Source organism: Loxodonta africana, chromosome 22, assembly GCF_030014295.1.
Source record: "Loxodonta africana isolate mLoxAfr1 chromosome 22, mLoxAfr1.hap2, whole genome shotgun sequence".
Classification (NCBI taxonomy): domain Eukaryota; kingdom Metazoa; phylum Chordata; class Mammalia; order Proboscidea; family Elephantidae; genus Loxodonta; species Loxodonta africana.
Window position 1 is genome coordinate 24013695 of NC_087363.1, and position 61915 is coordinate 24075609.

Genomic DNA, 61915 nt, shown 5'->3' on the forward strand with positions numbered 1-61915 from the left:
GAGGGGTAGGCGTGGGAGCAGGGCTTGTGTGGGAGACTGAGTGGGAGGACTGGGAGAAACAGTGGGCAGAGAGAAGTTGGGCCTGGTCCCCTCACAAATCCTGAGACAACACTGACCAGGGCATCTTTGGTAGATGAGGCCAAACCCCCTTCCTTACCCATCACCAGCCTGGAACTCATGCCCATGACCTTGGGATCTGGGTCAAGCTCTCTCCCCAGCTGTGAGCCATGAAGGACTTGAGCTCACAGAGTATAGGCCAATGGGTAGAGTTGCCAGGCCTTGGGGACTTCCTGGAGGTGGTGACAGGCTGGAAGTGTGTTCAGCCATGCCTCTCCCCCCCAGGATCTGAGCACAGCCCTGCCCTCAGGGCAGGTCTGCCACGACCAGCAGCGGCTGGAGGTGATCTTTGCAGACCTGGCCCAGCGGAAGGACGATGCCCAGCAACGCAGCTGGGCACTGTACGAGGATGAGAGCGTCATTCGCTGCTATCTGGAGGAACTGCTGCACATTCTGGTGCGGAATGGGGCACCGGACGGCCCAAGTGTGTCCCTAGCATGTGGAGCAGTAACCTTCCCCCCACACTGTGACATATCTGAGCCTCCCGACACGTCTGGGCTCGGCGCTCACACGTGGCTGTGCAGCTCCGGCTGGGTGACTCCATCACACTTCCTCCTCCCCACAGACTGACGCGGACCCTGAAGTTTGCAAGAAGATGTGCAAGAGGAATGAGTTTGAGTCCGTCTTGGCTTTGGTGGCCTATTACCAAATGGTGTGTGAGGCTGAGGGGAGGGCCCTGGGTGAGGGTGGGCTAGTGGGCACTGAGCACACAGGGTCCCCTGCCAGGAGCACCGGGTGTCACTGCGGCTGCTGCTCCTCAAGTGTTTCGGCGCCATGTGCAGCCTGGATGCAGCTATCATCTCCACGCTCGTGTCGTCTGTGCTGCCTGTGGAGCTGGCGCGGGACATGCAGACAGACACACAGGGTGAGGCGGGCTTGGGGGCTCCTGCCGTCTGAGGAAAGTTCCCACCATGGGCAGGGGTTCTGACTGCTTGCCTTTCCCCCCAGACCACCAGAAGCTCTGCTACTCTGCCCTCATCCTGGCCATGGTCTTCTCCATGGGGGAGGCAGTGCCCTACGCACACTATGGTAAGAAAGCAGATTGCCAACCAGTTGACCACAAGGTGACCACAGCCAGCTGGAACCAGGACCTGAGGGCCTGGGGACTCACTGGTCACAGCCTGACAGGGATAGGATGTCCCCAGGGTTCACAGGGAGGCTGGGTGGTGCGGGGAAGGGAGGGAGGGCTGCAGACCTCTGTGTGCCCCACCCCCAGAGCACTTGGGCACACCCTTCGCCCAGTTTCTGCTGAGCGTCGTCGAGGACGGGCTACCTTCGGATACCACAGAGCAGCTGCCAGACCTTTGTATGAACCTGCTTCTGGCTCTCAACCTGCACCTTCCAGGTAACGGTCAGGCCTGGGCGGGAGGTGACTGACTCAGGGCACTCCAGGCTCACCACGTGTGCTTCTGTCTACGCCCATGTCCTTCTTTAGCTCCTGACCAGAACGTCATCATGGCTGCCCTGAGCAAACATGCCAATGTCAAGGTCTTCTCCGAGAAGCTGCTGTTGCTCCTGAACAGAGGGGGTGAGGAGCCCAGATATCTGTGCAATTCCACTTTGATGCCTTGTGACTCCATGATCCCCATAACCCATTGGAGTGACTCTGGGATCCCTTCGAGAACTGCCCTGATCCCTGTGACCTTTGTCTCCTAGATGACCCTGTGCGCATCTTCATGCATGAGCCGCAGCCGCCACACTCTGTCCTCAAGTTCCTGCAGGATGTGTTCGCCAGCCCCACCACGGCAGCCATCTTCTACCACACAGACATGATGGTGCTCATCGACATCACTGTGCGGCACATCGCGGACCTTTCACCCGGAGAGAAGGTGCCTGGACGAGGCTGCAGTGAGGACAGGAACCATGTGGAAATGGAACAAAATGGGGAGGATGTGACACTGAGTGGAGAAGGGGTCCCAGGGGCACTACTTAAGCCAGGTAGGTGTAGGAGGCCACTCAGAAGCCACACCAGTTGTGCCGAGACCTGAAGGAGCCAGCCATGAGGTGGGCCAGGGTGTTTGGGGGAAGCAAGAGTGGCTTGAGTAGGGGGAGGTAAGGAAGAGGAAGTGGTGTTGGCACAAAGCATGGAGGGAATTGTTTCCTCTCAGAGGAGAACAAGTGTCCAGAGGGTCCTGAGCCATGATGATGTGGTCCCGTGTACATCCTGCATGGCACGTAGGCAGTAAGAGCAAAGTGCAAGTGAGAGCCGGAGAGGAAGCTTCCGAGAGGAAGCATGGTCCAGAGAGGAAGCTCCTAAGGCTGCCCAGGGGGCATGGATGGCAGGGGACAGGCTGAGGCACAATGAGGTCAAGCTTAGGGTGTATTGGAGGTGAGTCCTACAGGGCCTGCTGCTGGACCAGATGTGGGCGTGGGAAACAAGGGACAGGAGAAGCAAGGAGGACATGGAAAAATCTGTCTTGAGCAACTGGGTGGGTGAAGTGCTGATTATCGAGGTGGGGAAGAGGGAAAAGAAACTTTTTTTCTGGGAAAATGAGAGTTTTGCTTTAAATATGTCAAGATTGAGAAGATCCCTGCCAGGCACAGGGGCGTCAGGGAGACAGTGGGGTGCAGTGCGACTGGAGAGAGACTCGAGCTGCTGGTGCATAGATGTGATGGGAAGTCTGTGGTGTGCGATCGCCTGTGGAATGAAACAGGATCAGCAGGAAGCGTGCGGCCATGAGCAGGGCAAAGCCCAGGAGGGAAACCAAGAGAGCAGGAACCCCAAAGCCACATGCTTGGAGTGAGAGGGAGATGGGCTGTCCACACTGGGCAGAGCCTAAGTAAGGTGAGGACTGAGAACTGGCTGTTGGAGTTGCCACATTGAGGTCAGTGGGGACTGATGAGAAATGTCAGTGGAGTGGAGGGAGGGAGTCTGAATGGGATTTGTAGCGGGGGCGAGGGGAGGTAGCTTCAATGGGGACAACTTTTGAGTTTTGCTGTGAAGGGGAACGCAAAAATGGAGAGTCACTGGAGGAGGATGTGGGGTCAAGAAGAGGGCTTTAAAGGGGGTGATCCTGGTGCCTGTCCTGGGCCAGTGGGAATGAGCCAGTATCACGGAGAAATGGGCCACATGGTGGGAAGTGGGCTACTGCAGGAGGCGAGTAGCTGAGGCAGCAGGCAGGGCCCAGGCCTGGAGGTTGGGATGACCCTGACGGGAGCCAGGGCAGTGGGTTCCGGTGTGGGCAGGTGAGATGTGAGTGTGAGAAGGAAAGGTGAGGGAAGATCTCTGAAAGATTGCTTCATTTTCTCCATGAAGCCTAAGTCCAGCCAACCAGGAAGTTCAGGTTTGGAAAATGGGGAGCAAGGTGTGTGGTGTTCCTTTAGGGAGAGTAGACGCCGCAGAGAAGTGCTGTGGCCATCCTGGGCAGTGCTGAGTGTCCATCTGGGGTTTGTGGTCATGAGAAGCTCAGGCCTGTGGCACGGCGCCGTAGCTGTCTGCTGCTTGGACATGGCAGTGGATGCGCAGGCGCCGTGGTCTGACCAGGACTGGGAGTTAGCAGGGTGATGCTGCCCAAAGTAGGCTTTGCTATTGATTCCTCTAATCAAAGGGGAAGAGAGAAACGAGAGATGGTGATGGTGGTGGACAGAGAAAAAATGAGGGGGTTGAGTCAATGGACTGGGGGTCCCAGTGAGGACAAGGAAGAGTTTGGGATTTGAGTTATAAGGGCTGTTGGAGTTGCTTAAACCAGAGGTGCTGGGAGTATGGGTTGCAGGGAGAAGTGTTAGAGATGGATTCAGGGTATATGAAGACAGTAAGATGGCCAGGCCTTACAGATGGTTGGAACTAGGGTGTGACAGGAGAGAGGAATTAAAGAGGACTCCTGGGCTTCTGGAGCCCTGGTGGCGCAGTGGTGAAGTGTTCAGCTGCTAACCAAAAGGTCGGCAGTTTGAATCCAATGAAGTAGTTCTACTCTGTCATACAGGGTTGCTATGAGTGGTAATCCACTCAATGGCAGCGGGTTCCTGGGTTTCTGGCTGGCCATTTGGATGAGAGAAGTACCCTTTATTAAACAAGATAACACGAGAAAGCCTTCAGCTGGGGGAGAGTGGGGGGGATCATGAGTTGGATTGTGGGTATATGGGTTTAAGGCCTCTCTGAGATTCATAGGACATGACAAGTGGGCAGATGGATGTTCTCGAAGGGAGCTCACAGCAGAGGTCCAAGCGGGAGGTTTGAATGTGGGTCAGTATTTGAAACCGTGGGTGTGAACGAATCCTTCCAGCATGCGGGAGGATAAAGTGAGAAGCAGCAGGCTTTTGACTGACAGGCAGCAGCACCTTGAGGACCCAACATTAAAGGACAGCCAGGAGCCTGCTGCCTCCCCTTGCACCTCTCTGAGCCAGGCCCAGCCACATTCTGGGACCATCTGTGGTGGGATGACTCAGTCATTCACTTACTCATTCAACAACTATCAAAGTCCAGTTCCGTGCCAGGGACACTCTGAGCTCTGGGGATGCATCCTTGGTGTTCAGTGGTGTGAGCCAGTCTACAGCCCTGTGGTCCACATGGCTGCCATAGGACATTAGTGGCCTGTCTCTGTCTAGTGGCGATGGCAGGACCTCCCTGAGTCGGCCTGCTCTTCCCACAGCTGCGCATGGAGTACCTCTCCCTGATGCATGCTGTGGTCCGTTCCACGCCCTACCTGCAGCACCGCCACCGGCTGCCCGACCTGCAGGCCACACTGCGCCGCATCCTGGCTGAGGAGGAGGACTCGCCCCAGTGCCAAATGGACCGCATGATTGTCCAAGAGATGTGCAAGGAATTCCCAGTGCTGGGCGAGGCCCCCAGCTAGCGCCCCCTCCTGCCTCCCTTCCCTGCAGCCCCGGGCAGAGTGTAAAGGACCCGGAGGGCTTGGCCCCAAGAATGTTTTGCACTGGCAGTGTGAAGGGAGAAGGTGGTGGAAGGGCCCTGAGCAGGGACCCCCCACCCAAAGTAGAGCTAATGCTTGGAGGGGTCAAATGTGGGATTGGGGACCATAGTCTGGGAGTTGTGCCAGGCGGGGTAGGGGGAGAGATGTGCCAGCTAAAGCCCCTCCATCCCCTGGTAGGCTGCCTCTTCAGCATCCCCCACCCAATACACACGCATACTCAGAGTCCTGCTGCTCCCCCAGGCTGGGTCAGTGCCCCCATCCCCACCCGCCTGGTCTATGTCCTGGACCTCAGCAAGCCATGTCCTTGAGCTGAGGGGAGGCACCTCCCACCAGCTCTGTTCTTTGCCTTAGCTTTGCAGTTGAGTCCTGCTCATGTGTGCCCCCATCCCCTTGGCGTTGCTGCCCCTTTATCCCACCCCTGGGATCCTTGGCCAAGTTGCTGCTTTGAAAGCGGGATCTTAGGGACAGGCCATCCATCCTGGAGCCTCACAGGGTGGGGTTATGGCCCTGAGAAAGCCAATGACAGAATCTATTTTCTCTGTAAAAATGTAGACTGAAAAGCCATGTGTATTTTCCTATGTGCTGCATCTTACCTTTGGAAATAAACCACAGGCATCTGAAAACAGACTTCCCTGTGTGATACTGGTCAGGGGTGGGAGGGTGGGCGGGGCACTGGGGACTCAGAACCCCATCACTCTACCTGCACTGACCTCTCCAGCCAGAGGCGGTGATTACACTCAGACAGGCCTGGTTTTCAAGGCTGCTTGAGTTCATTCCAGCCTCTCCTCTGAGTTCCCACTTTTCTTAGGCCCCTGCACTGCAACCAGTGCCACTTGGTCCATTTACCTGTCTGCCCCTCCACTAGGCTTTGCTTACATCTTTCTCTTTGCCTTAAATGCCTTACCTACCTTCCCTGTTGAAATGTTGAAACTCTATCATCCTTTCTAGCTACTCAGTAAAGCAGATCCCACCCCCAGCCCTGGCCTCCCAACTTAACAGAGGCTCTCAGCAGATGGGGGCAATCAGGAACTCACAGGCAGACACCAATCAGAAGTAATTTTCAGCAGTTCCCTTCGTTTTTTTACCCAAGATGATGAATGGCACAAGATGCCACACATTCAGAATTACTGTACTGACACTGGTAATTCCAGCCAAGACTTCTGGAGGAAATCTACAGCAAGAGGCATAGGGCTGCCAGGGCTGGAGGTGGGGCCCCAAGAAACAGGTCCTCAGGAAGCTGGGGTAGGGACATTCAACAGGGAACCCATGGGAAAGGCTCAGGAGGCTTACAGGAAGTAAGCCTTAACCCCTCCTTAACCATTGACTGCTTCAGAAGGCTAAGTGCACAGGCTCACCTGGACCTGAGGAAGGGTTGACAAAATTTGGCCCCAGTAAACCTCTATGGATAAGGAACCCTGGTGGCACAACACTTAACCACTCAGTTGCTAACCAGAAGGTTGGCAGTTTGAACCCCCCAGCTGCTCTGAAGAAGAAAAGATCTGGTGATCTGCTCCCATAAAGATTACAGCCTAGGAAATCCTATGGGGCAATTCTACTCTGTCCAATAGGGTCACTATGACTTAGAATTGACTTCAGGGTACACAACAACAACAAAGCTCTGTGGGGCACAATGTGGTCCTCCGTCTTTGTTCTGGAGGCATCTGACTCCCCTATGACACTGTGGCTTCTAGTCACTACTCCTTTCTCATTGGTATGCTGAAGACAGAAAATTATTCACAAAGATAGTGTAATTTGGTGAAAAGTACAGGTCCTCAGGAAGCTGAGGCAGAAACATCTGACAGCCTCCAGTGCTTTGTTCTCTGGTAGAAGGCACACACGAAGCTTGCAGGAAGAGCAGGACTGTGCTGTGCCATCTGTCCCAGTGCTGGTACCTATAGCCTCCATGACAGGAGGATCAGGAGCCCAAGCAAACATGCTCTGTGGGAGCCCTGGACCCTATCCCTTCAGCAATGGTTTTACAGTGCAAACTTCCAACCACAAAGGGAGATTATCTTCATGATTGGAGAATTCCTCTCAGGGAGGGAACTGTCTTTGTTTGAGGGAACATCTCTATGGCTGCTTAGAAGGATGATAGACTTTGGGATGTAGGTGGCTTGGCAGGAGAAAGAGCAATGAGAGAGCACTGAGCCACACAATGGAAGAAAGGGGGTGCTTGAGTGGGGCTGAGAAGAAAAACTCAAGAAATCTTAGTGGGGAGAAATGAGGGGTAGGGGCTTGGACTGACCTCTGGGCTAGAAATGGGCACCTAAATGTGCTGGCACCGTGTCTGTGGGACATGCACCCTGGACCCCAGCTGTGCATGCACAAGGCCACTACAGTTTTCCAAAGTGGTTGCACCAATGTACACTCCTCCAGCAGTTTTGATTGCTCCACATCTTTCCTGAAATTTGGTATTGTCAATCTGTCATTTTCATTTTATCCATTCTGATGGGAGTATAGTGGCATGTAATTTATTTTTAAATGTGCATTTCCCTGATGATTAAAGATGTTGAACTCCTTTCCATTAGTTTCCTGGCTATTTGGATATCATTTTTTGTGAAGTGCCTTTTCAAATCTCTTGCCCATTCATCTATTGGGTTTTCTATCTTTTATGGATTTGTAGAATGTATTCAGGATATGAGTCCTTGGGTTATAGTCTTATAATTTCTTCTCCTACTCTCTTATTGTTGTCTTTTGATGAAAAGAAGTTCTTGTTTGTAAGGTAAACCAATTTATCAATATTTTTCTTTATGGCTAGTGCATTTTGTGCCCTGTTAAAAAAATCCTTGCCTACTCTAAAGTCATGAAGATCTTCTATGTTCTCCTCTAGAAGCTGTATTGTCTTTCCTTTCACATTCAGATGTCAAATCCATATGGAATTATACAGTAGAGGTCTCATTTCATTTTTTTTTTCTATATGAATATCCAACTGATCCAGTAGCACTTATTGAAAAATCCATCCTTTTGAGTCGCTTGTCAAAATTCAAGTATCCATACATCAACCTATCTATCTCTGGACTTTGTTCCCTTGGTCTGCCTATCCCCACATCAGCACCACATGATCATGGTTTCTGTAGCTTATTAAATTTTAATAACCAGTCAGGGAAATTGTTCTACTTTGGTTTTCTTCAAGACTATCTTAGGTATTCTTGGCCCTCATACATTTAAAATCTAGTTTGTCAATTCACACACACACACACAACAATCTACTGGGATTTTGATTGGAGTTGCATTGAATCTATGTACCAATTTGGGAAGAATTGGCATGTTTACAATATTGAATCTTCCTATCTTTGAACATAGTTTTTCAGTCCATTTATGTCTTTCTTTCAATAATGTTTTTTGCAGAGTCTTTGCACATCTTTCATTAGATTTATTTCTCATCATTTGATGCTACTTGATGGTATCATTGTTTAACATTTTTATTTTCTGATATATAGTTATTACAACTGATTTTTATATATTTACCTTGTTTCCAACAACTTCGCTAAACTCATTCATTCTAATAATCGATCTGTAGGTTCTTTTGGATTTTTTACATACACAATCCTGTTGCTTATAAATGAGTTTTTATTTTTTTCCTTTCCAATACTCCTATTTTTTATTATTTTTCTTGCCTTACTGTACTGGTTAGCCCCTCCAATACAATATGGAGGCTTGTGGTCATGAATGTAAAATGAGACCAGTTAACACTTTTGTGTGTTTTTCTCAGCAATCCTGTACTGCCCCAGAGATAAGGAATACACAGTCTGTTTTAAATGGGGTTAGATTTTAGTCCAAAAGACCTCTTTAAAGTGCTAAAAAGCAAAGATGTCACCTTGAAGACTAAGGTGCACCTGACCCAAGTCATGGTGTTTCCAATTGGTTCATAATGCATGCAAAAGCTGAACAACGAATAAGGAAGACCGAAGAATTGATGCCTTTGAACTACAGTGTTGGCGAAGAATATTGAATATATCATGGACTGCCAGGAGAACAAACAAGTCTGTCTTGGAAGAAGTACAACCAGAATTCTCCTTAGAAGCAAGGACTACATCTCACATACTTTGGACGTATTATCAGGAGGGACCAGTCCCTGGAGAAGGACATCATGCTTGGTAAAATAGAGAGTCAGTGAAAAAGAGGAAGACCCTAAAGGAGATGATTTACACAGTGGCTGCAACAATGGGCTCAAGCATACCAATGATTGTGAGGATAGTGCAGGACTGGGGAGTGTTTCGTTCTGTTGTACATAGGTTCACTGTGAGTCAGAACCAACTCAATGGCACGTAACAACAAGATTGTAGCCCAGTCCGTTTGACTAAGAGTAGGGCAGGGGAATTGTTTAGCACTGCATTCTATAAGGCTAATGGTAAAGGTGAGGAGCTGAGGAGGTGATGGACAATAGATTGGAGGAGGCCTCAGTGAGGTCTAAGAACTGTTGGATAATTGAGCTGAATGGGCTGGCCAGGTCTTTGCCCTGCTCTTCCCACAAGGAATCCCTGGCTAGAAGGAGGCAGTAGGCAAACACAGGATGGGAGAGAAAAGGCAGGAGAAGGGGGATTGAGATGTCCCAGAGGACAAGCTTTTGCCTCTGGCCTCCTGACTGGCTCTCCATCTGTCCCATAAAAAAAAAAAAAAAGTCCCATAGAAGCCTCAAATTCAGATGTCTGTGCACTGTGGCCCCTGAGTGAAGTTTGGAGCTGATGAGAGAAGGAGGGTGAGCCATGTGGGGGGTCTGTGTTCCTAGGAAGTAGAGGCAAGTGGAGTGAGAACTATCACTAACATTTGGTTTTTGTATTTACAGGAGGCAGTAGGTGCTGCCACTGGGGGTGGGCATAGATGTGACTGCAGGCGAGGAGGGGGAGGCCTCCATGAAGGCACAGTCATAAAGGGAGGGACAACCAAGGAGGCAGGTACAGTGTGGACTGTCAGGGAGAGCCATCTGAAGTCCACACAGAGGCTCAGGGCAGTATCAGCTGAGGCAAGTGCCAGCCCTAGTGGTGGGGGAGGAAAACATCTTCATTTCTCTCAGCTGTGGTCCCTTTACACCTTTTTCGCACATTGCCCGCACATCTCCAAGGCCTTCCCCAGCAGATGCTGAGAGCCTCTTTGTCATTCAAGGTCCTGCTCAGGCATCTTCTCCTCCAGGAAGTCTTTCCAGATTGCTAAATTGAGTCTGGCGCCTCCTCTGGGTCCTCAGCAGTCTTTGCCCGAGCACCGCGCTTGTCTCTCTCCGTCGTCGGTTGTCAGGTTTTGTGCCCTTCATTCTCTAGATCAAGGGCGGAGGTCCCATCAGAACAACGTCCAGGGCCTCCCTCCTGCGGCCCTGAACCGATTGGACCCCCATTGGACGGTGTTTCGCCTTCAGCGTCTCATCCACAAGCGCAGACCCGCAGGAACCTAGACCGTGTATTGGCCTCGAGCCTGCGACCCCAAGAGGATTTTCAAATTGAGAGACGCGGAGAACCCAACTAGAACCCACTAGCCTGCTCTCCTCCACCACGTGAGGCGCTCGGGAGGCGGAACCTGAGGGAGCCCCGCCTACCGGGAGCGAAGAAGTCAAGATGCTTGAGAATGGGCCATGTGATTGGTCGGTGGTGATGTCATAGGTACCATTCGAGGCGGGCTTAAGCCTTTGGCCTGGAGTTCTCTGCTTGTTTGAAGCATGATCAGCCCGGTATGGGGAGCCGCGCCCGCTGGAGCGTTCAGGGCCCCGACCGTGACGCCCTCCTCGGTCCCAAGACGCCTGCGTTCTCTGCATGTAGTGCTGCAGCCTGTTTCCGCGGCTGCCTCTGCAGACGGGTCTACAGAGCGCCTCCTGGGTTATCTCTCCGGAGAAGCCAGAAACCCACAGTCTCCTTCTCCCCGACAATGAGTCAGCCTTGGGGGGCGGGGCCTCCCATTGTGCCAATAGAAACAATGACTCTGATCGGAACGCTCCGCCTCCTCCCCGCCCCCTCCCGCCTCTTCTTCTGTGACGTCTGTTCCGCCTAGTTCGCTCATTGGCCAGCCGGGATCGGTGTATGCCAGGAGCTGCAGTGGGAGGGTAGAGCTGGATTGAACCACCAGAGGAGGGCTGAACCTCTGTTAGCCCCTTCAAGGGGTTAAAGGACGTGGTCGTGGCGGGTGAGGGGCGGGGATCTGGAGCAATCGGGCCCTCAGCCGTGCAGCAACACCGGGCTCCACGTGGCTTCCCAGAGCGTTCAGGACCCGCGGCCTGGGGAGAGGGTGTAGCCTCCAGTGGAGGAGCTCACAGCTCGAGATACCGCTGGGATCCTGGGGGTCAAGGGAGAATTTGGCCCCTAATCCTGCAGCCTTGGGCCAGTCAACTCCCGTACATGCTCCGCAAGCGTGTTCCAAACAAGCAGATGTTCACGGCATGCTTCGAGTTAAATAAAACTCGTTGATCGAACAGTTGAAGCTATTGTTTGGGCCCCCGTCCGACCATTGTCCCCTAAGCCCCCAGGATTCCATATGGTCCTCTTGCCCAGGGCCTTGGGAACGTTGGACACCAAATTTTCAGACCAAAATTCGGGATAGGATTGAAGAGTAGTGTACAGGAAGGAGGACAAGAGACCTGCAAGCAGAAGGAAGGCCACCCAAGAAGGAGGGAAGGCGGGTGAGGGCGGTGGTCGAGATAGAAGGGGGCGGACCCAACGGCAGCGAAGCTCCGCCCTCTTTTCAGCACCCTGGGCAGCAATTATGCCCTTAATAAAGATGGCGGCGACAGCTTTGGTAGTCAGAGCTGCCATGCGCGACGGGTTATACCACAGTGTTTGGGGCGTCGGGGCGGAGGTGGAGTAAACCATCGGGGCGGCCGGGAGCCATGTTGGAGCGGCAGGAGGCGGCGGCAGCGGCAGGGATGCTGTGGTGGGGGCGGCAGGAGCCGGTGCCACACGCCAAAGGGGCTCTGGCCGCGGAGTAGATGGTGCCCAGAGGGCGGCAGCTGTGCGGAGCGACAGACCGAGGGGCGGAGGGCCGGGGCGGTGGCAGGGGCCCCGGAGGGGGCCCGAGCGGCGGGGCGGGCCCATGGCCCAGGCCCGGGCGGGGGCCGGCGGAGGCCGTGTGGGGAAGCAGGGGGTGATGGCGAGGCGGCCGCTGTGGCGGGGTCTCGGGGGGCCGCAGACCCCGCTCCTCCCGCTTCTCCTCCTCTCTTTGTTTCGCCTAAGCCGGGGGGAGCTGGGGGTCGGCGGGGGCCAGGGATGGGGCCCAGGGGCAGCTGCCTCTACGGGGCCCTGGGCGCGGAGCGGCAGCGGAGCCTTAGCTCTTTGTCCCGAGACGCCCAAGGTCCGAGAGGATGGGGAGCCTGGCCTGGGAGTCAGGAGGCCCGTTTTCGTGGCGCTCAGAGGGGGAAGGCAAAACGTCCAGAGTGGTCGAGGGCCCGCTGAGCAGCTGGAAGCGGTACTAGGGGCTGAGCATGGGGCCCAGGCATTGGATAGCCGCGGGCGAGAGACAGGACAGGCCCCAGGGTCTCCGTTGTGCTGGAGCCCGGAGATTTCCTGTGGCGGGAGGGCAGGACCAGTACAGAGAGACGGGCTGTTGCCGAAAGCTCTGTCTCCAGGAGTGCTGGGCTCGGGGGACAGCTCGCCCCTCCCTTTGGACCTTCTGGCTCGGCCCCAAGATACCAGGCCGATGTTATTCCAGCGGAACGCTGGGAGAGGAGTCCGCAAGAGGGTGGGAACCGCGTACTGTTGCGGGGAATTGTGGGCGCCGGGGCGCCGGCGTCAGAGCGAGAGACCTGCGGCATTCCGAGCGGAGGGGACAGCCTCCCGGCCGGACTGTCCTCCCCAGGCTGCGAAATCGGGTGCGGGACTGAATTCAGCACTGCGCACGGCGAGGACAGCTCCCGCCCTGCGTTCAGCACTGCGCGATTCTCGGACAGCTCCCGAGCCGGCGTCCGAGCGCATGCGTCCTCGCAGTCTCCTCCGCCGCCGCTTTCTCCCGCAACGCCCTGGGCCTCGCCCCCCGGGGGCCGGGGCCCCGCCAGGAGCCTGGAGAATCTCCCCAGTACGTCGGGCACGCTCCCGTCGCGCCGCAAACCGCCACCCGCAGTTTCCGCAGTACAACTACCAGGCGCTGGTGCCCGAGAACGAAGCAGCAGGTACCGCGGTACTACGCGTGGTGGCGCAGGACCCGGACGCGGGTGAGGCTGGGCGTCTGGTTTATTCGCTGGCGGCGCTCATGAACAGCCGCTCTCTGGAGCTGTTCAGCATCGACCCGCACAGCGGCCTCATCCGTACCGCGGCCGCCCTGGACCGCGAGAGCATGGAGCGCCACTACCTGCGAGTTACAGCGCAGGACCACGGCTCGCCGCGCCTCTCGTCCACCACCATGGTGGCTGTAACAGTGGCTGACCGTAACGACCACGAGCCGGTGTTTGAGCAAGCGCAGTACCGGGAGACGCTTCGCGAGAACGTGGAGGAGGGCTACCCCATCCTGCAGTTGCGTGCCACTGACGGCGACGCGCCTCCCAACGCGAACCTGCGCTACCGCTTTGTGGGACCACCTGCAGCGCGTGCCGCGGCTGCTGCAGCCTTCGAGATCGACCCACGCTCGGGCCTCATCAGCACCAGCGGCGGCGTAGACCGCGAGCACATGGAGAGCTACGAACTGGTAGTGGAAGCCAGCGACCAGGGCCAGGAGCCTGGGCCACGCTCGGCCACCGTGCGTGTGCACATAACCGTGCTAGACGAGAACGACAACGTCCCCCAGTTCAGCGAGAAGCGCTACGTGGCACAGGTGCGCGAGGATGTGCGCCCCCACACGGTGGTGCTGCGCGTCACCGCCACCGATCGGGATAAGGACGCTAATGGACTGGTGCACTACAACATCATCAGCGGCAACAGCCGTGGCCACTTCGCCATCGACAGCCTCACTGGCGAGATCCAGGTTGTGGCGCCTCTGGACTTTGAGGCAGAGCGAGAGTATGCCTTGCGCATCCGTGCACAGGACGCAGGTCGGCCACCATTGTCCAACAACACAGGTCTAGCCAGCATCCAGGTTGTGGACATCAATGACCATTCTCCTATCTTTGTCAGCACACCCTTCCAGGTCTCGGTCCTGGAGAACGCACCTCTGGGCCACTCTGTCATCCACATTCAGGCAGTGGATGCAGACCATGGGGAGAACGCCCGACTGGAATACTCCCTAACTGGTATGGCACCTGATACACCTTTTGTGATAAACAGTGCCACTGGCTGGGTCTCTGTGAGTGGCCCTCTGGACCGTGAGTCTGTAGAGCATTACTTCTTCGGCGTAGAGGCACGAGACCATGGCTCACCTTCACTCTCTGCCTCAGCCAGCGTCACAGTGACTGTGTTGGATGTTAATGATAACCGGCCTGAGTTCACCATGAAGGAATACCACCTACGGCTGAATGAGGATGCAGCTGTGGGCACCAGTGTGGTCAGCGTGACCGCTGTAGACCGTGATGCCAACAGTGCCATTAGCTACCAGATCACAGGTGGCAACACCCGGAACCGCTTTGCCATCAGCACCCAGGGGGGCGTGGGCCTGGTGACACTGGCTCTGCCACTTGACTACAAGCAGGAACGTTACTTCAAGCTGGTGCTAACTGCATCTGACCGTGCCCTTCATGATCACTGCTATGTGCACATCAATATCACAGATGCCAACACTCACCGGCCTGTCTTTCAAAGTACCCACTACTCAGTGAGCGTGAATGAGGATCGGCCAGTGGGAAGCACCGTGGTGGTCATCAGTGCCTCTGACGATGATGTGGGTGAGAATGCTCGTATCACCTATTTCCTGGAGGACAACCTGCCCCAGTTCCGCATTGATGCAAACTCAGGGGCCATTACACTACAGGCCCCCCTGGACTACGAGGACCAAGTGACCTACACACTGGCCATTACAGCTCGGGACAATGGCATCCCACAGAAGGCAGACACCACTTATGTGGAGGTGATGGTCAATGATGTGAATGACAATGCTCCACAGTTTGTGGCCTCCCACTACCCAGGGCTGGTCTCTGAGGATGCTCCACCTTTCACCAGTGTCCTGCAGATCTCAGCCACTGACCGGGATGCTCACGCCAATGGCCGGGTCCAGTACACTTTCCAGAACGGGGAAGATGGGGATGGAGATTTTACCATCGAGCCCACCTCTGGCATTGTCCGCACAGTCAGGCGGCTGGACCGGGAGGCAGTGCCAGTGTATGAGCTGACTGCCTACGCAGTGGACCGCGGAGTGCCCCCACTTCGGACTCCAGTCAGCATCCAGGTGACAGTGCAGGATGTGAACGACAATGCACCCGTCTTCCCAGCTGAAGAGTTTGAGGTGCAGGTGAAAGAGAACAGTGTTGTGGGCTCGGTGGTGGCCCAGATCACTGCCGTGGACCCTGATGAAGGCCCCAATGCCCACATCATGTACCAGATCGTGGAGGGGAATATCCCTGAGCTGTTCCAAATGGACATCTTCTCTGGAGAGCTGACGGCACTCATTGACCTGGACTATGAGGCTTGCCAGGAATATGTGATTGTGGTGCAGGCCACATCTGCCCCTCTCGTCAGCCGGGCCACTGTGCATGTCCGCCTGGTTGACCAGAATGACAACAGCCCCGTGCTCAATAACTTCCAGATCCTCTTCAACAATTACGTATCCAACCGCTCAGATACCTTCCCCTCGGGCATCATCGGGCGCATCCCTGCTTACGACCCTGATGTCTCTGACCGCCTCTTCTACTCCTTTGAGCGTGGCAATGAGCTGCAGCTGCTGATGGTCAACCAAACCAGTGGGGAGCTGCGACTCAGCCGAAAGCTGGACAACAACCGCCCACTGGTGGCCTCCATGTTGGTGACTGTCACAGGTGAGGGGCAGGGAGCAGGAAAGGGACTCAGTGATCCCGAACTGTCAGCCCCAGGGGCTCCACAGAGCACTGCAAACCAAAGGGATTTCCAAACCTTCCAAGAATCCCTCAAGTGCTGGGTCCCCGCACCCCCACAGGATCTTCCATAGACCTCACAGGGACTCTGCTTAAATTCTTGGGAAGTCTACATAGAACCCCAAAGATTCCAGGGCATCTAGCAGACCCTATAAAGACTGTAAAGAACTATCCACTACCCTAGGGACAGTTCTCCACCCCAGAATGTCCTAGAGACCCTGCAGTAATGCTCTGGAGGTCCCAGCATGGGCCAGTCAGCCCACATACATCCCTGTGCTGTGATGAAGGGAAGGGTCACTTCTGGTCCAGTCTGACCTTCACATCTGGGCAGGAGAGGGAGTCCAATAGTTCCGTCGTCAGGCACAGCAGCTTATTCTGGCAGCTTCATGCAGAGTGGGGCCTGGTGGCTATGTAAGGAGCTGACCAAGGTCCTGCCCTTTGGGAAAATGACCAGAGGTCAATCTACTTCCTGCCTCCCTCCACTGCTCCAGATGTTTACAAGCTCCTTCTTCATGGGAAAATGCAGGCTGGAGAGGCTCTCACAATGCCTACTGGGGGCTGCAGAGGTAGAGGGCAAGCTTCACTGGCCCTCATTCCCCGAGTCTGGAGCAAAGGCTCCTGGCCTTGTCAGAGAAGGCATAGCCTTCATTATCCCTCAACTCACTCAACAACAAATCTTTATTGACCACTCACTAGGTGGTGGGGTCTGGGAATAAGGAGAACAAGGCAGATAAGTGTCTCACCTTCATTTCTGGGAGTGGCCACTGAAATCACAGGATCCAGGTCTGGGGTGGTGGTTAGCTTACTGAACCATGTAAAAGGAGGTCAGTGGTCCAAGACTCACCTGGAGCAAGAGAGCTTGCTGACCCAGGGTTCTGGGGAGAGGGGCATTTAATGGTCACTGGGCCAGGGCCCCCTCTAGTGTCATAGGAGAGCAGCTTGCTGATCCATGAGAGATATGGGGTGGGCGGTTCCTGACCTGGAACCCTCCTTGTTTCTTGGAGGGGTTTTTTGGCAGTTCGGCTGTGCTAGGAGGTAGGGAGAATGAGTAGCCAATGGTCCTTCCTGGCTCCTCTTTGTGCCTTGAGTGGGAATGGCCTGCTGACCATGATAACTTTTGGGAGGGTGGATCACTGACCACCTAGGGTTTCTCTTGTGTGCTGTTGGGGGACTGACTTTTTGACTCAAGGGTGTTGTGGGGGTTGGTTGATCCCTGGTCCAGACTCTTCCTGTGTGGGGGTGGGAAGCAGCAGCATGGTAATACCTTGGTGGGGAGGCTGGTCACTAGCCCCAGATCCTCTTGTGTCCTGGTGGGGTCAGCCTGCTAACTCGCAGGTGCTGGAGGACTGGATAGTCACTGTCCCCAGCCCTCTGGTGTCCCAAGTAGACACAGCCACTGATCCCAGGCTGATCCTGCACTTACCCTGCCCACAGATGGCCTACACAGTGTGACGGCGCAGTGCGTGCTGCGTGTGGTCATCATAACCGAGGAGTTGCTGGCGAACAGCCTGACCGTGCGCCTTGAAAATATGTGGCAGGAGCGCTTTCTGTCGCCGCTGCTGGGCCACTTCCTCGAAGGTGTGGCCGCGGTTCTCGCCACGCCCGCCGAGGACGTCTTCATTTTCAACATCCAGAACGACACGGACGTGGGAGGCACCGTGCTCAACGTGAGCTTCTCGGCGCTGGCGCCGCGCGGGGCCGGGGCGGGCGCTGCGGGACCCTGGTTCAGCTCCGAGGAGCTGCAGGAGCAGCTGTACGTGCGCCGCGCCGCGCTCGCAGCCCGCTCGCTGCTCGATGTGCTGCCCTTTGACGACAACGTGTGCCTGCGCGAGCCCTGTGAGAACTACATGAAATGCGTGTCCGTGCTTCGCTTTGACTCGTCCGCGCCTTTCCTGGCCTCGGCCTCCACGCTCTTCCGACCTATCCAGCCCATCGCGGGCCTGCGCTGCCGCTGCCCACCCGGTTTTACTGGCGACTTCTGCGAGACGGAGCTCGACCTCTGCTACTCAAACCCCTGCCGCAACGGCGGCGCCTGCGCGAGGCGCGAGGGCGGGTACACCTGCGTCTGCCGCCCGCGCTTCACGGGTGAGCGGGGCGGGCGGGAAGCGGGGCGGGAGATGGGGGAGCCTAAGGCAAAGCCCGGGGCCGGGACTACGTGGCGAGTCAGCCTGGGCCTCGCTGCTGAGCCTACAGGGGCCGATGTGGCGGCGTAGACCTGAGCCCGTAGGGCCTGTCCCAGGGAAAGCGTAGGGCCTGGAAAGAACAGTGGCCTTAGGCAGGGCTGAGGCTATGACGGAGGCATGGGCCATGGCCAGGGGCAGGGCTACGAAAGCACGTGGCCGTGGCACAGCGGGACCTGGGGGCGTGTGGTCAGACCCGGCACCGAGGGTGAGGCGGGGCCAGGCGCGCTGAGCGCGTGCCCACAGAGAGTTCCGCCTTTCCGAGGTCTTGGAACTGGCCGGGGGCTTGGCCTTGGAGGGGCAGGGCCTGTGCGGCAGGGGCGGGGCGTGGTTGTGACCGCCTCTGAAAGCGCCCTGGCCCCCAGGAGAAGACTGCGAGCTGGACACCGAGGCCGGACGCTGCGTGCCGGGCGTTTGCCACAACGGGGGCACCTGCGCCGACGCGCCTCATGGCGGTTTCCGCTGCCAGTGCCCGGCGGGCGGCGCCTTCGAGGGCCCGCGATGTGAGGTGGCGGCGCGCTCCTTCCCGCCAAGTTCCTTCGTCATGTTTCGCGGCCTGCGACAGCGATTCCACCTCACGCTGTCCCTCTCGTAGGTGCCCGCCCCGCGTCTCTGAGCGTCCCCGTCCTGACGCTCAGACCCTGACTCAGATTCCTGAATGCCCCATTCTGACACCCCACAGGGCACTGCCCCCTCCCCTGACACCCCGACCCCCCAGAGCGAGCGTTATTGCACTGGCCTCACCCGTCGGTCCCTCTCTTCCTTGTCGCTTCTTTTTTCACCCCAGCCTGGGCAGCGCCCTTCGACCCTTCTTGTCATAGGGTGGTGGGTGTGTGAGGCTCATGCCGTGCCCTGCCATCCCCGCCCAGGTTCTCAACTGTGCAGCCAAGCGGCCTGCTCTTCTACAATGGTCGCCTAAACGAGAAACACGACTTCCTGGCTCTGGAGCTCGTGGCCGGGCAAGTGCGGCTCACATATTCCACGGGTGGGTGCCCCCGTAGGGTGTATGTGTGTGGGGGCCAGTGGATGCATGTATGTGTGGCATGGCTGGGGGTTTTGGGCTCTGTGTCCCCATGGATTTGCCACATCACACACCTAACAGACAACAGTGTGGACTGTCCCCATGGCCACTTCCTATGGAAAGGTCCGTCTCTCCAAGGAACCTGTGCTTTTCCCATCTGTCTAAAGACACTCTGATCCAGCCAGGATGGTCACCAGTGAGGGGAGTGATCTGATGCATCCAGGGTGACCCTGGAAGTAGCTGTGCCTAAATGACTGGGAGAGTGGGGACAAATCTGGGAGAGTGGGAACAAGTCAGCAGCTCCAGACAACCTCCACACACACCCCCCAACAGGCGAGTCCAGCACAGTGGTCAGCCCCACAGTTCCGGGGGGCCTGAGTGATGGCCAGTGGCATACAGTGCATCTGAAATACTACAACAAGGTAGGCACTACCATTGGCATGGGAGAGTGTGGGGAGGGAGCTGGGACCCCAGGTTCTGCCCCTCAGAGGTCACCCTGCAGGCCCTTTTGACTGGTGTCCCTGGATCTTAGCCCCGGACAGATGCTCTGGGGGGTGCTCAGGGTCCCTCCAAGGACAAGGTGGCTGTGCTGAGCGTGGATGACTGTGACGTGGCTGTGGCCCTGCAGTTTGGGGCTGAGATTGGCAACTACTCCTGTGCAGCTGCTGGCGTGCAGACAAGCTCCAAGAAGTGAGGCCCCCAGCCCTGGTCCCCGTGCCCTTTGCCTGCCAGACTCACCCCCACCCTTCACATACCCCACTTCTCACCCCAGCCTGTCACACTGCCCATCCTTCCCCCCCAAATCACCAGATTTCCTTCTTCAACTTCCTAAGACCTTCAGAGCCACCTCACCCTAGCCCCCAACCCTGTATTCCACCCTAGACTCCCCACTCCCGCAGAGTCCCCCAAGTCTCTTCCCCCACCCCAGTCTATCTACTTCCCTACATCCCCACCTAGCACCTTAATCTCGTACGCAGCCCTCCAGACTTCCCACTTTTCTATCTCCTACCCCAGCCACCCAAATGCCTCACTCCTTATCCTAGCCCTCAACCCCAGAATTCTCACCTTTCCCAAGCTACTTGCCTATCATGAGTCCCCCTTTGTGCCCCCACAACTGAAGTAAGGCCCTCTTTTGCAGCCTGGCCTCATACCCCACCTCAATCACCATACCCTCTGAGTCGTACCCCTCACTTCCTACAGCCCTCAGGAGCAACCCCACCCTGGCCCCAGTCCCACCAATGACCCGGACCCCTGACCCCCAGGTCTCTGGACCTGACGGGCCCCCTCCTCCTGGGGGGTGTCCCCAACCTCCCCGAGAACTTCCCCGTGTCCCACAAGGACTTCATCGGCTGTATGCGGGACCTGAACATTGATGGCCGCCGAGTTGACATGGCGGCCTTCGCGGCAAACAATGGCACCACAGCAGGTAGGCCTGTAGTTCCCACCAGCCCCGCCCATAGCCTTGTTCCCTTCATAGGGAGTGGGTGGAGGGCTACATGGGGTGACCCCAGGTCTGACTTTATTCTGGACTCCTTTGTTGACAAGCACCATGCCACAGCTCTGCCTTTGGGGCTCTACTCCCACCAACCCCTACCCTCCGAAAAAACATGGGGCTGAGATCATGGCCTCTGTCACCTTTTCTGCACCCCTGTGGCCTACGCAACACTCAAGCCACCCTCCTATGTTCTCACATCGCCCATGTGCCTTCCTCCCCAGGCTGCCAGGCCAAGCTGCGCTTCTGCGACTCAAGCCCTTGCAAGAACAGCGGCCTCTGCTCAGAACGCTGGGGTGGCTACATCTGCGACTGCCCTGTGGGCTTCGGTGGCAAAGACTGTCGGCTCAGTGAGTGGGCAGCTCAGGGCAGGAGGGGCCTACCGGGTAAGATCTGTACCTGGGGTTGGGCCTGTGACCCTGCTGCTCTTATCCCCTCAGCCATGACTCATCCTTACCATTTCCGTGGCAACGGCACACTGAGCTGGGACTTTGGAAGTGACATGACTGTATCTGTGCCCTGGTACCTGGGGCTGGCATTTCGGACGCGGGCAACGCAGGGGATCCTGATGCAGGTGCAGGCTGGGCCACACAGCACACTCCTCTGCCAGGTGTGTCTACCCACCTGATCCTTCCCTGGACCCTCAGCTCTCCAACCCACCAGCAACAGTCCTATGGTTTCAGGCTCAGTCACAGCATATTTCTCTGCCAGGTGTACTGACCCTGCTCTAGACCCTGTCCCTTGACCCTGTCCCCCATCATGACAACTTCAGCAGGCATAGGGCACCAGGACAGCTCTTGTGCCAGCTGCACCATTCCATGACCCCCAGTCCTGATCTCTGTCCCCTGACCCCACTATTAGCACCATGGTACCCCTGACACAACACTCCTGTGTCCTAGGTATAGCCTTGACTCTGCTATTCTGACTTCTGATATTTCTGACCTCTGAGCCCCCTGATTTCACCTCCTGATACTCCCAGCCCCAGCCCAACTAGGGCTCTGATGCCACAGCTCTGCTTCTCTACCCGCAGCTGGATCGAGGGTTGCTGTCTGTGACGGTGACCAGAGGCTTGGGCCGTGCTGCCCACCTCCTCCTGGACAAGGTGACAGTCAGTGACGGCCGGTGGCATGATCTGCGGCTGGAGTTGCAGGAGGAACCAGGTGGCCGGCGGGGCCACCATGTCCTCATGGTCTCATTGGACTTTAGCCTCTTCCAGGTCTGACCTCTGACCCTGGGGTATTGTGTTCTCAGCTTTCCAGTCAGACCCATGTCATTTGACCCAACCTTTAGCCCTGCTCCTGTCAACTCCCTCCACTGATGTTCTCCCCTAAGCCCCTCCTCGTATCCCTGCTCTGAATTCACCCCACCAGCCAGACTGGTCCACTGTCAAGTACTCCTCATACCATGGAGGCCACCCAGATTTCTGCCCTGGTATCCGGGTACCTCTCTAGTGATCACTTTGCCTGACTCCTGGGAGCCCCCTCTGGTCTCTGTTCCCCAGGTCAGAATCATAGAATTTCAAGGTCCATTCTGGGTCCAGCTCTGGAATGAAACCTTCTTGCCACCTCACCCTCCCTGCCCCAACAGGTTCTCCATTCATTCCCAGACCATATCCCTGGTACCAGGGAACAGAGCATGATCTTGCAGAGCTAAAACAAAGCCTTGACTGACCCTAGAATGAAGCAGGGGTCTATCAAACCCCTCTGCCCTAGTGCTGACCTGTCCCCTCCCCCAGGACACCATGGCAGTGGGGAATGAACTGCAGGGCCTGAAGGTAAAGCGACTCCATGTGGGAGGACTGCCCCCTGGCAGTGAGGAGGAGGTCCCTCAGGGTCTGGACGGCTGTATCCAGGTGGGAGTCAGCATAGAAGCATGATATGGGGCGGGGGGCATTAGGGTCATGGTTAGAGGTGAGGGGCTCCTTGGGGCCTGAAAAAGCTACATACAAGTGAAGGTTGTCATGGGTGAGGGTAACCTGACACCACCAGACAAGTCCAGCCTTTCTGTGGTATTGGAGGTCAGAGTCTAAGTTAGATTATCAAGGGTCATTAGGGGTCTGTACTGGGGACAGCACAATTAGGCATCCCATGGGGGGATTGACTTGGGGATGTTAGGGTCAGGGCCTGGGGTTTTTTTGGGTCTGGGGGAGACTGCACGTCAGGGGTCATCAGGCCAGGCTGGCTCTGCAGGACACAGGGCTCAGGTGCCTTGATGTGGGCCTCACCCCTTGCTGGCTGTGTCCATAGGGGGTATGGCTCGGCTCCACGCCCTCAGGGTCTCCAGCCCTGCTCCCCCCCAGCCACCGAGTGAATGTGGAACCTGGCTGTGTTGTGACCAACGCCTGTGCATCTGGGCCCTGCCCACCACACGCTGACTGCAGAGATCTCTGGCAGACCTTTTCCTGTACCTGCTGGCCAGGTGGGGTCTTGAGAGGGTCAGGGGAAGGGTGATCTGGGCAGAAGCCAGGGACCCATGGTGAGGACTGAGAGACCCAGAGGGTCTGGAGGAGGTGGGAACTGAGAAGGACAGGTGCCTGCTCCCTTCCATGCTCTGCGGCCAGTGGCCTAAGCCCCTGACCCAACCTGCAGGTTACTATGGCCCAGGCTGTGTGGATGCCTGTCTCTTGAACCCATGTCAGAACCAGGGGTCGTGCCGGCACCTCCCAGGAGCTCCCCATGGCTATACCTGCGAGTGCGCAGGTGGCTATTTCGGACACCACTGTGAGCACAGGTAAGGAACTGGGGGCTGAGATGATGGAGAGACCTCGCCGGGGGGAGGCGTCACTGAGGTATGGAGGCATCTCACCTGTCTGTCCACCCCCAGGATGGACCAGCAGTGTCCTCGGGGATGGTGGGGGAGCCCAACTTGTGGTCCCTGCAACTGTGACGTTCACAAGGGCTTTGACCCCAACTGTGACAAGACAGATGGGCAGTGTCACTGCAAGGTGTGTCTGGCCCCTGGCCTTTGACCTTTTAACCTTTCCCTGGACATGATCTATTGATTTCTTGTTCAGTTCGCTGACTTCGGCCACTGACTTGAGTCTTGACCTTGATTTCTTACTCCTAATTTCTGTCGTCCTTGACCTCTGACCCCTTCCTTATCTTTTGGCTTGTGACCACTATTACCTTAACCCTGTTCTGTTGACTCCACTCTTTCACCAAGCCCTGATCTGAGACCCCTACCTTAAGCCCTGACTTCTGACCTCAGGCCCCTGACCCATCCTCAAACAGGAGTTCCACTACCGACCTCGGGGCAGTGACTCATGCCTCCCATGTGACTGCTACCCCGTGGGCTCCACCTCGCGCTCATGTGCACCTCACAGTGGGCAGTGTCCCTGTCGCCCAGGAGCCCTTGGCCGCCAGTGCAACAGCTGTGACAGTCCTTTTGCAGAGGTGACAGGCAGCGGCTGCCGGGGTGAGCGGTCTTCACCCAGCTCCACACATAGAGAGCTGGCTCCAGCATGCTGCTACCAAGTATCAGTTTCATGCTTGGCTCTTTGGGTAGGGGTCATGAGAGGCTTTATCTAAGAGAGACTACTTATACCCAGGGAACCCCACATTCACGCCAAATACTTTGCTGACCTGTCATAGAACCTGGGCTGACCTCACCTCATAACAGGCCAGCTCCTGTGAGGCCAGCAGGGGAGTGGTGGGCAGCAGGCCCGGAGTGAGTGGTGGAGGGGCAGTGGGTGCAGTTGTCACTTGCCCTGGCGCCTGGACTACCCCTGGCCACCTGGGTCAGTGCCTTCTCTTTCCCCAGTGCTCTATGATGCATGTCCCAAGTCCCTGAGAGCCAGTGTGTGGTGGCCCCAGACCAAGTTTGGTGCCTTGGCCACAGTGCCCTGTCCTCGAGGGGCCCTGGGTGAGTATGTGGGGGGCAGGGGCATTGCTCAGGGTGAGGGTGGGCCTGTCCTCTGACTGCTGCAGCCGCCCCTTTTCCTGAGCTGGGCGCCCTTGTTCCTGCAAAGAGGTGGGAGTTGGGTGGGGTCCTGATGGGCCCCTCACCCTTTCTGACCTCCCCAGGGCTCTGGGTCCCTCCCTTCACCCTCGCTGAGCCTCTGTCTGTTTCTCTTGGTTTCTGGGCAGGATTGCGGGGTGCAGGTAAGGGGTACGTGTTTGCTCAGGTGTGCTGCCCCCTCCCATTGCCAGAGCTTTTGCAGACCCCTCCCCACTGTCTGAGGTCTCAGTAGACCCTTCCTCACTGCTTGAGGTCCCTGCAGACCCCTCCTTGCTGCCTGAGATCTCTCAATGCTACACCCAACTGCCTGACATTCCTGGAAGTTTCCTCCTGCCATCTGAGGTCCCCAGAGGCCCATCTTTGATGCCTGAGGTCCTCAGAGGCCCCTTTCTATTGCCTGAGGTTCCTGCAGACCCCTTCACACTTCCTGAGATCCTTGCTGACCTCTCCCCGGTTCATAAGCTTCCTCCAGGCCTCTCCCCGCTTCCTGAGGTCCCTGCTGGCCTCTCCCTACAGCCTGTCATGACAGACCTCTCCTCTCTGTCTATATGAGACCCCAACAAACTCCTCCCTGCTGTCTGAGGGCCCCACTGCCCCCACCCGCTGCCTGAGCTCCCAAGGGCCCTCCCTGCTGCTTGAGGTCTCTGCAGTGGCCAGACAGAGATCGGCAATGTGCGCATGCTCACATGTGTCTTTCTATGCCTGTGCACGTGTCTGAGTCTGGCGGGGATGGGGAAGGGTCTGTGCTTAGGTCAGGGTCCCTGTTGCTAGTGGCCACGAACTCCCTTACGGCCCAGGTCAATTCTCCTTCAACTTCCCATTCCAACCCCACAGACAAGGGGGAGAGATGGTGGCAAAGTCACCACTGGGGTGGTTAAAACTTGTGTGAGACCCCACACAGGCACACTCGTTTTGGTTACAAAATACTCCTGGAAGACCTCATCTGTGTCAGCATGTCTCTGTGTAAGAGAGAGAACATTGTGTGTTTGTGTGCTTGTCTTGGGCCACATGTCTGTGTGTGTGTTTGCGTGCGTGCGTGTGTGTGAGTGTGTGTGTGTGTGTGTGTGTGTGTGTCTACAAACCTGCCTTTGTGCTCTCCTTTATATGATTGGTTCAGGATGGTCCACAGGGCTCTCAGGGATTGAGTGACAAACAGCTGGGAACCGCCTGGGTTGAGCTACCCCTAGGGCAAGGGAGGGTTCTGTGGTCAACTCAGTGAAGATGTCCAGGCCTCAGGCCTTACCAGGGGTTGCCTGCCCCCAGGGGCTGCCGTGCGGCTGTGTGATGAGGACCAGGGCTGGCTGGAACCTGACCTCTTCAACTGCACCTCCCCTGCCTTCCGAGAACTCAGTCTGCTGGTGAGACTCCACTCACATCTTCTCCAGGGCCCCAGCTCCCCCAGGCTTGTGGTGGGCCCTAGATAGCATGGCCTAGCCCTTGGCCTCCTGAGCTGTGCCCGTTTCCCCCTGTGAAGACCTGATGAACTATAGAATGCCCACCTCCATCCTTGTCTCGGCAGCTGGATGGTCTAGAGCTGAATAAGACAGCACTGGATACCATGGAGGCCAAGAAGCTGGCTCAGCGGCTACGGGAAGTGACCAGCCACACTGACCACTACTTTAGCCAGGATGTCCGAGTCACTGCCCGCCTGCTGGCTCACCTACTGGCCTTTGAGAGCCATCAGCAAGGCTTTGGGCTGACAGCCACACAGGACGCCCACTTCAACGAGGTGGGGCTGCACCTTCTGCTTCCGGTCCCCTGGCTCTGGCCCAACAGCTCCATGCCCCCTTGCTCCCTAGCCCCCCAGAGCTGATCCCCACATCAGCTCCCTCTCCAGGCTCTTCTTCCCTTGTCTTTTCTAGCCCTGCCCCCTTGCCTGTTGGGGTCCCTCTGAATACCTGGCCAGATCCCTCAGGCTGCCCTGTCCCCGCACACACCCTCCCTACCTGGCTGAGTCCAACTCCATCTCCCTCCTCCAGAATCTGCTATGGGCTGGCTCTGCACTGCTTGCTCCAGAGACCGAGGATTTGTGGGCAGCGCTGGGGCAGCGGGCCCCTGGGGGCTCCCCAGGCAGCGCAGGGCTGGTACGGCATCTGGAGGAGTATGCAGCCACACTCGCAAGGAATATGGAACTCACGTACCTGAATCCCGTGGGGCTGGTGACGCCCAATATCAGTGCGTGGCGGGTGGGATGGGGCCGGGCACAGGGCTGTAAAAGGGCAGGGACCTGGAAGGTCAAGAGACTGGGGGTTATTCATGCAGGGTGGGCAGGAGGCTGGGCCGCCACCTTCAGTGCTTTGCAGGAAATGACTGCGCTGATGGCAAGGAGGCTGTGGATTGTGGGACTTGGGTACAGGAAGGGGGTAGGAGGGCGCATGACCCTTGGCAGAGGGAGGAGGCTCTTGAGGGGTCTCACCCTTCTACCTCCCGGGTAGTGCTCAGCATTGACCGCATGGAGCACCCCAGTCCAACCCGGGGGGCCCGTCGCTACCCCCGCTACCACAGCAACCTCTTCAGGGGCCAGGATGCCTGGGACCCTCACACCCATGTGCTGCTGCCTTCCCAGTCTCCACGGCCATTCCCGCCCGAAGGTGAGAACCCTGGAGTGACCCTTGGGTCAGGTCCTGTCCCTTTCAAGCCAGACACCACATTGTCCTCTTGACAACTCTTCCCCTCCCCCATGTCATACTCGTGAGACCCTCCCACGTCCAGCCTCCACCACACACCCCTTCCTACAGGCCTCGCCCCGCCAGGTCGTTTCTCATCATCACAGGTGACCCTGCAAGAGCTTGAGCATTCAGGGGCCAACCCTGGGGAGCCCATGTCCCCTTCATGGAGCTCCTGCTTCCCACATCTCCGAGCTCTGCACCTACCAGAAAGAGTCCCTCACGCTTGTTCAGAGCTGGCTTGGTGGGTGCTTGGGGTTGGAGGTCACTGACAGTGGCTCCTCCCTCTCCTTTGGCAGTTTTGCCTTCCAGCAGCAGCAGCACAGAAAATGCCACCGCCTCAAGTGTGGCCCCCCCACCAGCCCCTCTGGAGCCCGAGCCTGAGCCTGGAATCTCCATTGTCATCCTCCTTGTGTACCGCACCTTGGGGGGCCTGCTCCCTGCTCAGTTCCAGGCCGAGCGCCGGGGTGCCAGGTACCACAGATGAGGCTACTCCAAGGCTCCTCAGCCTTCAGCCTTTCCTATGAGCTTCTGCCCAGCCCAGCACTCCCTTTTTTTCTCTGATGGACAGATGAGCTAGTACCCAACCAGACAGAGATGGTTTTGTGCACAGCTCCAGGGAGCCTTGTCCATCCTGGGCTCCATGTGAATCGTGTTCCCTAGAGTTGTGCAAAGTGATAGAACTGCAGGCTGACAGACACAGGGGCACAGACGGGGGCATACAGGAGAGGTACAGGAACCAGGTACACACAGGCAAGCTGGCTGATCCAGAACACAAAGACAGGCCAGCTGATGGGAGTCAGATGGGGGTGGGCGCAGGACAGTTAGAGGCAAGTCATCTGGAGCTGCTTGTGCCTCAGACTCCAGTCTGGGCAGTAGGTCCAGAGGCTCCTTTGCTGCAGGGAGCCCTCCATTTCTGTAGGATTCTAACCTCTGGACCCCTAGTCTTGAGTCAGCCTCGCCCAGCAGGGACTGGAGGGGCTCTCAGAAGTGGCAGTACCCTGAGGATCGGCATGAGGACAGGGTAAGGTAGGTGGTCAGAGTGCAGGGAGGTCAGCAGCGTTCAAGCCCAAGTGGGGTGTCTCCTCAGGCTGCCCCAGAACCCCGTCATGAACTCCCCGGTGGTCAGCGTGGCTGTGTTCCATGGGCGCAGTTTCCTGAGGGGTCTCCTGGAGTCTCCGATCAGCCTCGAGTTCCGCCTGCTACAGACGGCGAATCGGAGCAAGGCGATCTGCGTGCAGTGGGACCCACCTGGCCCGTGAGGATCCCCATTTCAGGAACCCTTGGTCCTGTTGCTAGCCCCTGGGAAGCCAGGGCCCCCACTGATGTCCTGGTTCAACCAGACTTATGAGGAGGGTTGCTCCCCTACTTGGGCACCCTCAGGCTCTCCCGTGACCTCTTACAAACCCAGCCTGGCAGTGGGCACTCCACGGAGGGTACAGTAGGTCTAACTGCTCTGTGGCCATAGGGCGGAGCAACGCGGCATGTGGACAGCGAGGGACTGTGAGCTGGTACACAGGAACGGGTCCCATGCACGGTGTCGCTGCAGTCGGACCGGCACCTTTGGGGTCCTCATGGATGCCTCCCCCCGTGAGGTGGGGCTGTGTTCAGAGTCCTGAGGGAGTTGAAAGTCCAAGGAGGGCAGAGGGACTCTACTCGAAACCCCACTGACCATCCATGCCTCCACAGCGCCTGGAGGGCGACCTGGAGCTGCTGGCTGTGTTCACCCACGTGCTCATGGCCGTGTCTGTGGCTGCCTTGCTGCTGACCGCGGCCGTCCTCCTGAGCCTGCGGAGCCTCAAGTCCAACATGCGTGGGATCCACGCCAACGTGGCAGCTGCCCTGGGTGTGGCAGAGCTCCTTTTCCTGCTGGGCATCTGGAGGACCAACAACCAGGTGCAGGGTCAGGGCCAGGGGGCCCCACCTGGCCCCAGAGGGCCTGGGGTCAAAACAGAGAGAGGTCAGGGATGCTCAGGTTGGGACCAGGGTTGGGGGCAGATGCTGGGGTAAGATGCTGTGGTTTAAGGGTCAGAGGTGAGAAGCAGATGCCTGGGATGGGGGTCAGAGGTGGGCTGGGCAGGAGGGGTCCTGACCGCCGCCCCCACCCCCAGCTGGTGTGCACCGCCTTCGCCATCCTCCTGCACTACTTCTTCCTCAGCACGTTCGCGTGGCTCCTCGTGCAGGGGCTGCACCTCTACCGCATGCAGGCGGAGCCACGCAACGTTGACCGCGGCGCCATGCGCTTCTACCACGCCCTGGGCTGGGGTGTGCCTGCCGTGCTGCTGGGTAAGGGCTCCGCCCCCTGGGCCACCCAGGCTTGTGACCCCCCAACCTCCATCTATCACAGCCTGACCTTTGACCCTGTCCCCAACTCCCGCCCCGTATGCCATCTACTCAGGGGAGAAGCCTGCTCCACCTACACCCCAAGCTTATCCCCACCCATGGGAGTGTCAGCAGCTTAGAACACACCCCTTCGGACCTCCCTTTGTCCATCTTCCCAGGCCTTGCTGTTGGCCTGGACCCTGAGGGCTACGGGAACCCCGATTTCTGCTGGATCTCTGTCCATGAACCCCTCATCTGGAGCTTTGCAGGCCCTGTCATCCTAGTCATCATGGTGAGTGCCCTGCACTTGGCTTTGCCCCGTGCTTCCCTCACGGAGACCCTGCAGCAGGTGTGCCAGTAGGTAGTCCACAGGCTTCCTGGGCTCCGCTTCCATTTCTCTTCTCTGGTCACTGAGCAACCACTCCCCACTCAACTGGCGTGGAGATGGGGCATGGGGACAGAAACGCAGACACCTTCTCCCACCTCTGTCTCTCGAGTCTTTCTCTCCATCTCCATCTCACAGTGTCTCAGTCCTTGTCCACTTATCTCTGACCTTTTTTGTGATCGTAAGGCCCCCTCCAGCTTTGTTTCTGATCTCTCTCTGTGTGTGTGTGTGTGTGTGTGTGTGTGTGTGTGTGTGTGTGTGTCTTTCTCACTAGCTCGCTTTCTCTCCTTGAGTCCTATTTCTCTGTCCGCATCTCCGGCTCTCTCTGGCTCTCACTCTCTCTATCCAGATGAATGGGACCATGTTTCTCCTCGCTGCCCGCACGTCTTGCTCCACTGGGCAGAGGGAGGCCAAGAAGACCTCTGTGCTGTGAGTTGGCTGGTTGGTGGTGGAGGGGGATTCTCCGGATGGCCAACCCCTCCTGGGTGGGGCCTGGCGTCCCCTGAGCATCCCTGGTGCAGGCTGGGCTCCGGATTCTGGGCAGAGGGAATGCAGTCACACAGCCCTGGCCTTTGATCCCTCTCTGGTGCCCTCGCCGTACTCTGGCCCCACACCTGCTTTCACCCTGTTGTCTCTCTTCCCCCTGGGTCTCCCCAGTGTCTCCCGTGTCCTGGGTGGCTTATTTTGCCCCTGGCCCTCGTGTTCCATGCTTCATCTGGTGGCCCTACACTCCTGTATGTTCTTTCCATGTCCGCTTGTGGTTCTTTGTGTGGCCTAGTGTCCTCCCGAGACCTCCCATTTTCCTGTGTGAGTTCCTATCTTCCATGTCCCCTGCATGACCTTGCATGTCCTGTGTCCCGTGTGTGTGCTCCCATGTCCCCCATATGTCTGGTATGTGACCCCTGTGTGTCCTTCTGTGTCCTCCCATATCTCACAGCAGAACCTTCCGCAGCTCCTTTCTGCTACTTCTGCTGGTCAGTGCCTCCTGGCTCTTTGGCCTCCTGGCGGTCAACCACAGCATCCTGGCCTTCCACTACCTCCATGCTGGACTCTGTGGCCTCCAGGTAACTGTGGTGGTCCTCACACACTCCAGACCTAGGTGGGGCTTCAGCAGGCTGGATCTAACCCCAGGCAGGGCAGTGACCCCAGGCTGGGTGCTGACCTTGGACTGACCCTCACCAACACTGAGGCATCTGGCCCCTTGCTGATCCACACTGTCTCAGTTATCTAATGCTGCTGTAAGAGAAACATCACTAGTGGTGACTTTAATGAACAGAGATTTATTTTCTCACAGTTTAGGAGCCTGGAAGTCCCAATTCAGGGCATGGGCTTAGGGGGAGGCTTTCTTTCTGTTTCTCTGGGGGAAAATCCTTGTCTCAGCTCCAGCCCTGGACTTCCTTGTTTCCTAGGCTATCTCCATGTGGCATCTATCTTTCCTCATTTGTGCTTGCTTCTCTCTGTGTCAGGAGCCTGGTGACACAGTGGTTAAGCGCTCAGCTGCTAACCAAAGGGTCGGCAGTTCAAACCCACCAGCTCCTCCTAGGGAGAAAGATGTGGCAGTCTACTTCCATAAAAATTGATAGCCTTGAAAACCCTATGGGGCAGTTCTACTCTGTTTCACAGGATCACTGAGTCAGAATCTACTTGATGGAAGTGGGGTTTTTTTCTCTCTGTGTCTAATATGTTCTTTGTATATCTCAACAGCCGTTAAATTTGAGACACACCCTACACTGATATGGCCTCTAGTCCCAAATGGGATTATATCCACAGGTACAGGGGTCAGGATTCCAACACATATTTTTGGGGGACACAGTTCAGTCCATAACACAGACCTTCACTGACTCCAGCCGCTTTGCCACACTGCTCTCTCACTGTCCCTGCTGACTTCCCCTGACTCCTTTACTGAGCTCCCTTAGGCTCCTTGCTGACCCGCAGGGCTTATGCCAGCCCCTGACTGACCCCTGGTGGCTCTCCCCTGACCTTCTTTTACCCTGTTCTGACCCCACACTGACCCTTGCTGACTTACAGGGCCTGGCAGTCCTGCTGCTCTTCTGTGTCCTGGATGCAGATGCTCGGGCCACGTGGACAGCAGCCTGCCTGGGCAGGAAGGCAGCACCCGAGGAGGCGAGGCCAGCGCCTGGGACGGTGAGGGGCTGCCAGAGTTGGGGGGGCCAGAGGGGGGCCTGGGGGGCCAGAGGGGGCCTCGGGGGCCAGGGCTCCAGGGCTGGCTCACACTTTTATCCACACCCCACCTCCCAGGGGCCTGGGGCCTACAACAACACGGCCCTCTTCGAGGAGAGCGGCCTCATCCGCATCACTCTTGGTGCCTCCACTGTCTCTTCAGTGAGCAGTGCCCGCTCAGGCCGGACCCAGGACCAGGATAGCCAGCGGGGCTGCAGCTACCTCAGGTGGGTGGAGGCACCTCCTTGTGAGGGGGACACTGCAGGGCAGGGTGGAGGGGGGCAGTGAGAAGGGCCTGACTGACCTATCTCTCTGCCAACAGGAACTGGTGACCAGCACTGTGAGGCTGAGAGGGGGGCATTGCAGGTCTGGGTGTCGGTTGGGGGTAGAGGTGGCATTTGCTGAGGCAGGGAACCTGGGAGGTAGAGCAAGCTTGTCTGTGGGAGTATCTGTGCTGTGGGTTCCCAGGGTGTGGGGAAAACACACCCAACAGCAAAATACTCAAGTCTGGGCTGGGGTCAGAGATCTTCCAGATGTGCTAGGGTAGGAGTCATAGCAGCTGGCCCCAGGGCCTTCTTTCTTATCTCACGGTCACTCTCACCCCCACCCCCGTGGGGCCAGGCCCTGGTCACTTTCTCCCCTGGGAGGCAGGGCCTGAACCTCTGTCCAGCCAGCCGTCCCCACATTTTGAGCAGTTAGTATCATGAGGTCCTCAGACTGGTGGATCCACCATCTTGGCCTTCTGGCTCCTCATGCCAGAACCAGGCCCCTGCTGCTGCCTGTGCCCCAGCTCCTCCTGCCACACACAGGGCACGTTCAGCTCGCTCTGCACTCAGACACACCAACCTGCAAAGAACTCTATTTAATGGCTCCTGCATTTCCAGGGAAAATGTCCTGGTTCAACATGGCTCAGCTGCTGACCACACTGACCACAGCCTCCAGGCCCACACTGGCCCCACTGACCTGGATGTGGCCATGTTCCACCGAGATGCTGGCGGAGGTGGGGGCCTGGGCCAGGGAGGAGGGACACAGGGGAGCTCTCTCTTATCCCTCTTTCTCCTGCCCCAAACTCGGAGCAGTGGCTGACTGGGATGGGGTGAGCTCCCCCCTGGGTTTCTGTCCCAGGAGCCAACCACCCACTCAGCCCAGTTCCCCAGATTCATTCCTGACCTGGCCCACGCCCCAATAAGTCCCAGCCCTTCCGCTTCTGCCTCCACTTCAGGCTCTCCCCAGCCCCAAGCCCTTCGCTGTACCTACTCTCAAGACCCTTCAACCCAGGCTCTTTCCTCAGCCCCCAAATCCTCCCCAAGCCACTGCTCCTCCCTCCGGCTTTCCTAACCCCAGGTGTAGATTCTGACTCAGACAGTGACCTGTCCTTGGAGGAAGAAAGGAGTCTGTCCATCCCGTCTTCGGAGAGTGAGGACAACGGCCGGACGCAGGGGCGTTTCCAGCGTCCACTCCGCCGGGCAGCCCAGAGTGAGAGGCTCCTCACCCACCCCAAAGGTGATGATGGGACCCTCTGACCCCGTGGGTGGCCGAGAGACACCCCACTGTCTACTTACATGTAACTGAGGGGCCCTGCTGGCGCCCTGAGGATGTCCGAGTCTGACTCACTGGGAACCTCTGGGGACCCCTGTCCTGGGGTCATTGTTGGGACCCCCACACATATTTCCCCATCCAGCCCGCCCACAGTACATTGCTGGCTAGAGACCAGGAACTACCTGGACAACAGTAATGAGTCAAGGATATTACGGAGTGATCTGTCTCCCCTTCATCCGCTCATATTCTCTGGGGACTGGGTTCAGCCTGGTCTTCCTGAGCCCTCAGTCATCAGGTCCTCCCACCCCTGGTCTCTGTCCACCTCCAGCTCAGGCTAGGGGGCTTATCAGTAACCCTCTCCCTGCTGGATCCATTAATCTCTCAGGAGATATCCTCACATTCCTGCCTCTGCTTAGTGAGAACAGCCAGGGCTTCAAGGGTCATTGGGGTCAGGGGTCACTGAGTCTGGGCCACAGGGGTCATGGGGCACTGGGGTCAACCCAGAGGCTCCAGTAATCTGCCTTGACTCCACAGATGTGGATGGCAATGACCTCCTGTCCTACTGGCCAGCACTGGGGGAGTACGAGGCAGCCCCCTGTGCCCTGCAGACCTGGGGCTCCGAGAGGCGCCTGGGGCTGGACACCAGCAAGGATGCAGCCAACAACAACCAGCCTGACCTGGCCCTGACCAGTGGGGATGAAACCTCCCTGGGCCGGACCCAGCACCAGAGGAAAGGTATTGGCCCTGTGGGCCACCATGCCCTGACTCAGGGGATTTCCCCCTCCTAATCCTGGAACCGGAAGCCCTGGTGGCGTAGCGATCAAGTGCTAGGGCTGATAAACAAGAGGTCGGCAGTTCGAATCCACCAGGCGCTTTTTGGAAACTCTACGGGGCAGTTCTACTCTGTCCTATAGGGTCGCTATGAGTCGGAATTGACTCAACGGCAGTGGGTTTTTTTGTTTGTTTGTTTAATCTTAGACCCTGGTGGCATAGTGGTTAAGAGCCACTAACCAAAACGTTGACAGTGCAGATCCACCAGGTGCTCCTTGGAAACGCTATGGGGCGGTTCTACTCTGTCCTATAGGGCCCCATGAGTCGGAATCTACTCGACAGCAACGGGTTTGGTTTTTTTTTATTTATCCTAGACTGCAAGGAGCACTGGCAGTGCAGTGGTTAAGCACTCAGCTGCTAACCAAAAGGTTGGTGGTTCAAACCCACCAGCCACTCTGTGGGAGAAAGATGTGGCAGCCTGCTTCTGTAAAGATTTACAGCCTTGGAAACCATATGGGGCAGTTCTACTCTGTCCTACAGGGTCGCTATGAATCAGAATCAACTTGAAGGCAATAGGTTTAATCCTAGACTGCTTCACAGGGATCCTGAGAGTTGCTCCTGCTCTGATCTGAAGGCTTCTGCTCCTCTACCCTGTTTCACAGGCCTCCTGCCCCGGGAGGTTCTTGTACTCTCCCGTACGCCGACCCCAGTACCTGGCCTGCACTGCGAGGGTCTCAGGGGCTGCTTCAGGCCCAACCCAGGGGATTTCCCTTCCAACCCCAGCTTGCTTTGCAGGGACCCTGGGAGCTGTTGCCCCCTAGGCCCCAGAGCCTCTGCTCTGACCTGGAAGGTGTCTATACCTATGCTGGTTTACAGGGACCCCCAATAATTGTCACTGCTCCAACTCAAGGGGTTTCTGCCCCCAGCGCTATATCACAGGAACCCCAGGGACTGCTCCTGCCTCAGCTTAGGGGATTCTTGCTCCTCTGCTCCCAGCCTGCATTGTTGGGACCTCTGACCTCAGAGGTGTCTTGCCCCTCCCCCTGCACTGCAGGAGCCACCCTTGTCCTGACCTGGGAGCCTCCTGCATCTCTAACCTCTCGGGGACCCCCAGAGGCTGCCTCTGCTCCTCCCTGAGCAGTTTCTCCCCCCATCCCTTGGGCTGCTGCCTTGTTAAAGGCCCAGGGAATTCCTGCCCCCCCCCCCCACACACTGTCCCCACTCGTTCCTCCCACAGGCATCCTGAAGAACCGGCTGCAATACCCACTGGTTCCACAGACCCGAGGCGTTCCTGAGCTGTCCTGGTGCCGTGCAGCCACCTTGGGCCACCGTGCTGTGCCAGCTGCCTCCTATGGCCGCATCTATGCTGGTGGAGGCACAGGCAGCCTTTCACAGCCAGCCAGCCGCTACTCCTCCCGAGAACAACTGGACCTGCTCCTTCGGCGGCAACTGAGCCGTGAACGACTGGAGGAGGCCCCTGCCCCCATTCTGCGTCCCCTGAGCCGGCCAGGTTCCCAGGAACGCCTGGACTCTGCGCCAGGCCGCCTGGAGCCCAGGGACCGGGGCAGCACTCTGCCGCGGAGGCAGCCGCCTCGGGACTACCCTGGTGCCATGGCCGGCCGGTTTGGCTCACGGGATGCGCTGGACCTAGGAGCACCCCGAGAGTGGTTGAGCACACTGCCCCCTCCCCGTGGTGCCCGGGACCCTGACCCACAGCCCCCACCTCTGCCCTTATCTCCCCAGCGGCAACTCTCAAGGGACCCCCTCTTGCCATCTCGGCCCCTGGACTCTCTGTCCAGGAGATTGAACTCACGGGAAAGCCTGGACCAGGTGCCTAGCCGGCACCCCTCACGGGAAGGCCTCGGGCCACCCCCACAGCTACTCCGAGCCAGGGAGGACCCAGCCTCTGGCCCTAGCCATGGCCCCTCCACAGAACAGCTGGACATTCTCTCCTCCATCCTCGCCTCCTTCAACTCCTCAGCCCTCTCCTCTGTGCAGTCCTCAAGCACACCCTCGGGTCCCCACACCACTGCCACGCCTTCTGCCACCACCTCTGCTCTTGGGCCCTCTACCCCACGCTCTGCCACGTCCCACAGCATCTCAGAGCTGTCACCGGACTCAGAGTAAGCAGGGTCCTGTCAGCTGCTCATACCCTCATGTTTAGGGCAACCTCCCATATATCCTGCTCTGTGTTCCACACAGAGCAGGCGGGGGTTGGCAGGCAAGTGTGAGCTCCCCAGCCTCAGCACGGTCAGGGAGTCACAGGCTAGGGGCAGAAATCTGGCAGGGAATAGGGTTGTGACCAGCAGGGACTTGCTGGACTTCTTGGACAAGGGAAGAGAGATTGGTGCCTTCCAAACGGCTTAAGTTAGTTGAGGAGGAGGGCAGGAGCCGAGGCCCAGAAGTGGGAGGTAGCCTGGTACATGCCGGGGGCAGGGAGGAAGAAGCTTGGCTTGGGAGGCTTTGCTTAGAAGGTAGTATGGGATAAGAAGGGGCCAGAAGTGGTGCCAAGATATGGATGGCTCATATGCCTGGCTGAAGAGTTCAGCTTTGTCAGAAGGTAAATCATCCATTCATTGTTATTTAGTCAACAGTAAATTCTTCCTGCCTGTGGATGCTGTGGGGTGGGGTACCCAGAATTGAGTTGGGGCCTAGTGTATCTCAGGTGCCTGTGGGCAGACATACCCGGGAAGCGGGTGGATACATAGGCCTGGGCTCAGGAGAGATTGTCTTCAGGAGTGCCCCAGGGAGGACAAGCGCACCAATGTTTAAGAGATGGGGGTACCCCTGAAGGAGTCAGGGAAGAAATGACAGGAGAGCAGGGAGGAATCAGGAGTTGCCAGGTCTTAGAAGCCAAAAGGAGAGTTGAGTTTCAAGACGGAAGAACAAACTGGTTCAGGCTGTGGGGATCTAGAGTTGAGAGAAATCTTTGGAGGGAAGGGGCCCCTTGGAGTGGGGCAGGGGAAGCCAACAAAACCTGAGCAGGACCCAGGATTGGGTGAGGACAAAAGGAGGAGGGAGGAGCAGGGGGCTTAGTGCCTGGGGCTCTGGAGGGATTCCAGAGAGTAGGGATGAAAGGAAGCTGGCCTACCACCTGGGACCCCTGCAGCCTATCCTTGGGGTCTGGCTGTGTGGGAGGTGGACTGAGGGCTAGGCAGGGGTTCAGGTTCCGGAGTCACACAGTCTGAGTTTGAGTTCTGCCTCTCATCTCATTAGCTGTGTGATCTTGGGCAGGTTACTTGACTTCTCTGAGCCTCAGTTTCCTCAGCTATAAAATGGAGATTTATGAGTCAGTGTCTGTCAAGTACTTAACGGAGTATCTATACATAGTAGGTGCTTGCTAAGTGCTTAGAGAAAAGACCTAAGTGGCTGAAGACCCTTGCTGATGAGTCTGGGGGTCCAGAATGGGTGAGGACCAGGCTGGGTCTGGGCTGGGACAAACCAGAGCCATCTGACTGAGTTCTCTCAGCAATGACCTTTGCTGTCCCCATTCAACTCTGCAGAGTTCCCAGAAGTGAGGGTCACTCCTGAAGAGCAGATGGCACAGACGATGAAGAGCCAAGGGCAATGGAGGATTTGAGCTGATGGAGGAGACTCCAGGAGCCAGGGGCTGATCCCCAGGCAGTGCCCTGCCCCAGCTCTCCCTATGGTGGCAGCACTGAGGGTCCACGCAGCTGTGAGCATGCGTGCGACAGGTGTGGGTGGGGAACAGAAGGGAGGACTTTCATACGTTTTTGTATCTTTGTAACCAGAGAGATATGCTTATGTTATTTTTCAACTTTTCTGTCCCCCCTGCCCCCACCCCCCCGGGAGTCTGAGGCTGGGCTGGTGTGGGGGAGACAGAGGGAGAGAGGTGCAGAGCTTGGCCTCATTTGGGTCCCGGGCAAACCATGTACCCTTTTCTCTCATCTCACTAGGGTGGAGTCAAACAGCAGGGGTAGTGCCCACCCTCCCCCAGGTTGATCTAAATATTGTCAGGGCCCCGTCGTGTGATCTTTGCTTTTTCTTAAACGTCCCAAGGGCCAAACTTGTGGGGCTTAGGGTTGCTCTTGGAGATGGGAATCTGCTGACCTCTTGTGTGCCCCTCCCTGTGGACGTGTGTGTTTATTACATGGGGTCCCTGCCACTTACTGCCTTATGACCTAGGACGGATGCTGTGGTCGTGTTTACAGAGCAGGGCTTCCCTTCCTCCCTCAGAGAGGGGCGCAGGCCTTTATTCACACATTCCTGCAGAGGGTGGGCAGAGGGCACCACTTACCTACCCCTGCCCCTGCTGTGAGCAAAAGTTGTCTGTGGTGCCATTTCATTCCCTAACATTGCCCCCTGCTAGAATTTATTCTGGGTGGATGGGGTAGAAATGAGAGTAAAGGGAGCAGAAACAAGGGAATTTAAGACTCAGAATGTAGGTGCTACACTTCCCATGTTTACAGGAACCTCCCTGGCCCTGGGCACCCGGGCTGGCGGAAGTGACTCAGTTCCACCCCCCCCTCCTTAGTTCCCTTAAAAAGGGGAAAATGACTGTTAGGACCCTGTTCACAAAACTCTCACTTTTGTTACTTTGTCTGATGCAGAACTGGGGACTTTTAAATTTTGTTACTTGTTTACAAATCAAGATTTAATTTTTTTTTTACTTTGTTTACAACTTGAAACTTTTACACTTAGTTTACAGTTGAGAATGTTTTTTTTCCTTTGTTTACGAAAGAAAGGTAGGGAAAGTGGGAGAGGGGCTTGGAGGAGCCACCTGTGAGGACCCTGGACCTGGCCATCTCAAGGGGGCTTCTAACCCCCAGCTCCCTCAGGCCAGCCTGAGTCCCTTATGAAAACAGCAGACAGAAAGGCCTGGAGAAAGGCCTGGAGAGTGGGTGTTCTCTTACCACCAGAAATGGTGGTGCAGGGTTGGGGAGTGGTCTGTGCAGACATCCCTTCCCCCCCGCCCCACACACACACATATTCTTGGGAGGCAGTTTCCAAGGAGATTAGAAGTTCAACTTCCCTGACTGGTGCCAAATCCCACCAGCCATGACCCCGGCTCTCTACCCAGAATGACCCCAGCGCTTGAAGGGCCGAGGGGTCTGCTGGGGGGGTAGAGTGTTTTTGCTATGTCCTAGGTTCTGTAGATGCCCCTCTCTGGGGGTCTCCCCCCTCTCCAGCTCAGCGGCCTCCTTCCCTGGCTGTGTAAATTGTTCCGTGGAGCCGTGCTCTGTTTTGGGAATAAACTTCTATAGAAAATGTTTGCTGCCTTTTTCTGTTTGGAGGATTAAGGAGAGTGGCACTGAATGATTCAGACCAGGCTGACCTTTAGGAGGATTCTGAGGCTCCTCCCACTCCCAATATCGACTTATTTTTAGCCCATTTCATCAGAGATTTGAACTGGGTTTCCATCTCTTTGACTCTGAATTCTGGGCCCTCGCCTTGTGATTAAGAAGTGTGAGCACAGGTGCTGAGAGTAGTGTGCCAAGGGAAATCTGCTTGGTCAAGGCAGTGGCATGAGGACTTCCTGAACCCCAGGGCCTGAAGCCCCGGCCAGGGGTCAAACCAACCCTAGAACCGTTCTTGCAGCCCTCTGACACCTCTGCCCCAACATCCCTTCTGACTAGGAGCTGGCCGGCTCCTCGCTGCTGCCCAGGATGTCTCCTTTGGCACAAGGCCCCAGCTGTGTTTGGTGTAGGGAGGGGACATCCCAGCGTCATTTCTGGCCTGGGTGGCCAAGAGTTGGCGGGAGGACTTGGGGAACGCCGGCACGCGATCTCAAAGATGTGACTCGTTCAGAGGGAAAGCCTGGGGGTGGCACCCTCAGCTAGAGGCGTTAAGAGGCCACCACGTATCCAGGTCTCCCCCGGAGAGCTAAAACTCCAGGAGCCAGCCGCGTCCCCAGGCCTCCTGCCCACACAAGGGTTTCCCCTCCTCACTCCACGGGGGCCCTTCTTCGTGAGGCGCGGCTACTACATTGAGCTAGGGGCCTCAGTCAGCTCTGCGGTCCCACCCGGCTCCGCGAGTCACCGGCGGAATACGAGCCAGGCCACGGAGAGGAAGGGGTTAACCCGCCCAGCGTGCCTCACGTGGGTCCGGCTCCAGCACGCTGATTGGCCCAAGCCTTCCGCGTCCTGCACGGGGATTGGCTGCCGGGAGCGCGCCGCTGGCCCCACCGCCTTCCGATCTGTAGCGGCCTCTTGCCGGAGCCGAAGGACCGGCCGCCGCCGGGCCGCTAGCTCGCCATGGGGCTGTCAGAAACGTCGGGGTGAGTGCGGGCGCGGCCCCGGTCCCGCGTGTCCGCATTTGCATGTGTCCACAAGGCGCTGACCTCCCTGTGGCCCCCGCGCCGGCGCCCACCCGGGTCAGCTCAGAAGGGGGTCACCAAGTCCGGACCAGGGCTTTCCGCCTGCAGGGCCTCGGTTTACCGTTTTGCCGATTTTCTCCAGGCGGCTGCCCCTCCGCGGCGAGGGATGGAGCGGGAGCCGGCGCGGCCCCAGCCCCTGTGGGCTGTGCGGAAAGCCGCTCGAGCGCCGCGAGAGGGCTGGCCGGGGGCCGCAGGGAGGCGGCTGCGTACGGAGGAGCCCTGGCCCAGGAAGTGCTCCGGCTGGGGTGCGTTGGGGGCGGGAGATCCCTGAAAGAAGTCCTAGGCGGGGGCCGGAGTTCAACTAGCGGCCCTACTGACCCGGGACTGAGCGTGCCAGCCCCTCGGGTCCCTCCTAGGAGGAGGGGCCAGAGACCTAGGCTCCTCCCCTCAAGCGCAGGTTCTGCGGCGGGGGGAGGGAGCGCTTTTAGGAGACCTGAGTGACTCACGGAGGAGGGGCGAGGGGGCTCAAAGATCTCCGGGAGACGGCGGTGCCAGGAGTCTCTGAGGATCTTCTTTGCACCCGCTGCACTCCCTCTTCCAAACGGGGCATCCAGGTTAGGGTCCGTTTCCAGGTGAGTTGCTGCCCCTCAGGTGGAAGCCTCCCCCCAAGAAAGAGCTTCCCCCCAGGTCAGAACTTGCCTGGCAACTGAAAGCTTCCCCAGCAGGGTGAGAGCTTCCCCCAGGTGAAAATCACCCAGGTGAGGGAGATTCCTCTCAGATGAGAGTCCCCCCAAGTCAGGACTTTCCTGGCAGTTGAAAATTTCCCAGCAGATGAGAGCTTCCCCCAAGGTAAGATCCCCCCTCTGAGATCTTTTATTCCTGGAAAGATCTGTTCCCCAGAGAGCTTTCAAAGCCCAGGTGAGAGCTTCCCCCCAGATCAGAACTTTCCTGGCAAGTGAAAGATTTCCCATCAGGTGAGAGCTTCTCCAAAGTAAATCCCCCCACTGAAATCTCCTATTCCCGCGTGAGATTTCTCCCTTATTTTTTTTTCTGGGTGGGAGCCTCTTCCTCCAGGTGAGAGCTTCCGCCCAGGTAAGATTCCCCTCCCCACCAGGTCTCCTATTCCCAAATGAGATCATTCCCCTACTTCAAGGGAGCCTCCTTCTCCAGGTGGCAGCCTCCCGATTAGCCAGGAGCCTTGGAGTAGATGAGAGCTTCCCCGCAGGTGAGATCCCCTCCGCCTTCAGATAGGAGCCTCTCCGTGCAGATGAGAGCTTCCCCTTCTATGTGTGAGATTCCTCCTCCTTCCCAGAGCTCCCCGAAGGTGAGAGCTATCCATCCCCTGGCTTTCCCACACTAGGCCTGAGCTTGTATACTAACCTGGACTCCAGCATTTTCCTTTCCTTAGAGAAGAGAGTCTCATGGAGGGTTGAGACTTGGAGAGGGGGTTGTCTGAAGAACTGCACCCCGGACTTGGATCCCTTCCCTCAGTGTACTCTCAGCCAGCCAGCACTGGGCTCATGGGGCAGATGGATAAAGACTCAGACACTGGCCAGGGATTGGCTGGGGGAAGGAATGGGTTGGGAGAGGCAGTCAGCCCCAGCCCTGGACTGATAGAGCACTCAGGGCTCGGCAGTCACACCTGGACTGGGAGTGCGGTTCATACACATCCTGCCGTCTCTTCTTTGGAGACTTTGGCCCAGAAAGAGACTTCTACCAGCCAAAGTCCAGGCACTGCTCCTGCTTGGGTGTGGGCACAAGGCCCACAGAGGGCAGCTGAGGCCCGGATCTGTTTGTACCTCAGGGTGTACAAAAGTCAGGTGGGCCCTTCCCTGGTCCCAGGTGGAGGTGTGCAGGGAGGCTGGGCCAGGAGTGCCTCATAGTGTTTCTTGTCTTGCCACCCCCTAGACCGAGGGACACGCAGGCACTGCTGTCTGCAATGCAGACAATGGAGCTCCGGAGGCGTGACTACCACGTGGAGCGGACACTGCTGAACCAGGAGCAGCTGGAGGAGCTGGGGCACTGGGGCTCAGCACCCCCGACCCGCCAGTGGCGGAGCTGGTTTCAGTAAGGCCAAGGATGGGGGCTGAGGGCTAGGGGCTCTGGTATTGTCAGGTAGCTCCAGTTCCTGATACCTACAGTTCGTGTCCCCAGGTGCTCCTACGCTCGGGCCCGTGCCCTACTGTTCCAGTACCTCCCGGTTTTGGCCTGGCTACCCCGATATCCCGTGCGTGACTGGCTCCTGGGTGACCTGCTGTCTGGCCTGAGTGTGGCCATCATGCAGTTACCACAGGGTGAGCCACCCCTGACCTAGAAGCTCTAACCCTTGACCCTTAGGTGGTGAACCCAACCCTTCAAGGCCCAAGTCTGCAAGCCCTGTGGTCTGTGACCCAGTAACTCTGGAGTCCAGACCCCTGCCTCTAGAACTATGGCCCCTGACCCAGGGATGGGATCCTCCAACCTTTCAAGGCCCTGACCTCCAAGCCTACATTGCCACCATTTCACCCCAGGCCTGGCCTATGCCCTCCTGGCTGGACTGCCTCCTGTGTTTGGCCTCTACAGCTCCTTCTACCCAGTCTTCATCTACTTCCTGTTCGGCACTTCCCGGCACATCTCTGTGGGTGAGTGGAGCAGGCCAGGCCCTGTAGGGGGATGCCCACATCTACCATGGAAGACAGGGTAAAGTAGGGCTGAGCAGGGCAGGGAGCTGGGGGAAGACGGTGGCATCGGTGCTGGGTGGCTAGAAGGTTAGCCCAAGGGTCATCCCCAGGTGGAACTGGTCCACTGACCATGGGGCCACAGATTTAGGATACCTCGAGGCCCTGGCTCCAGGAAGATGTGGGTGGGTGGGGCAGTTCTAGGGGCCAAGACCCTGGCAAAGGCCTGACCAACATGAGGCAGGTCATGTCCCCTTCCCTATTCTACCCTTCACAAGAGGAGCGGTCCCTGGGCCAATGGATACAAGTGGGCCAAGGGGCACTGCCCCCTGTGTTCAGGACCAACATTCCTGGCCATCCTCAAGAGCCCTTGAGTTCAAGGTCCACTCCTGTTCCTGGCCGTACCTGACCACCAGCACTCCCCCTATTTGCACACAGCCATAGTCTGAGGATATTGGTCCTAAAGCTGGATGTCTCCTGGGCTCTCCCTTAAGACCAAGGGCAGGGCAGTGTCCCCTCCCCTTCAGACCTGCCCTGCCCTGTTCCTGCAGGGACCTTTGCCATCATGTCTGTGATGGTGGGCAGTGTGACAGAATCTCTGGCCCCAGATGAGGACTTCCTTCAGACCCCAAACACCACAGTCAACGAGGCAGCCAGAGACGCTGCCCGGGTGCAGCTGGCCTCCACACTCAGTGTCCTGGTTGGCCTCTTCCAGGTACAGGGCAGTCAGGAGTGAGTCAACCCTAGTCGTCCCGCCACCCCCTCTGTCCCTACCTCCCTCCAGTTCCCTTGGTGTCTGACTGTCACTCTTGCTGTTCCCTCATACCCCTCTGATCCCACCTGCCCTGGGCTCTACTTTAGCCACCCTGAGCACCCCACCCACTTTACTGTCTCTTGCTCCCTACAGGTTGGGCTGGGCCTGGTCCACTTCGGCTTTGTGGTCACCTATCTGTCAGAGCCTCTGGTCCGTGGCTATACCACGGCTGCATCTGTGCAGGTCTTTGTATCGCAGCTCAAGTATGTGTTTGGCCTTCAACTGAGCAGCCGCTCTGGGCCACTGTCCCTCATCTATGTGAGTGAGGGTGGGAGACAGGATGGGTGGGTGTGCCCATGACCTTGAGTGCTGGCTGTGACCCCAGCCTCTCCATCAGACGGTGCTGGAGGTCTGCTGGAAGCTGCCCCAGAGTGTGGTGGGCACTGTCGTCACTGCGGCTGTGGCGGGTGTGGTGCTTGTGGTGGTGAAGCTGTTGAATGACAAGCTGCAGCGGCACCTGCCCCTACCGCTGCCTGGGGAACTGCTCACGGTTAGGGGGCCAGGGAGTGGTGGCCGGGAGAAGGGCACGTGAGGGTATATCCCTGCCATGTGGGCAGCTCTCAGGTATTTGAGGGCCAGCTGGGGTGGGCCCTGCCAGGGCTTCTGGGGGTTGAGGGGCACCACAGCAGAATGCCCCCGTGTTGGTATTTGCCTGTGCTCCTGACAGCATTTCTGCCTCCCCAAAATGGTCATGTCTGTCTCAGTCTATGAACCACTTCTCCCCAATCCGCTGTTCTCCAGCGTCTCCCTCCTCATCCACAGAGTGGCTTATCCATTCCCCCTGCAGGTGGATGATGCCAGCACCTCCCTCCCCTGTCTCTGCCCTGTCCCTCCCTTGACCCTGCCCTCTCCCCTCAGCTCATAGGAGCCACAGGCATCTCCTACGGTGTGGGCCTGAAGCACAGATTTGGGGTGGACGTTGTAGGCAGCATCCCTGCAGGGTGAGTGCTGGTTCCCTATCAGGTCAAAGAGGGTTAGGTGGCTAAGGCCAAGACCTTCCTTTGGCCTCACAAATGCCTCCCACAGGCTGGTGCCCCCAGTGCCTCCCAGCCCCGAGCTGTTTGCAAAGCTTGTGGGAAATGCCTTCGCCATCGCTGTGGTTGGGTTTGCCATTGCCATCTCACTGGGGAAGATCTTCGCCCTGAGGCATGGTTACCGGGTGGACAGCAACCAGGTCTGGGGGACATGAGATAAGTAGGGGACAGCCAGGGACTGGGGGGATGGAGGATCAGGTGGGACACAGGTGTGCCGGGGCTGTGTGGGGGACGCATGGGGATAGCAGCCAAGTCTTTGGGTGCCATTGACTGGGGATGGGGGGTGGGGATGTGTAGGCCCAGACACAGTGGGATGATGACCAGGCACTGCTAAGAAAGTCTGCTCATGCCTGCACCCCTCCCCTCAGGAGCTGGTGGCCCTTGGCCTTAGTAACCTCATCGGAGGCATCTTCCAGTGTTTCCCCATCAGCTGCTCCATGTCTCGGAGCCTGGTACAGGAGAGCACCGGTGGGAACACGCAGGTGGGGTGCGGGTGTGTGTCTGCATCTGTGCATCCACACGGTGCTTTGCCAGGGTCGTCCTCCCTTTGTCTACCCGCTCATCCCCTGCTCCTCACTCACCCTTGCCCACCTCCTGCTCACCCCTGCTCAGCCCCTCTCACAGCCACTCCTGCTCCCCCACCCCTCCCTGCTCCCCCACCCCTCCCTGCTCCCCCACCCCTCTCTGCTCCCCTCCACCCCTCCCTGCTCACCCCCACCCCCATTCCTTCGACCCCTTCTTGTTCCCTCTACCTCTCCTTGCTCACCCCCACCCCTCCTTGCTCACCCTCACCCCTCCTTGCTCACCCCACCCCTTCTTGTTCCCTCCACCCCTCCTTGCTCACCCCCACGCCTCCTTGCTTCCCCCACCCCTCCTTGACCCCCACCACCCTTCCTTGCTCACCCTTACCGCTCCTTGCTCCCCTCCGCCCCTCCTTGGTCCCCTCCACCCCTCCTTGCTCCCCCCACCCCTCCTTGCTCCCCCACCCCTCCTTGCTCCCCTACCCCTCCTTGGTCCCCCCACCCCTCCTTGCTCACCCCACCCCTCCTCGCTCACCCTTACCCCTCCTTGCTCCCCTCTACTCCTCCTTGCTCCCCCGACCCCTCCTTGCTCACCCCTACCCCTCCTTGTTCCCCCACCCCTCCTTGCTCACTCTTACCCCTCCTTGCTCCCCTCTACTCCTCCTTGCTCCCCCCACCCCTCCTTGCTCACCCCACCCCTCCTTGCTCACCCTTACCCCTCCTTGCTCCCCTCTACTCCTCCTTGCTCCCCCCACCTCTCCTTGCTCACCCCTCCCCTCCTTGCTCACCCCTACCCCTCCTTGCTCCCCTCTACTCCTCCTTGCTCCCCCCACCTCTCCTTGCTCACCCCCTCCCCTCCTTGCTCACCCCTACCTCTCCTTGCTCACCCCATCCCTCCATGCTCACCTTCACCGTGTAGGTGGCTGGAGCTGTCTCCTCCCTCTTCATCCTCGCCATCATTGTCAAACTTGGAGAACTCTTCCAGGACCTGCCCAAGGTGAGCTCCCACCTTCACCCCCACCCAGCTGGGCTTGGGGGCCTTGGCCTGGCCAGGGGTCCAGACCAGTCAGGCCCCAGGTGAGGGCCGAGATACAAGGTCATGTCCTATTTTTCAAGGTTGAGGTCTTTGGGGTGAAACTTGGAGTCAAGGGTCAGGGGTTAGAGCCTTTTAGAGTCAGAGCCAAGTTGCTAGGGACAGGCGGATGGTGGTCGGTGTTAGCCGAGGTTATGCCCCGGTGCTTGGGGTCAGGCTGGGTCATGCCGTGATGTCTGGTGTTGTCAGTATCTGTTATCTCTCAGTAATACCCATCCCCACCCCCACCCCCACCCCCAGGCAGTCCTGGCAGCCACCATTATTGTGAACTTGAAGGGCATGTTGATGCAGTTCAAGGACATATGCTCCCTCTGGAAAGCAAATCGAGTGGATCTGGTGAGAAGCCTGGGAGCCCAGGGGTGGGACTGGGGGGCCTTCAGCCCTGTGGCCCCTGTAGACTCTGTTGATTGCTGCTCTTCCATTCTCAGCTCATCTGGCTGGTGACTTTTGTGGCCACTATCCTGCTAAACCTGGACCTTGGCCTGGCAGTTGCGTTGGCCTTCTCCTTGCTGCTCGTGGTGGTCCGCACACAGCTGTGAGTGAACCCCTTTTGGGCACCCCCCATTCCAGGTAGGGAGGGAGTGAGGTGACGCTGGCTCCCCCCAGCCCTCCCCACATCTCTGGGTGGACCCCAGCCTCCTAAAATCCCCCGTTGCCCCTTTCTTTGCTTCCTCATCTCATACCATCTCGTCTCAAGCTCACTTTCCCCTTCACAGGCCCAACTACTCTGTCCTGGGGCAGGTGCCAGACACGGATGTTTACAGAGATGTAGCCGAGTACTCAGAGGTGAGTGGCAGGGGCTGAGAAAGGGGGATGTTGTGGGTGGGGCGGGGCAGAGGCAGGACAGGCCTTTGTCAGTCCCTTCCACACCTGGCAATGACTTTAGAAGCTGAGGACATTTTGGCTTTGGTTCTTGGAATTTCAAGGGAGAGGTCTGGGTCTATGACTCACCTGGGGTCTCAGGGGACAGAGGAAAAGTATACAGAGGTGGGTCTGGGGCCCCATGGGGGAGACGGTCTTAATGCCAATAGCACAAGCCCCATCCTATGGAGTAGCCCTGGGACAGGGGTGCCAGAGGGGCAGAATCCTGGGGCACCAGGGTACAGGGAGCTGCTTCCTGATCTGGTCAGTGGGGTCACTAAATCCCCAATCGTCCATCTCCTGAGAGGCCTCATACCAGGTGCTGGGGACATAGGTGGAGGGCTCTGGGATAAGCCTGTTCCCCCTGACATGGAGCCTTGAAGGCTGGGCAAGCTCAATTAGGCAGAGCGGAGGAGAAACCTAGGGTTCTGAGATGTGGGGAGGGCAGGAGGGAGCAGCCCAGCTGGATGGAAAGGGAACTGGGACGGGGCACACTGTGCAGGCCAGGATGCTGAGCAGAGATGTGGGCTGTGTCCTGAATAGGGCAGGGAGCTAGGGATGGCCTGGTTGAGGTGGCAGCTTAGGAGGGTCTCAGGCTGTATATAGAGAACAGGCCACCGGCCCAGGGCAGAGACCCAAGAGGAGGGATAAGAGCTGCCAAAGCCTGGCCTCTGGGTAGTGACCACCAGGCCTCTAGCCTAAGCATCTAGGAGACAATGGAGCCTAAGCACCTGGGAGACAATGGGGCAGAGGGTTGGGGACAGCAGGCACTGGGGCACTCTAGGGAGGAAAAGTGGGAAAACAAGATGCAGCCGAAGGAGGGACACGCTCACACTTAGCTACCCCCAACTCCAACCTGTCCCAGGCTAGGGAGGTCCCCGGTGTGAAGATCTTCCGTTCCTCTGTCACCATGTACTTTGCCAATGCTGAGCTCTACAGTGATGCACTGAAGCAGAGGGTAAGGTGTGGGGTCCCTGGTGGGTGTCAGAGGCCCCTCCCTCCCTGGAGCACCCACATCTCCTTTTCTGACATTTGCCCCTAGTGTGGTGTGGACGTTGACCATCTCATCTCCCGGAAGAAAAAGTTGCTCAGGAAGCAGGAGCTAAAGCTGAAGCAACTGCAGAAGCAGCAGTCCCAGAAACAGGCAGGGACCCCTTTCACCCAGTGACTCCTGACCTCTGACCTCTGCTGTTGACCCCACCCAACTTTTCCCCTGACTCGTAACCCTACCCTGTTATTGACCCTGCCCCTGCCCTACTGCTGACCCCACTCTGGCCTTTCTCCCGGCCTCCTGGGCTCCTGACCTCCTGACCTCCCACCATGACCCTCCTTTCTCCCTGATGCCCCCAGGGACCCTGCCCTCACTCCCCAGGCAAGTCAGGTCTCCAGGTGGTATTTTGTTTTTCTTCCCATCTCCTGACCCAGTGACAGTGTGAACTGCCACAGTCTTCCTCTGCAGCCTTCAGGCTGGCTCCTGACTGAGCAGAGCCCTGAGTTCCACAAGCTTCGGGTCCTGGCCTATCTCCCTACCCAAAGCCAGGGAATGACACCAGGCCTGCCTGGCAAGGCTGTCATGTGGCAGCTGGGACAGCTCTTTCCCATCCTCCCTCTTTCTGGCCTAGGCTGCCTCCTCCAGGGGCACCTCATTCTCCATCAGTGTCAACACCGGCCTTGGAGATACTGACATCAACAATGTAGAGGACTCCAAGGTCAAGGTGAGGCTGGAGGTGGGAGAAGAGGAGCCAGCCATGAGCTGCAGAGGTGTGGCTGCTGTACATGTGTCCTGGGAGGGAAGCCATGGACCACCAGCTGTGGGTTCAAGGCTGTGGTGCCAGTGGCCAGAGGAATAGGGTGGTGGACAGGCTCACTCAGCCACAGAACTCTGCTTGTGGCTCTCTTGTCTGTAATCTGAGGCCTAGATGAAGACTTGGAATGTATAAATGCCACCAGACCCCACAATCTATGTTCTTGGGTAGAGGGAAGGAATTGGATGTATGGGAACAAATCTAGGCATCAAAGGGGACACCAAGCTCAACTGGAGAGTGCAGCGGGGCGTGATGTGTTTGCATGTGAGTGTGTGCACACATGCACATGCTTCGGTGCCAAGCTCGGCTCCCTGCCACTTCTGCTCTGTCCCTGGGACCCCCACCCTATCCACTCTGGCTGGCTGAGGATTGGGCATGGTCTCCCAGCACCTTCTCTTCACAAGTGTCCTTGCTAAGCTTGGGCCTGGTGGGTAGCAAAGCGGCATGTGCTCTACCATGTCTGAGTGCTCCTCAAGTCCGTGGTCTCTCCTCTGTGATCCTGTGTGTCCCTCCTGTCAGTGAATGCGTGTGCAGCTGCCCCTGTCCGTGACCTCTATGTGTCCCCAGTGTCCCCTGTGTATGTGGGTGTTTACACTGGGCACATGCTCCATGCCTGACCCTGTGTGTCCCTGCCCTTGCTTCATCACGGGCAGCTCTCACAGCATGTCCCATCCCCCAGCAGGCGAGCACAGAGGATAAACTGGATGGTACAGTGGCCAGCGATCCAGAAGGTGCCAAGGCCCCAGACGTGTCCACGCTGAAGGCTTTGGGCCTGCCTCAGCCGGACTTCCACAGCCTCATCCTGGACCTGAGTGCCCTTTCCTTTGTGGACACTGTGTGCCTCAAGACCCTGAAGAATGTGAGGGGCTGGGGCACTCCCAATAAAGGACCCAGGGGACAGGACAAGGCTCCTCAAGCCTCCACCCTGACCCCATAACTTGCTCTGAGAGCCCTCTGAGCCTTCTGCTCTCCCCAAACCCTCTGAGCTCCCCCCTCAAGCCCCTTCCCCCAAGCCAGCCTGATTCTTTCCTTTTCTGCTGCAGATTTTCCGTGACTTCCGGGAGATCGAGGTGGAGGTGTACATGGCTGCCTGCCACAGTGCGTGGGGTGGGGACAGCTGGAGTGGTCTGGGGAAGCGGTGGGGCGCTTCTGGCCAAGGGGTCTGCCAGGTGGCTCAAGGAAAAAGTCTTTCTCTGAAACCAAAGGTCAGAGGTGTCCTGGGAGGCAGGGGTCAAGGGTCAAGAGTGACTGAGGGGGATTAGCTGTAGTCTCAGAGGTAGAGGTTGGGGGTAACAGGTCAGGGCATTCTCTTGGTGCCTGGGAGTTGGGGTGTCCTGGTGGTTCTGAGTTGAGGGTGACACACTCCTTGCCTACAGCCCCTGTGGTCGCCCAGCTTGAGGTTGGGCACTTCTTTGACGCGTCCATCACTAAGCAGCATCTCTTTGCCACTGTCCATGATGCTGTCGTCTTTGCCCTCCAACATCCGAGGTCCGGCTCCATCGGCCCTGCTTTGGTGAGCTGACCCCTGATCTCTGACCCGCTGAGCCCTTTTTTGTTTATTTATGGTTTGTCCCCACCCTGACCCTGACTCTGGGAACCCATCCTGTGGCCCATGGCTCTGCCTCCAGTGGACCCCCTTCCTTCCCTTCCACCTTTGGAGAAAGCGGCTCCTCGGAGCAGGGTTTGCTATCCTGGGAGAGGGGCTTGGTATGGCTTGGGGGAAGAATCCTTTGGAAACCAATCAGAGCCTCCCCTCCTTTGCCTGCTCAGGCCACCAGGCTCTGACCATGCTGCTACCACGCCTGAGACTGCCCACCTCTGGAGGGTGTGACAGAGAGCGCTTGAAATGCCCCCACCCCTAGGCCGCCTCCAGGTGCCACCCAGGAGTCCCCTCCGTGCACACACACACACACACACACACACACTCAGGGATGGAGGTCCTGGGATTCCACGTTCAGTATTCCAGGCCTGGGATGGGGTCCTGGAGGCAGGTTGGCACTGGCTGGGGCAGGGAGAAAGGCCGATGCCTGTTTTTTGCCTGAAGAATAAAGAGTCGTTTACTAACTCGAGGCTGTGCCGTGACTTAGCTGGGGCTTGGCTGGGAGTGGGAGGGAGAGTCCTCAGCCCTGGGCCCTGATCCTTCTTATGCCCCAAAGAGGGAACTGGGGTCAGAGGTTGGGGGGAAGATCTGGGCGGGGTGGAGGGGGTGCAGCATCAGGCAGGAAAAGTACAAAGCAAGGTGGAGAGCTGTGGGGCCAGGCATCCCCAAGTTCAAGTTCCCCCAACCACGCACAGCCTTCGGAGCCTGTGTCCTCAGCTGTAATGTGGTTGAAATCAGAGCTGCTTCTCAGGAAATAATCGTTCTCAGGGACACTGAATAAGGTGTGGGGTAGGGTGGGTGCCACTGGGCAGTCCCTTGAAGGTTCAGGGTGAATAACTGAACCAGCTTGGGAAGCTCAGATGTTCACAGGTACTACTGGTCATATTTAAAAATAAGAACAAGCTTGGTGCGTTTGCTCTGGGAAAAATGCCTGTCTGTGTCATTAGGTTGCCTGGACTTTGCAGACCACTGACAGCCAGGAAGCATGTGCTAGTTTTTAACATAAAATGCCAATATTCAGGCATGTGGCACAGTGGGTAGTAGTCAGACCCCAGTGCTAACAGGTCTGAGTGATGGGAGGGGGAAGTCACTAGAATCTTCCTGGGCCTCTGTTGTACTCCTCATCAGTAGAATGGGAATGGTAACAGTACCTGCCCCATGGGGTTGCTAAGTGAGTGTCAAGATAGGGTAAGAGTTTATGGTTAGGATTAGTGTTAGTGTTAGATCTAGGGTACAAGTACAGTTAGGGTTAAATCTAGGATTAGGGTTAGCAATAGGTTAAAACTGGGATTAGGGTTAGGTTTTGGATTAGGATTAGATCTAATGTTAGGGTTAGGATTATGTTTAGGGTTATGGTTAGATCTAGAGTTAGGTTTAGGGTGAGGGTTATAGTTAGGGTTAGTGTGGGGGTCTGGTTTAGATCTAGTGTTATGGTTAGGGTTATATGTAGGGTAAGAGGTAAGTTCAGGGTTAGAGTTAGGGTCATGGTTAGGTTTAGGGTTAAATCTAGAGTTAGGGCTAGGGGTGGGGTTAGGATTAGTGTTGGGGATATGTTTAGTGGTTTGTTAGGGAAAAGGTTAGGGTTAGATGTTGGGTTAGGATAAGGGTTATTGTTAGATTTATGTTTAAGGTTAGGGTTAGGGTTAGAGTTTGCATTAATGGTAGGTCTATATCTAGGCTTAAGGTTAGGGTTAGTGTAGGATCTAGTGTTCGGAATAGGATCAGGGTTAGGACTAGGTTCAGGGTTAGGGTTAGATCTAGGTCAAGGTTTAGTGTTAGGATAGGGTTATAGTTATAATCAGGGTTAGGGTTTTGGTTAAATGCATCAACTCCACAAAATGCTTAAAATAGTCACCTGCTCAAAACACATGAGTTTTGCCACTCATCAGGTATCAGCCAGGTGCCAGGCTCTGTGCTGGGTGCTGTGCACAGACCCAAGAGTGGACAGAGGTTCCCTTGCCTTCCAAGTCACTCAGGTACCCCTTGCCCAGATCTACTTATATTATGTACCATCCTCCTCCCCCACCCTCGCCCAGATTCTTAGTCTAGGAAGGGTGAGATTTTTTGTCCACCCTGTCATGGCCATGTCCTGGTACCAGGAATGCTGTCTGGCACATGGCAGGTGCTTGGTAAATATTGGTTGAAAGAAGCTGATATGCTGGGGTGGGAGACAGACCTCAAACAAGAAATCTCGGGTAGTTGGAAATGCCTTGAGTAAGACAGCGTCATGTGAGAGGCCTGTGTTGCCCAAGATGGTCACCAGAGGAAGCCCCAGGAGGAGGTGACACCTGGACTGAGACTCCAACTGTATGAAGGTGTCCTCCCAGGAATGGGGAGCAGCATTCCTGGCATTGGGAGCAGCAGGTGTGTTCCGGGAACATGAGGGAGATGTGTGTGCCCAAAGCAGCTAGAATGCCTGTTGATGGGAAAGACCATATCTCTCAGGCCAGGATGAGGTCTTCAGGCTTTATTCTGAGGGGAGGGCCACTGGTGGGTTTTGATTAAGGGCCTGACTCAGTCTGACCCACATTTTTAAGCACTCACTCTGCTGCAGTGTAGACTGTGGGGCTGAGGTAGGGGGCTGTAGTGTAGACTGTAGGGCTGAGGTGGGGGGCTGCAGTGTAGACTGTAGGGCTGGGGTGGAGGAGGAGGGGAGAACAGCAGCTTTAGGGGATGCAGGGGTTGAGGGTATCTGGAGGAAGAAAGGAAGGAGGTCTGGAGGGAAGGAGGGAAAAGAGACACACCTTCAGTCTTGGGTCAGCCCACCAGCTGGAAGGGTAAGACCCACAGCCCCAAGGCTGCCACCCTCCTCCAGCCCTGGAACCTAGCTCCACTTCACTCCCAACCACCACCCCTGTCTTCTGGCCATGGGCCCAGCTGGAACCTCTCCCTCAGAGCTGGAGCCAGGGCTACCCCTGGGGGAGGGGCGTTTGCTGGTTGCCAGGCACCCAGGTTCCGGCCCCAGACACTTGCCTCGGCCATGCTGCACGCACTGTCCTTACTGCCCTTACTGCTCCTGCTGGCGATGCCCACCTCTGCCCTCGCCTGGTCACGTCCCCTCTGGTACCAGGTGGGGCTGGACTTGCAGCCTTGGGGGTGCCAGCCGAACGGCCTGGAAGGGTGCGGGGGTGGCCTGGGGTGTCCTGGCCATTGGATGGGCCTAGGCATGTCGGATCATATCTACCCTGTGGCTGGCATCACCGTCACTACCACCATGATGCTGGTTATTAGCCGAGTGATGCTGCAAAGGCGGCGTTCACTGACCACCAAGGGTGAGGTGAGCACAGCACTGCTCTGTCCTCTCTGGCCTCCTGCCTTCACTCGTATCCAATGTGCCTGTAGCCTCCACCCAACCCTTCCCATCTCCCCACCCATCCAACCCTCCCCATCTGCCCATCCATGCCTTGTAGGCCTTCTGCCTGCCCCAACTCACATCCCATGGTCCTTACATCTGTCCACACATCTCCACTGAGTCCATATCCATCCACTCATCAGCCCCTGACCATGCCCCATAGCCAGTAGCCTGCACCCATTTGTCTCCATTTGGTACTCCTGCTTCTCACCCAGCCTACATGGGCCCCACGACCACCACTAGCCCATAACAGGCCCTCACTGATCTTCCATTGCCTTGAGTCTCCATCCCCTTCAGACACTGTCCCCCACCCAACTCCTGCATCCTAGCTCCACTGCTGCTTCTCACTGCACCCCCAACCTGTCCTTGTGCTCCCTCTCACTCCTGCCTCTTGGTCCCAGCCTCAGCATACACAGATGACCACTGACCCCTGTGGACCGTGGAAGCGGCGGGCCCCGATCTCAGACCGTGCCCTACTCCTGGGGGTTCTGCATATGATGGATGCCCTCCTGGTTCATATAGAGGGCCACCTGCAGCGTCTAGCCACCCAACCGCATAGCCAAATAAAAGGGACTCCCTCCCAGAGTGGGTGATCCAACACATGCCTCTCTCTGCCTGATGACCAGCTGGTACGTATGGCCTGAGTTCCTAGACCAGGGCTTGGGCCTGTGTGTCAGTTCTCCCTGCGTCTGTCTGGGTCCTACTTTCCCTTGTCTACTTTTAGAGCCAGCTGACTTATTGAGATACTGGTGAAGGATTGGGCTTCAGTACCCAGGATGGGTGGGTGGGTTGCTGAGGCCCAGGCTGGCTCATCATCCCCACCAGCTGACCCCTCCTCCCTAAGGACTCCACCTCCAAGCACTCACCACAGCTCCTCTGGCCTGACTGGTCTCTAGCCCCCCAGTGTGGTGGAAGAAGACATGAGCATCAGGGCAATATAGGGAAGGCTGCCCTGAGGAGGTGACAGCCTGGCTAAGTCCTGGTACTCCACACACACTGGCCAGGTGGACAGCACCCAGTGCCAGGCGAGAGATGGTGCTTCTCGCATGTGCAGGGGGAGTCCAGGAAGAGGGACCGGGTTAGCTGAGGAGGATAGGGGGCAATGGTGAGGCTGGAACCAGACCCTGAGGGGCTCTAATGGGAGGCTGAGTGCTCTGGACCTCCAGTCACTGTGGAGTCACACCTGCTCCCTTGCTTCACTCACCTGACACCACCTCAGAGAGGCAGCAGGAGCTGTCCTAATGGCTTTCATCCTGCCAGTGAAGAGCAGCTGGCTCTGGTTTCCTTCTTCCCTAGCCCCACAGGGAAGAAGGAGTGGGGGGAATCACTGCTTGGAGTTTCCAATGGCAGCCACTTCCTGGCCCCTTGACTCCTACCCGCTCTCCTTCTTCAAGGCCCACTAGTCCCAGCCTAGAACCAGGTAGGCAGCCTGAGTTGCCTTCACCTTTATGGAGGTTCCAATATTGATAGTTTAAAAAAGTTTTTTCATTTTCCAACTTGTCATCAATAGTGTCATGTATAAGTTCTGGATTGTCAGATTTGGGAAACTGCCATCAACTTTTTTTCATATATGAGCTGTAAGATTTGGAAGAATTTTCCCAGATGAACTTTTGGCTTCACACGTTTCAAATTTGTCTTCCCTCCATGGACCATGAGTTTTCCAGTGCTGGGTGCTGTGGGCAGGTTCCTAGGACCTTGCCCTTCTGTCCTGAGCAGGAAGCTCTGACCCAGCAGGAGGTTCCTGGAGACCATTCTAGCACCAGCAAAGGAATCTAACCATACACAGGAATAGAGCAAACCATTATAAATATGCCCCTCTAAACTAAAACCAGGTGTCCCTGGGTGGCACAAACAGTTAAGCACTCAGCTGTTAGCTGAAAGATTGGCCATTTGAACCCATGCAAAGGCACCTCAGAAGAAAGGCTTGGTGATTTGCTTCTGAAAGACCACAGCCAAGATAACCCTGTGGAGCACAGTTCTACTCTGACACACGTGGGCTCACCAGGAGTCGACGGAATCAACGGCAACTGGTTTGGTTTTAAACTTAATCCAAATATATCCTTGCGGTAGACTTGGAGATATGCCGTCAGGTCCCCCTTCAAGGAAGACCAGCTGCTGCCAGCCGTTGGACAAATGGCCATCAGATAGGCCTGCCTCAGCTGCAGAGCACCCTCTTGAGACTAATCTTCACCCTTTGCCCAACTGTTTCCTTCCCTCCCTCCATCAGGGGCGGACCATAGCAGGCTTCCTGGTAAGCACTCCGCACTCGGGTCACCCTCTCACAGTCTGATTCCCAGAGGCCCAACCTGGGACAGTCCCCAACCCATCTTCCTCTTGGCTGGATTCCGAAAATGCCCCAGCCTCTCTGACATCCCCCACGTGAGGGGAAATGGGAGAGAGTCTGAGTGGAAAAGGGTAAATATATCTTAATTTTGCAAATTTTTCAAAAACATCTGACCCAGTGGACACACTGCTGGGGCCCCTCCCAAGGCCTGGGAGAGAAGTGCACTGAAGGTCAAGCTTCAGCCTCTGCATTCTTATTCTGCAAGGTTTATTGAGTGCCTACCGTTTGCTGGCACTGTTGTGAATGCCAGGGCCCACCTATGTACAGACAGACTTAGCTTCTTCTTCATCCACTCAGATGCCCTGTGGGAGGGGGATGGAGGTGGTGAAACAGACTCAAAAAGGCAATTATTATGCAGAAGCACACTGGCCCAGCCTGGGTGGGGCAGGGCCTGGCTGACTGCTGGGGCTTATAGAATGAGTGGGTGACTGGAGGAGGGGAAGAGTATCCAGTCAGTGTGAGTGCCTGGGGGGAGGGCAGACCTTGACCAGTTCCAGGAACTGTGAGGTGCTCAGGACTTCAGAAAAGGGGCTCTGGAGGGCAGAAGGAAGTAGGCTGGGGAGAGGCAAGAGTTGGGTGACTCCTGACAAGGGCGTGGCAGGCAAAACCCCCAAAGATGTCTACGTCCTAATCCCTGGAACCTGTGAATATGTTACATTATGTGGCAAAAGGAACTTTGCAGATGGAGTTAAGGTTAAGGGCCTTAAAATAGGGAGATTATCCCGGCTTATTTGAGTGAGCCCAAAGTAATCACATGAGCCCTCAAAAACAGAAGAGGTAGGCAAAAGAGTTGGCTGGACAGATTGAAAGTTTGAGATGAACTCCACCTTCTGCTGCTGCCTTTGAAGATGATAGGAGGAGGCCATGAGCCAGGAAATTCAGGTGGCCTCTAAAAAAAAAAAATTTTTTTTCTTTTTTTTCTAGAAGCTGGGAATGGCCAGGCAGTGGAGTGGAGTGGAGTGGGGTAGGGGGGCTGGAGTGGAGAGGATTTAAGAGAGGATGGGAGGAGAGGAATTCAAGGCAGTGAGCATGGCCACCTCTTTGGGGGAGCTTGGCTAGAAGGAGGGTATAGAATGGGGTGGTCAATGCGAGAGGCGTGGGGCCAAGGGAGAGTGTTTTAATGATGGGAGGTTCACAGCTTTTGCTGTAAATTCTGCAGGAGCACAGGCTTTGGACGATCGAGCAAGGTGGGCTGCAGGGCACCAGGACCCAGGTTGCCACCCCAAAGGTAGCTGGCATCCCAGGAGGGCCTGGCACATATAAGCAAACCGGTGTATTTATTTTCATCCCCCTTTTGCCCACACATGGCACTTACCATATACATATACTTACACATCTTTCTTTTTTTCATTTAACATGATTTAACAATAATAATTATTATTATTTCTGATGGAGCCCTGTTGGCTCAACAGTTAAGAGTTTAGCTGCTAATCAAAAGGTCAGCAGTTCAGATCCACTGTTCACTTCTTGGAAACCATATGGGGCAGTTTTACTCTGTCCTACAGGGTTGCTGTAAGTCAGAATTGACTCAACAGCAATGGATTTGGCTTTATTGCTGATAGTTATGTAACAGTTACTCTATGCTAGGTTCTGTTCTTTATACCTATTATAATCTAATGCCTCACAACTCCATGGGGTATAATTTTGGAGATGAGTAAACTGAAATACAGAGAAGTCAGGTAATTTTGCCAAGGTACTATAGCTAGCAGGAAGCTCAGTGCCCATATCATAAACCTGTAGCTCAAGTTTCCACAAAGTGAACTCACCTGCGTGACAACTGAGTCAAGAAGCCCTACCCTCACTGAGTTCATGCCCCTCCCAGTCATGATTCTCTTCTCCCCAAAGACAACCACGATCTTTCACTCCTAATACTGTAGGCAAGTTTTCCTTCAGCATTTTGAAGATGCCTCTCCATCATTTCTTGGTTTGCTGAGTTTCTGAGGAGAAGTTTGCTATAATTCTTATCTTTGCTCCTCTGTAATTTGTCCTTCCATTTCATTTCTGACGATTTCCAGTTTTCCTAGATTCATACCTCGTACATTCCAGGTTCCTATTATTAATGGATGTTTGGAGCTCTTTCTTCTCATTTTGAGTCACGCCACATCAGCAAATGAAGGTCCCGAAAGCTTTACTCTATCCATGTCATTAAGGTCAACTCTACTTTGAAGGGGCAGCTCTTCCCCAGTCATCTTTTGAGTGCCTTCCAACCTGGGGGGCCTCATCTTCCAGGACTATATCAGACAATGTTCCGCTGCTATTCATAAGGTTTTCACTGGCTAATGCTTTTCAGAAGTATTGGCCATTTTGAATCAGACAATCATATAGTCTACTATGCTGGGAATGACAACTTGAAGAGGAATGGTGTTGCATGCATCATCAAAAAGAAAGTTTCAAGATCTATCCTGAAGTACAACACTGTCAGTGATAGGATAATATCCATACGCCTACAAGGAAGACCAGTTAATACGACTATTACTCAAATTTACTCACCAACCACTAGGACCAAAGATGAAGAAATAGAAGATTTTTATCAGCTGCTGCAGTCTGAAATTGATCAGACATGCAATCAAGATGCATTGATAATTACTGGTGATTGGAATGCAAAAGTTGGAATTAAAGAAGGATCAGTAGTTGGAAAATATGGCCTTGGTGATAGAAACAATGCCAGAGATCAAATGATAGAATTTTGCAAGACCAACAACTTCTTCATTGCAAATATCTTCTTTCACCAACATATATGGCGACTATACACATGGACCTCACCAGATGGAACACACAGAAATCAAATTGACTACATCTGTGGGAAGAGACGATGGAAAACTTCGATATCAGTCAGAACAAGGCCAGGGGCTGACCAGACCATCAGTTGCTCATATGCAAGTTGAAGCTGAAACTAAAGAAAATCAGAGAAAGTCCACGAGAGCCAAAATATGACCTTGAGTATATCTGACCTGAATTTAGAGACCATCTGAAGAATGGATTTGATGCATTGAACACTGGTGACCAAAGACCAGACGAGTTGTGGAATGACATCAAGGACATCATACATGAAAAACGCAAGAGGTCATTGAAAAGACAGGAAAGAAAGAAAAGACCAAGATGGATGGCAGAGGAGACTCTGAAACTTGCTCTCGAAGTCAAGCAGCTAAAGCAAAAGGAAGAATTCATGAAGCAAAAGAACTGAACAGAAGATTTCAAAGGGCTTCTCGAGAAGACAAAGTAAAGTATTATAATAACGTGTGCAAAGAGCTGGGGATGGAAAACCAAAAGGGAAGAACATGCTCGGTGTTTCTCAAGCTGAAAGAACTGAAGAAAAATTCAAGCCTCGAGTTGCAATAGTGAAGGATTCTATGGGGAAAATGTTAAATGACACGGGAAGCATCAAAAGAAGATGGAAGGAATACACAGAGTCATTATACCAAAAAGAATTAGTTGATGTTCAATCATTTCAAGAGGTACCATATCAGGAACTGATGGTACTGAAGGAAGAAGTCCAAGCTGCTCTGAAGGCATTGGCGAAAAACAAGGCTCCAGGAATTGATGGAATATCAATTGAGATGTTTCAACAAACGGAGGCAGCTCTGGAGGTGCTCACTCATCTATGCCAAGAAATATGGAAGACAGCTTCCTGGCCAACTGACTGGAAGAGATCCATATTTATGCCTATTCCCAAGAAAGGTGATCCAACCAAATGTGGAAATTATAGAACAATATCATTAATATCACACGCATGCAAAATTTTGCTGAAGATCATTCACAAACAGCTGCAGCAGTATATCGACAGGGAACTGCTAGAAATTCAGGCTGGTTTCAGAAGAGGACGTGGAACCAGGGATATCATTGCTGATGTCAGATGGATCCTGGCTGAAAGCAGAGAACACCAGAAGGATGTTTACCTGTGTTTTATTGACTATGCAAAGGCATCGGACTGTGTGGATCATAACAAATTATGGATAACATTGTGAAGAATGGGAATTTCAGAACACTTAATTGTGCTCATGAGGAACCTTTACATAGATCAAGAGGCAGCTGTGTGGACAGAACAAGGGGATATTGATTGGTCTAAAGTCAGGGAAGGTGTGCGCCAGGGTTGTATTCTTTCCCCGTACCTATTCAATCTGTATGCTGAGCAAATAATACGAGAAGCTGGACTATATGAAGAAGAATGGGGCATCAGGATTGCAGGAAGACTTATTAACAACCTGTGTTATGCAGATGACACAACCTTGGTTGCTGAAAGTGAAGAGGACTTGAAGCACTTACTAATGAAGATCAGAGACCACAGCCTTCAGTATGGATTGCACCTCAACATAAAGAAAACAAAAATCCTCACAACTGGACCAATGAGCAACATCATGATAAACGGAGAAAAGATTGAAGTTGTCAAGGATTTCATTTTACTTGGATCCGCAATCAACAACCATGGAAGCAGCAGTTAAGAAATCAAAAGACGCGTTACATTAGGTAAATCTGCTGCAAAGGACCTCTTTAAAGTGTTGAAGAGCAAAGATGTCACCTTGAAGACTAAGGTGCGCCTGACCCAAGCCATGGTATTTTCAATCACATCATATGCATGTGAAAGCTGGACAATGAATAAGGAAGACCGAAGAAGAATTGACGCCTTTGAATTATGGTGTTGGCGAAGAATATTGAATATACCGTGGACTGCCAAGAGAACAAACAAATCGGTCTTACAAGTACAACCAGAATGCTCCTTAGAGGCAAGGATGGCGAGACTGTCTTACATACTTTGGACATGTTGTCAGGAGGGATCAGTCCCTGGAGGACATCATGCTTGGCAGAGTACAGGGTCAGCAGAAAAGAGGAAGACCCTCAACGGGGTGGATTGACACAGCGGCTGCAACAATGAGCTCAAGCGTAACGACGATGGTAAGGATGGCTCAGGACCGGGCAGTGTTTGGTTCTGTTGTGCATAGGGTCGCTATGAGTCGGAGCCGACTCGACAGCACCCAACAACAACTTGTCCTTCCATAAGTTAGCTTTGCCTATTTTTGAATTTTATAGAATTGGAATCATACAGTATGAGTGATTTTGTCTGTGGCTCCCTTTGCCCCCCATTATGTTTCTGAGCATCACCCAGGTTGCTACATGCAGCAGTAGTTCATTCATTCTCAGTACAGATGTTTTTCACTGTATGAATATAACACAA

The 61915-nt window shown here is 56.2% G+C and overlaps 3 protein-coding genes across 14 annotated transcripts in view; all 3 read left to right on the plus strand.

Moving 5' to 3' along the window:
- The window catches only part of NCKIPSD (NCK interacting protein with SH3 domain), a 10833-nt gene extending 5222 nt beyond the window's left edge, over nt 1-5611 (plus strand). For 3 of the 5 annotated variants that reach the window (XM_023547749.2, XM_064274566.1, XM_023547751.2), the window contains 8 exons: nt 343-513; nt 683-769; nt 844-982; nt 1066-1146; nt 1334-1462; nt 1553-1645; nt 1774-2055; nt 4707-5611. In XM_023547749.2, the coding sequence (XP_023403517.1) occupies nt 343-513; nt 683-769; nt 844-982; nt 1066-1146; nt 1334-1462; nt 1553-1645; nt 1774-2055; nt 4707-4819 (1095 nt within the window). In that variant the 3' untranslated portion in view covers nt 4820-5611. Of the gene's footprint in view, nt 1-342; nt 514-682; nt 770-843; nt 983-1065; nt 1147-1333; nt 1463-1552; nt 1646-1773; nt 2056-2635; nt 2903-4706 lie in introns of all 5 variants that reach the window. The other 2 variants (XR_002785677.2, XM_003409676.4) reach the window with 2 other exon arrangements.
- Nucleotides 5612-12053: 6442 nt separating this feature from the next.
- Nucleotides 12054-51513, plus strand: LOC100674516 (cadherin EGF LAG seven-pass G-type receptor 3). 8 transcript variants are annotated; one of them, XM_064274574.1, is made up of 36 exons: nt 12054-15798; nt 17308-17958; nt 18419-18644; nt 18923-19038; nt 19408-19496; nt 19607-19764; nt 20337-20500; nt 20791-20916; nt 21007-21176; nt 21597-21782; nt 22302-22418; nt 22813-22984; nt 23155-23296; nt 23390-23510; nt 23797-23980; nt 24326-24427; nt 25787-25881; nt 26043-26252; nt 26503-26698; nt 26959-27114; nt 27489-27663; nt 28280-28447; nt 28658-28784; nt 28879-29085; nt 29301-29475; nt 29691-29803; nt 30246-30325; nt 30837-30960; nt 31925-32041; nt 32156-32304; nt 32962-33077; nt 33422-33580; nt 34151-34351; nt 35625-36510; nt 37891-40625; nt 41835-42556. In XM_064274574.1, exons 1-35 carry the CDS (start codon nt 12054-12056, stop codon nt 37916-37918), a joined length of 9951 nt encoding a protein of 3316 aa, XP_064130644.1. In that variant the 3' UTR covers nt 37919-40625; nt 41835-42556. The 8 variants fall into 8 exon arrangements, with proteins under 8 accessions (XP_064130644.1, XP_064130639.1, XP_064130640.1 ...); XM_064274569.1 differs by lacking the exons at nt 12054-15798; nt 17308-17958; nt 18419-18644; ... (30 more) ...; nt 35625-36510; nt 41835-42556 and adding exons at nt 42573-42731; nt 42819-42958; nt 43175-43285; ... (15 more) ...; nt 50826-50962; nt 51220-51513 and having other exon boundaries at nt 40511-40625; XM_064274570.1 differs by lacking the exons at nt 12054-15798; nt 17308-17958; nt 18419-18644; ... (30 more) ...; nt 35625-36510; nt 41835-42556 and adding exons at nt 42573-42731; nt 42819-42958; nt 43175-43285; ... (15 more) ...; nt 50826-50962; nt 51220-51513 and having other exon boundaries at nt 40511-40625.
- A 120-nt stretch (nt 51514-51633) lies between these two features.
- On the plus strand, nt 51634-54994 carry TMEM89 (transmembrane protein 89). The gene is made up of 2 exons (XM_003409678.3): nt 51634-54326; nt 54809-54994. The coding sequence occupies exons 1-2, from the start codon at nt 54030-54032 to the stop codon at nt 54992-54994; spliced, it is 483 nt and encodes a 160-aa protein (XP_003409726.1). The 5' UTR covers nt 51634-54029.
- The last annotated feature ends 6921 nt before the right edge of the window (nt 54995-61915 follow it).

Bases quoted from the DNA above. Each gene is read 5' to 3' on its own strand.
- TMEM89 (XM_003409678.3), top strand. From the start codon at position 54,030: ATGCTGCACGCACTGTCCTTACTGCCCTTACTGCTCCTGCTGGCGATG. The intron at 54,327-54,808 runs GTGAGCACAGCA...TCCCAGCCTCAG, and splicing joins CACTGACCACCAAGGGTGAG to CATACACAGATGACCACTGA.
- LOC100674516 (XM_064274574.1), top strand. From the start codon at position 12,054: ATGGCGAGGCGGCCGCTGTGGCGGGGTCTCGGGGGGCCGCAGACCCCG. The intron at 22,985-23,154 runs GTGGGGTCTTGA...CCCAACCTGCAG, and splicing joins TTCCTGTACCTGCTGGCCAG to GTTACTATGGCCCAGGCTGT. The intron at 25,882-26,042 runs GTGAGACTCCAC...TTGTCTCGGCAG, and splicing joins TCCGAGAACTCAGTCTGCTG to CTGGATGGTCTAGAGCTGAA.